Below are 72,089 nucleotides of genomic sequence, written 5' to 3' on the forward strand. Positions count from 1 at the left end.
CCATGGTTGACCCTGGTTGCTGACTGGACCAATGCGTGGTGGCGTATGAGTGGCATGGTGCACCACATGGCATGGGCATGCGCTGACGTGGCGTAGTGGATCGAGTCCACAGCCACGGTGGACCGGTTATGATCCAAACCGGTATGTTCTGATCATTGCCGTTTGGATGGATCCAATGGCGTGGGATGCATGGGAGTACCTCCACTGGTGGCATAGTACCATCGATGACCCTACCATGGCCGGCGGTGAGGCGAACACGGCGGTGAATGCCGGTACGGCGATTTCGGCCATCCCGATCAAAACCAAATATACGTAAATGATCTACGAGCGCTCGCGAACTCGCTAGGGTGAAAACTAAGGGTGGGGAACATGCCAGAGTGATGTCCCATGGTGGCACCATGGCCGACAGTGTCTAGAGTTCGCCTATACGATGTTCCAGTGTGCAATTTGATGGAATAGGGGCATGGGGAGAACAAGCAGCTCACCGCGAGTCGATTAGAAGGGAGCACGACGTCTAGGAAGGCCTCGAAAGGGTGGGTTGTCAATGGCGGCGGCTAGAGAGAGAAACCATAGCGTGGGTGAGGGTGAATCTAAGCATTCCATGACCAAAACATGAAATTGGTGATACCTACAGTCACGGGGAAGCATGGCGGAGCTTCGGGAGTCATCAGTGACGAGGTTTGAGCACCAAAGTAGTGGGCTATGGGGCGGCGGTGGCGAGCTTGAGCACGAATAGAGGAAAGGGGAGAAGGAGGGGTTTGGCTTGGTGCTTTATAGGCCGGACAGGGTGCAGTGGATGGAAGGGGAGTGGGAGGCGGGTGGAATTGGTCGCCTGCCTTGCATGCACGATGGCGGTGACTTGCCATGCTTTGCAGCACATCATAGTGGGCTACGTGGGGCGCTGACATGCAGGGCCAGCGGCGTAGTGAGAGGGAGAAGAGAGTGAGTAGGTGTGGGTGTGGGTGCTGTGGGCTGTGGTGCCGAGTTGGTCCACATGGTGCGCCAAAGCAGGCCGTGAGCAACGAGCGCGCGCATGGGAAAGTGGGAAGGAGGGGAGGCGCGTGGAGTGGGCCGCTGAGTGGGCCAGTGCGGAGCAGGCCGTGTGGAGGAGATAGGAAGGGAGGGGGGATGCTGGCTAGGCCACCGAGTAGGCCAAAGCTAAGAAGGGGAGGAAGTGAAGGGTTAGGCCGGTTCTAGGGCTAGGCTGAAAAGGAAGAGAAGAAGTTTTTTGTAAAATCAAATTCTTTTCCAATTCTAGTTTTCAAATCCCAAGCCAAATTCAAATGAAATTTGAATTTAACTTCAAACAATCTAGCCCTAAACTCAACCAAAATAGTATGCTTCGGCACGAATGCAATACACATGTTTCTAAACCTTATAGTTAATTTTATTTAACCAAAATTTATTATTTGGCCTAAGTTAAATATACATAGAAAATTAAATAAATGCTCAAAATTAATTGCTAATTTGCAGTTGAAATTTATGGGTGTTACAAACCTACCCCCCTTAAGATGAATCTCATCCTTGAGATTCAGATGGTTCGAAAAGATTGGGATAGTCAGATATCAGATCATCCTCTCTTTCCCTAGTTGCCTCATCCACAGAGTGTCTGTTCCACTGAACCTTGCACATTCTTATTATCCTGCTTCTTGTGATTCTCTCCGTAGTTTCCAAGATTTTCAATGGATATTCTTTGTATGATAGATCCTCTCAGATATCCAGTTCTTCCAAAGGTAGTTGTTCCTCAGGTACTCTCAAACATTTCTTAAGTTGCGATACATGAAAGACATCATGAACACCAGAGAGTTGTTCTAGTAATTCTAGCTGGTAAGCAACTTCTCCTCTCCTGTTGATGATCTTGAATGGTCCCACATACCTGGGTGACAACTTTCCCTTAGTATGGAACCTCTTAACTCCTCTCATAGGTGAAACTTTGAGATAAACAAAGTCACCAATCTCAAACACCAAATCTCTTCTTCTCATGTCGGCATAGCTTTTCTGTCGAGACTATGCAACCTTCAAGTTTTGCCTTATTATTTGTTCTTGTTTCTCTGCTAGTTGCAAAACTTCTAGTCCAAAGACTTGACTTTCCCCTGTTTGATTCCAAAATAGTGGTGTCTTGCACTTTCTACCATACAATGCCTCAAACGGTGCCATCTTAAGACTTTTCTGGTAGCTATTATTATAAGAGAATTCGGCATAGGGCAAACTCTTATCCCAACTTGTCCCATACTATAGAGCATAAGCTCTTAGCATATCCTCTAAAATTTGATTTGTTCTCTCGGTCTACCCATCTGTCAGAGGATGGTAAGCTGAGCTAAAGTTCAACTTCGTATCCATGGACTCATGCAATTTCTGCCAAAAATATGATGTGAACTGTGTACCCCTATCTAAAACAATCTTCTTTGGTACTCCATGTAAACATACAATCCTTTCCATGTATAGCTCTGCCAACTTTGCACCAGAATAAGTTGTCTTGATAGGAATGAAATGTGCTACTTTTGTCAGATGGTCTACTATTACCAGATAGAGTCATATCCTCTCTGTGTATGGGGCAATCCCACTATGAAGTCTATTCCAACTTCTTCCCATTTCCACTCGGGTATCTTCATAGGCTGTAGTAAACCTACTGGCCTCTGATGCTCTGCCTTTACTCTTTGGCATGTATCACATATGGCCACAAGTTCAGCTACATCTCTTTTTAGTCCATACCATCAATATCTCTCTTTAAGATCAAGATACATTTTAGTACTCCCTGGGTGTACGGAATAGGCCAAGTCATGAGCTTCCCTCAAAATAGACTCCCTAATGGACTTCACTTCTGGCACACAAATCCTTTTACCAAACCATACTGTTCCTTGATCATCCATGTGAAATCCTAGGGCTTTACCAATCACTATACATTCAGCAATATCTTTAATCCTCTCATCATTTAGCTATCCCTTATGAATCTCTCATTCTAGAGTAGGTTTTACCTCTAACTCCATGGTGTTAGCCACAATAACCAAATTTAGGTACTCAAACTCCTCACACAACTCTTTAGGTAGTTGAGTTGTATAGGCCATGTTCACATAACTCCTCCTACTCAAAGCATCTGCTACAACGTTAGCCTTTCACGGGTGATAGTGTATCTCCAAATCATAATCCTTGATTAACTCTAACCATCTACGCTGCCTCAAATTTAGATCTGACTATGTGAATATATACCTCAAACTCTTATGATCCGTATAAATCTCACACTTATGACCAATCAGGTAATGCCTCCAAATCTTGAGAGAATGTACCATAGCTGCTAACTCTAGATCATGAGTCAGATAATTTAACTCATGTTTTCTCAGCTATCTAGATGCATAGGCCACAACTCTAACCTCTTGCATAAGAACATAGCCTAGACTATGCCATGAGGCATCACAATAGATAGAGAAGCTTTTGGTAAGATCAGGTAAGACAAGCACTAGGGCTAAAGTCAGTCTCTTCTTCAACTCCTCAAAACTATCCTGACATTGCTTAGACCATACAAATTTGGCATTCTTCTCTAATAGAGCAGTCATGGGCTTGGATAATTTAGAAAATCCCTCGATGAATCTCCTATAGTACCCAGCCATACTAATGAAACTCCGAATCTCACTAACATACTGATGTGGCTTCCAACTCAACACATCTCTAACCTTCTTAGGATCTACTGCTACTCCTCCATTAGAGATTATGTGTCCAAGGAAAGATACTTCTTTTAGCTAGAACTCACATTTGCTAAACTTAGCATAGAGCTGATGTTCTCTAAGCTTCTGCAATACTAACCTCAAGTGTTCCTCATGTTCTTCTTCATTCTTAGAGTAGACTAATATGTCATCAATGAACACCACGACAAACTTGTCAAGGTACTCCATGAATACTTTGTTCATCAAATACATGAAGTAAGCAGGTGCATTTGTTAGACCAAAGGACATGACTGTGAACTCATATAGTCCATATCGGGTCACAAAAGCAGTTTTAGGAATGTCAGAATGTCTTATTCTCAACTGATGGTATCTAGATCGGAGGTTGATCTTGGAAAACACACAAGCTCCTTTCAACTGGTCAAACAGGTCATCGATTCTAGGCAGTGGATACTTGTTCTTAATTGTGACCTCATTAAGTGATCTGTAATCTATGCACATTCTTTGTGTACCATCTTTGTTCTCTACAAACAGTACTAGTGCGCCCCAAGGTGAAGAACTAGGTTGGACATAACCCTTATCTAGCAATTCCCTTAATTATTTCTTAAGTTCTGCTAATTCATTCACTCCCATTCTATAAGGTCTCTTAGCTATGGGTGTAGTTCTAGGTAAAAGTTCAATTATAAACTCAATGTCTCATTCAGGTGGCATACCTGGTAACTCATCAGGGAAGACATCTGGATACTCATTTACTATCCGTATATCCTCTATAGTTGTGCCCTCCAACTAATTAACTCGGAAGATTTCCACGGCTGACTATGTTGCCACATACTCAACTTTCTCTCCGGATGGAGTGGTAAGATTCATGGAACTATTTCCACAATTAATAACTATCTTCTGGGACCTTAACCAATCCATACCCAAGATAACATCAATTCCAGATGAGTCTATGACTACAAGGTTGGCTTGAAATTCTACCCCCTTATGTTGAGACTAGCAGCTAAGCATATCCAATTTGCTTTCATTTCCCCTCTAGGTGAGTTTACTAACATGGGTTTCTTCATAACACATACGGGAATACCATGCTTCTTTATGAATGTATATGCTATGAAGGAATGCAAAGCACCAGCATCAAAAAGTACTGTAGCTGAGTTTGAGTTGACCAAAAACATACCGATCACCACATTCGGTGCCTCCTGAGCTGTTTCTGTAGTCACATGGTTGACTTTTCCCCAGACATAGTTCTACTGCATGTTAGCCATCCTCTTAGGGCATCTGTTTGAGTAATGTCCTGGCTCTCCACAATTGAAGCATCTATTATCATTAACTACATTTGGCGCCTTTGGTGCGCCGTTCTTCTATGGAGCATTAGGGACGTTATTCCTCACAAGAACATTGTTGGATTGCTACTGGCATTAGGCTGGTGCCTTGCACTGCTGCTGTTGTGCACGCTATGGTTGCTGGTTGCGGTTGACTAGACCAGACTATCCTTGATAGCGCTGTTGTGGTTGAGTCTATTGAGGATTGGCACAGAAGCGAGAGTTGCTCCTAGATTGCTATCCTTGGAACTTCCTCTTCTTATCCTCCATCTAGCGGCACTTGTTCTCTATCACCAAGGCCTTATCCACCAGTTGCTGAAAACTAGCAAAAGTATGAGACATCAGTTTGTACTAGAGACCATTATTCAAACCTTCCATGAATAACTCCTGCCTCTTCTCATCCTCATCCACCTCAGTAGGTGCATACCATGACAATTGTATGAACTTGTCATGATATTCAGCAACAGTCATGCTCCCCTGCTTGAGAGCCAAGAACTCCTTCAGCTTCATCAATCCAGCAGGCACATGGTGAGAGCGGAAGGCACTGTGAAACTCAGACCAAGTGATGGGATTAGTTTCAGTACGGTCGAAGCGGAATGAGTCCCACCAATCTAGTGTAGCTCCTTACAACTGTCCACAGGCATACAAAACCTTTTCCTTATCATCACACTGTGCAATCTCAAGTTGCCTCTCGATTGCACGTAGCCAGTCATCAGCCTAGAGTGGGTCAGTGGAGTGCTTGAAGACATGTGGGTGTGCTTTCAGAAACTCTCCCCTCTTATCTCTAACTTGAGGGGGTGCATTCTCATTCCCATGCCCCATGTTCTGCATGTTCTGGGCCATCTGCTGAAACAACTGGTTGTTCCTTCTGGTGTTCACCATCTGTAGATACATTATATAAGTATCATATGTCCACAATATATAATCTTTAGAAGATAAGGGTCTAATAAGAGTGGGTATCACAAGATCAAGACAAGAGATATATGTAGGGTATACAAGAAGATAATTGTTATGAACTTTTCCGGCGAGTTGGACAAATAATAGTACAGTAAAATGAGCATATCTCACTAATTATTTATCATCTAATTGCGAATTTTACCTTTCTAGAAAGCTTATAAAATTCTCTACAACTTTTATTTAGAACACTTTTCAGATTCTGACGTTTACTTAGTCAAAAATAGACGATAAGAAGTACTATTTTAGAATTCTAACAGCACAGAAACCTCAACTTACAATAGCTGTATATCACAATTTATAATAGGTATTGAGGTTATTCCAGCGCCAAAAGAACGATGTAGAAGTCTACTTATCTCCATAAAATTTTTTATGGCCATTGGACATCTAGAACATGAGATATGAACTGATCAAGATGGACTGCTCAGAATAATATAGAATGGACAGCAAGATAAAAAGAAACCCAACTATTTATTCATATTATCCTTAAACCTTAACCTTAAACTAAATGACTGTGGACATGCCCACAAGTCATCACAATCATACCAAAAATCCAAATCAAACATTGTTCATTATGACAATCGTCCAACCACACAAGTATCATTTGTTCAACCACTAAAAGAAAGAAACTAAACACTCTCTCGTGTATCTACGCGTGTTTATTACATATGTTTAAGACTTCCTTCTATGGGTTGATGTTGGTGCTGGTGTTGGGGTCTTCAAATTCTCCTCTATTCCTTGGGGGCGATTGAGCAGGAACACCTAGCGCTTCCACATCAGGACCTCCTTGATGTTGCTTTAGTGTACCATTCTCACGGGCAAGCTACAGGTACACCTTCCCATGACATCTAACTCATCCAAGGCCTGGTCCAAATCTATGTTGGTCTGAGCCAAGCACAACAAAGTAGGCCTCAGCCTCAGGTTTGCCTCTCCAAGTGGTGTAGCAATGTTGCAAGTAGACTGGCTGCTCCGATGGTGGGAAAGATAACGATCCTCCTCCTAGGCAATGTCGTCGAAGTGGTGGTCGTTGTTGACCACCAACGCCTGTCGAGCAGCATCCCTGATGGCGGCTACACGTGTGAGCCGTGTAGTGATGGCATGGTGGATGTAGTGTACCTAAGTCCCCTCACAGATGTACACTTCTATCTCCTAGAAGCCGGTGTAGTCAGGGTGGGTCCAATGCTCCATCCTGTACTGAACAGTGCATCTAGTGTGGTAGCGGCGTACGAACGTGACAAGCTTAGGGTGGTAGTAGGCATCGCCCTCCAAGTCATAGTGGATCTCTATGGTCCACCCTTGAGCCAGCAGTGCATCATGGTCATCATCACCCCCATTTCCATCGTTTCCTCCATCTCTATCACCGTCACCACCATCATCTCCATTACCATCTCCACCATTAGAATCTGAACCATCAAAATCATCTCCATCAACAGGATTACCAGCTCCCTCCTGGCCACCCTAACCATTCTCTTCCATAGGCTCCTCGTTAGATTCCTCTATCTCAATGGGCTCCTCAAACATGGGCCCCTTTTCTGTTTCTTCATCCATGGGATCTTCTTCCATCATATCCTCCAGAGGTTCCCCCATGGGCACCTCCACAGGTGGTTCCTCCTCCATGCTCCTCAGAGCCTCCACTAGATGTGTAGGAATACGCTTGCTGAATGTGAACCTTGTCCTCCTGGTGGGCATCACAATGGTCCTCTTGCAGGGTGTCAGCTTGGTGCAGACCATCTATAAGAATGAGAAGGTTGAGTGTTAGAATAAAATAATTTTTGCAACAGATAAAGAACAGAATATAAGCAAAAAATTATAGCAAATTAAAGGTAGTAAAATAAAGGTAATGTGATCCTAAAAACGTCCATTACTAACTAGGTTGATCGTCCTACAGTCAGTTATAGCTTTGATACCAATTTGTCGCACCCAATTTTGCATAGCAAAACCAAGTACTCATATATGTGCGCCTAGGATGTCCAAACACACACACATATCACAAATTGTAATAGCATCAAAGTAAAGTACCTATTACATCGCATATCTCATCATAATGTTAATACATAGTTTGCTCAATGGCAACATTATTACACACATAGTGGAATAACTAGCCCAATCTACCCTAGGGACTCCAACCAGTGAACATCTCCCTAGTAGTCCTAGACATCCTCCGGAAACACTTCATACCCATTATTTGTTACCCATCCAGGATTTTCATTGAATGTAAAGCAAGTGTAAGCTCACCATGCTTAGCAAGTATATCAAAGGGATCTATGAGGCTCAAAGGTTTGACATGGTTTGACCACGGTTCGCAATTTTAGTTAATCAAGTTTTAGCATCTTGAATCACTACTTTAGTGAACAATCCCAATTTCCAAGTGATATTAGAGTATAATCAAGTTTATATCAATTCCCAACCATCCATAGTAACCACTAATCATGAAGGATCTAGACCGCTCGTATTCATGAGCACAGCTGTTATAACAGGTCAAATATTTCTACAGAAATTGTAAAACTTTACCCACCGAGCTGTGATTCCTAATGCCAAGGTTTGCAAAGCCCACTACACCTCTACCTAGGAAGTGTGGTAGGGTTTCACTACGTAACCCTTAGCTAGTCATACTAACCTAGCTGCTAAGGTTTTAGCCATCTAGTTGTATGTGGCCCTCTTCTAGGAGTGGCACGTGTGGTCGCGACACGGTACACACATAGGTAAGGAAACATACCAACTAGTGCCTCCTCTTGCCCTTACAAAAAGCTATAGATGAGATAGTACAATCTAGTTAATAGGTTAAAGTTAGAGCCATATGACACTCGGGGTTGTATGAAACTTCCTGGGTGGACGCTTCAGGATTAAGTCCTTATAGAGAGGCACTAGAGTACTCAACCACATACTCTAGCCCCCTATATGTTGCTAAAAAGCTCTGTTTTATCACATTATAGAATGCCTTTAGTCATGTTTAATAGTTATTTTATGTTAAGCGCTGCAGCATCTATCCAAAATGCATACCCAAACCCTAGGTAACAAGGATATGTGGTACAAGTAATCATCTAGGTAAAGCCCTTAAGGTATTTCAAATTAGACACATGCATGAATATGAATTGTAATAGTTCATAGGTACAAGGGGCCTTTGGTACACTTGCCTTCTTCAAAGTTATCCTGGTACTGTTGATCTTCCTGTTGCTGGTCCTCAGCTACCTCAAAATGCTCACCCTCTAATCGTGTTGCAAATCACCAATCAAGCATCCAATCCAATCATTACATGCATACAAATAAACTTCTATTAGAACAGTACACCAAATAGTAAAAATATAGATTAAAAAGTTTATAAATCTATTCTACATACTGCTACGAACACGTGAGTGAAAGAATCACTCAAATCAGACTTAAAACGCAAAAGTTATGCTTGAAATAAGATTCAATGGCATTTTTGTAAATAAACTAAACTTATTTTTAAATTAAAACAATAAAAATAAGAATTTACATGGTTACTGGATTGTGTGTACTATTTCTAGAAACTATGGGGTCTAAAGTGAATAAAAACATGACTAAATAATAATTTAATTGACCTGTTATGGACTGCGGGTTGATTCACTAGAAACCGAGGGGGTTTTCTACAAAACTAGCATGGCTTGACCACAGTTGACCTTGGCTACTGACTGGACTAACGCGTGTGGCGTATGAGTGGCATGGTGCACCACATGGCGTGGGCGCGCGTTGACGCGGCATGGTGGACCGAGTCCACAACCCTGGTGGATCGGTTATGATCCGAATTGGTACATTCTAATCATGGCCGTCTAGATGGATCCGATAGCGTGGGATGCGCGAGAGTACCTTCGTCGGCCACACAGTACCATAGGTGAGCCCCCCATGGCTGGCGGCGAGATGAACTCGGTGGCGAACACTGGTATAGCGATTTCGGCCATCCCGATCGAAACCAAATACACGCAAATGATCTACGAGCGCTCGCAAACTCGCTAGGGCGAAAAGCGAGGGCGGGGAATGCGTCGGAGCGATGTCTCACAGCGGCGCCTTGGCTAACAGTGTCTAGAGTTCACCAGTATGGCGTTCTAGTGTGCAATTCAACAAAATAGGGGCACCTAGAGAACAAGCAACTCACCGTGAGTCAATTGGAAGGGAGCGCGGCGTCTGGGATGGCCTCAAAGGGGTGGGTCATCGACGACGATGGCTAGAGAGAGAAACCATGGCATGGGTGAGGGTGAATCCAAGCATTCCATGACCAAAACATGAAATCGGTGATACCTACGGTCGTGGGGAAGCACGGCGGAGCTTTGGGAGTCGGTGGTGATGAGGTTTGGGCACCAGAGCATTGGGCTACCGGGCGGCGGTGGTGAGCTCGAGCACAAACAGAGGAATGGGGAGAAGGAGGGGTTTGGCTCAGTGCTTTATAGGGCGGATGGGGTGTGGTGGATGGAAGGGGAGCGGGAGGTAGGTGGAATTGGTCGCCTACCTTGCATGCACGACGGCGGCGACTTGCCATGCTTTGTAGCACCATCGCCGGGCGGTGAAGAAGGAAGGGAGTGCACGGGGAAGAAAAGGAAAGGGACATGGGGCACTGACGTGTGGGGCTAGCGGCGTAGTGAGAGGGAGAAGAGGGTGAGAGGGTGTGGGCATGGGTGCTGCGGGCCGCGGTGCCGAGCTGGGCCACGCGGTGCGCCGAAGCAGGCCGTGAGCAGCGAGCGCGCGCGTAGGAAAGAGGGAAGGAGGGGAGGCACGCAGAGCGGGCCGCCGAGTGGGCCAGTGTGGAGCAGGCCATGCGGAGGAGATAGGAAGGGAGGGGGAATGCTAGCTGGGCTGCCGAGCAGACCAAAGTCGAGAAGGGGAGGAAGTGAAGGGCCGGGTCGGTTCTAGGGCTAGGTTAAAAGGAAGAAAAGAAGATTTTTCCAAAATCAAATTCTTTTCCAATTCTAGTTTTCAAATCCCTTCAAACAATCTAGCCCTAAACTCAACTAAAATAGTATGCTTCGGCATGAATGCAACAAACATGTTTCTAAACCTTATAGTTAATTTTATTTAACTAAAATTTATTATTTGGCCTAAGTTAAAAATACATAGAAAATTAAATAAATGCTCAAAATTAATTGCTAATTTGCAGTTAAAATTTCTGGGTGTTACAGCATATAGAGTTTGGAATTTGGCTAGTGGTACTCTTGAGGAGGTTCATGATGTGGAATTTGATGAAACAAATAGTTCCCAAGAGAAAGATGAGAATCTAGATGATGTGAGAGGTACTCAATTAGCCAATGCAATGAAGAACATGGACATTAGTAATATAAGACCTGATTGATGTTGAAGATGACAAGAATCAAGTGCTCTCTAACTCAAATGTACAAGCTAGTGGTTCTCAAGATCAAAGTCAAGCAAGTGCTAGTGTTGACAAAGTGCAAGATCAACAACAAGTGGCTAGTTCATCATCTCAACCAAATGATTGATCAAATGCAAGCAATCAAGTGCAAGTGCTCCAACCAACCAATGTTGTAAGAGATCATCCTTTGGATTCTATAATTGGTGATATTTTGAGAGGTGTACAAACAAGATCTAAATTGGCATTATTTTGTGAACATTTCTCATTTGTGTCATCCATTGAACCTAAGAAGATAGATGAAGCTTTGAAGGATGTTGATTGGGTCAATGCTATGCATAAAGAGCTAAACAACTTCAAGAGAAATCAAGTATGAGAGTTAGTTGAGAGGCCTATGGATCATAATGTAATTGTAACCAAGTGGGTCTTTCAGAACAAGCAAGATCAAGATGGGATAGTAATAAGGAACAAAGCAAGATTAGTGGCTCAAGGTTACACTCAAGTTGAAGGTCTTGACTTTGGAGAAACATATGCCTCAGTTGTAAGATTGGAAGCAGTTAGGATCTTGTTAGCCTATGCTTGTGCCCACAACATCAAGTTGTACCAAATGGATGTGAAGAGTGTATTTCTCAGTGGGTACATCAATGAGCTTGTGTACGTTGAGCAACCTCCTGGTTTTGAAGATGAAAAGAAACACAACCATGTTTACAAGTTGAGAAAGGCTTTGTATGGATTGAAACAAGCACCAAGAGCATGGTATGAGAGATTGAGGGATTTCCTACTCTCTAAGGGATTCAAGATGGGAAAGGTTGACACCACTGTCTTCACCAAGAAGCTTAGAAATGACTTGTTTGTATTGCAAATCTATGTTGAGGAGTTTGGCAAGATGATGGCAAGTGAGTTTGAGATGTCCATGATTGGAGAGCTTTGTTACTTTCTTGGTCTTCAAATCAAGCAAATGAAGAATGGCACATTTGTGAGTCAAGGCAAGTACATCAAAGACATGCTCAAGAAGTTTGGGATGGATGATGTCAAAGCTATTAGTACACCAATGGGGACAAATGGAAGTTTGGACAGTGATGCTAGTGGCAACATGGTGGATCAAAAGATATATCGGTCTATGATTGGAAGCCTACTCTATGTGACCGTATCAAGACTGGGTGTAATATTTAGTGTATGCATGTGTGCTAGATTTCAAGCCTCACCAAGAGAAAGTCATTTGAAGGCAACAAAGAGAATATTGAGGTACTTGAAGTATACACAAATGTTGGATTGTGGTACCCCGAAGGAGTAAGATTTGAGTTGATTGGATATTCGGACTCCGATTGTGTGGGATGCAAAATTGAGAGAAAGAGCACATCAGGCACATGTCAACTATTGGGAAGATCACTTGTGTCTTGGTCATCAAAGAAGCAAAATAGTGTAGCACTTTCAACCGCCGAAGTAGAGTACATTTCGGCGGGTAGTTGTTGTGCTCAATTACTTTGGATGAAGGGTACTTTAAGTGACTTTGGAATCAAATTCAAGCAAGTGCCATTGCTATGTGACAATGAGAGTGCCATAAGGCTCACCAACAACCCGGTTCAACATTCAAGAACAAAGCATATAGATGTCCGCCATCATTTCATAAGAGATCACCAACAAAAAGGGGATATTTGTATTAAGAGTGTTGGCACTGATGATCAACTTACCGATATCTTTATCAAGCCACTTGATGAGAAAGAGGTTTTGCAAGCTAAGGAATAAATTAAACATACTTGACTTCTCCAATATGTATTGATGCACCCCCATTATATGACATGCCTCTTCTTCGAGTAAAGCAAGGTAAAGTTGATTAACATGTCATTCATCCATTGCTAAGGTCTTGTTTAGTGCATCTAGTCATTCCTATCATGTCATATGCTCATTCATGAAAATCAAATGAATTTGATGCTTGTAGGTACCACTATTGCTTGCATGCTTGAAATGATCTAGTGGTAGCATATGACATGTTTATGGGTTTGTAAACCTAGTGCTTAATCTAGAAAATGAGCTATAAGTGTTTAACTCAACATGGTGCATGATAACCCTCTTTTGGAGGTATGAAGAAGCTTGCCCTTAGATCAAATCAAGTTAAATATCTTTTGCAAGTGCTCTAGATTGAACCAAATTGGGAAAATAATCCTCACTTCACATTGTTTCACCCCAACCTATCTAAAATTTGAGCTCGCCTTTTGTGCTAATTGTTGACAAAGGGGGAGAGAAATTCACAAAGATAGTAAGATAGGGGGAGCAAACAAATAAAATGACATTGGAAGGAGATCAATCAAAATTGTACACAAGTAGGGGGAGCAAGCTCATAAACTTGTATGTTGTATTTGAATGTGCATTTCATATATTTGCTTGCATGGCACAAGTTCTATATTTCAATATCCATGCTTGTGTGGTGTATGCTAGTTGTAGGTCTGAATGATGAAATAAAAAACTAGCATCATAGGTTAAGTAACTAGACTTATGTTCATTTTATGGAAACTAGACCCTTGCTTCTAATGTTGATCTCATAGGGTATTCTAATTTTTTAGTGTATGTCTAATTACTAATGGTGCTAAGGATGGTATATTGGTACACTCCGATTGGTATCATGCTTCAAAGGTCCATCTCTTATACCTTAGCATCATTTAGTAGACATTGACTCCTACATTTCCTATCTAAATATATGTGCAAGCTACAATCCAAACTCTTACCACATATGTAGGGGGAGCAATTGCTACCATATGGGATTCATGAAACTTGTCCATATCCTTTTACACATAATAAATATGCTTGGGCAAGCAACATGGATTTAAATGAATTTCAATTCATATCTTTGTGAAAGAGTTGTCATCAATTACCAAAAAGGGAGAGATTTCCAAGTGGTGAAGCAAATGAAGATCATGACATGATGATGTTGATGCCATGGTAATGATCAAGTGCTTGAACTTGGAAAAAAAGAAATAGAAAAACAAAAAACTCAAGGCAAAGGTGAAATTTATAGGAGCTTTTCGGTTTAGTGATCAAGACACTTAGTGAGTGTGATCACATTTAGGATCGATAGCCATACTATTAAGCGGGGTGAAACTCGTATCGAAATGTGGTTATCAAAGTGCCACTAGATGCTCTAACTCATTGCATATGCATTTAAGATCTAGTGGAAAGCTAACACCCTTGAAAATGTTTATAAAAAATGCTAACACCCTTGAGGGGTGGGTCTACCTTGCCTGACACTGAGGCCATGGGCTCTGCCTTGCCCGACCCCCGAGGGTTGGCTCCACCTCGCCTAACACTGAGGCCATGGGCTCCACCTCACCCGACACTGAGGCCGACCCTTGAGGGGTGGCTCCACCTCACCCGACACCAAGGCCATGGGCTCCACCTTGCCCAACCCCAAGGGTTGGCTCTGCCTCGCCCGACATTGAGGCCATGGGCTTCGCCTCACTATAGGGTCAAGAAGGCGACTAGAGGGGGGGTGAATAGTCGTTTCTAAAACTTAATCGCATCGGCTAACCGAAACAAGTGTGGAATTAAAACTATCAGTCTAGCCAAGACTACAACCCTCTATCTATGTTCTCTAGCACCTTTCAAAGATCCTAATTAAGCAACAAAGGTGCCAAACTAACTAGAGCTCACCTAACCAATTCTAGGAGCAAGGTCACACAAACATATGCCACTAGTATTTCAAGCAATGAGGGAGCTCCTACACATGCTAATAAGCAAAAGCACAAAGCCAACTAAGCTCACTAGCAATGCTCAATAACAAGGCAACCAATGTCAAATTAGAGAGCACAAATACTTAGCTACACAAACTAAGCAAAGTGACTAACAAGGTTACACAAACCAAACTAGTCTCGCAAGAGAGCTACTTCTATGCTACACAAGGAAGAAGGTAACTAGTGAGCTACACAAGCTAACTAATTACAAGAGCAACTACACAAGTACAATGTATATAAAAGTAATCACAAGCTTGTGTAAGGGGAATGCAAACCAATGGGAAGAACAAGGTTGACACGGTGATTTTCTCTCGAGGTTCACATGCTTGCCAACATGCTACGTCTCCGTTGTGTCGATGGCTCACTTGGTGGTTCGGTGGCTAATTGGCATCACCCGCCAAGCCCGCATGTCGAGCACTGCAAGAACCTACCCTGAAAGTGAGGGTAGCTCAATGACATGCTTTACTAGAGTTGCTCTTTGCGGCTCCCACGGGGCGGGCACAATGCCCCTCACAAAGCTCTTATCTAGAGCACCGCACAAGCTTCTTGTGAGCTTCGACAGAGACCACCACTAGGCCGTCTAGGAGGTGGCAACCCCCAAGAGTAACAAGCACCACCAGCTTGCAACTCGATCACCTAGTGCCACTCGATGCAACCTCACGATGCAATCACACTAGAATCACTCTCTCACACAATCGGATGATCACTATCAAGCATATGTGAGATGGAGGGCCTTCGTCCATCGCTCTCTCACACAATCGGATGGTCACTATCACTATCAAGCATATGTTCATCGATCTTAACTTCACTTGCTTTTCACCGTTGCCTTCGTCCATTGGCACCAAGTCTTGCTTAAGCTTCACCGTCATGCGGTCCATCGCTCCAAAGCCTCCAACTTGCCCTTCACGCTTGCAACTAGTCCATCAAGCCAAGTTATGTCTTGATCTTCTCCACCTTGATCACATGACTTAATGTCATGTCTCATTTGCAATGAGCTCCATCATCATTACATATGTGAGCTTTGCAACATCTCTAAGCCATTTTCACCTTCATGGCATATGTTGCTCACACACATGTACCTGTGGACTAATCACCTATGTATCTGACATAAACACAATTAGTCCACCTAGGTTGTCACTCAATTACCAAAACCACACAAGGACCTTTCACTCGCTCAACCCCTGAGGGTTGGCTCCGCCTCACTCAACCTCTAAGGTTTGGCTCTGCCTCGCCTAACACCGACACCGAGGCCACGTACTCCTCCTCGCCCGACCTCTAAGGGCTAGCTCCACCTCGCCCGACCCTTAGGTTCGGGCTCCACCTTGCCCGAGCCTTGGGTTTGCACTCTACCTCATCCGGCCTCTAGGGAGGAACTCCGCCTTGCCTGACCCTAAGGCCAGGGGCTCTGCCTCACCTGATAGAGACCCATACCACCGCCGACCACTCTAGGTCCAAGCATATGGGCCTAGGTCAAAGCTCTGACACCAGGGAGGTGACCGGCATGCCCCGATATAACCCATGGTCATAATGGGCCATACCTAAGGACTCATATCATGAACAATGTCGAGCGAACTAGTGCTATTCTGCCTAACCCTCGTACGAACATAGATGGGAGTGTTAATTCACCACGACGTCCGCTAGGACAGAGTGGAGCGACATGACCAGCAAACGATGCCTGCATATGGTGCCAGTGACGGACAGGGCCATGACATGAAGCTATCCCTATTGACATCTACAGGGTCGGCAGGACCCGCATAGAAGAGAAGAATGACCCGATGATCCTAGAGGACTTCTTCTCTTTATGATTCTCCTTATTTCCCTTTGCTATAACACCTGCTTTCCCTTGACCTATAAAAGGCAAAGCAGGGCGTCCCATTAGGGGGCATCAAACTAATGATCAAAACACTTCACATTGATTCAGACTCAAACCCTGAACCGATTAGAACACATAAGCACACAGTAGAGAAGCGACCGAGCCCTCGGCTCCTGTTCGCTCCTCTCACTAGAGACTTGGGACCTATCCCTCTCTGGACCATTTGTAACCCCTACTATGAACTTTTAGTGCTAGTAACACGAGCAGCAGCAACGAAGTGGACATAGGGACATTCTGCCCGAACAAGTATAAACCTCATGTCCTCTTAGCACACCATCTAGGCCAGACGCGTAATATTAGAAATTTACTAGCCAGTGGCAACTCAAGACACCAATAGTTGGCACGCTAGGTAGGGGCCTTTTACATGTCTCGACATCCACACCAGACCTCAGATGGTTAGTCACAACCTCGGCTGGGTCCTAGGCGCGCACATGCGCTTTGGGGACCTAGACTTCATCATCATGATGGAGGGAGAGCTAGTGATTGCTACCGCCATTGTCTGACCTCTTCACTCCACCGGCCTTGACATAATCGCTGAGGTGCTTGAGGAGCTGTAGCTACATTCCCTGGAGGCCTACGCCCCTAGAAGCAACCCGCTCCTCAACTTTAGCTACGGAAGGCTTGAGCTCTAGCTCGACGTCTTCCTAGGACCCCAGCTATCCTAGGAGGACCTGCGCCACCTCACCTTCTCATTCACCAACATCATGGCTTAGCTTGCTGGAGGGGAACCGCTCTCTCTAGAATACCTCATCCAGACCACCCCAACAGCGCTCCCATTCAGTCTAGGCAACATCGTAGAGACCGATGGCCACCTAGTGGAGCAACACATGCCTCCATCCCCCATGAACGATGAGTTCATGGGGATGACCAAATATGTCATGAAGTCTTTCCACAACCTCTTCACTAGAGAATCAGAGTCGCCCTCCGACTCTAACTCCAGTAGGAGGGTCACCACCCCTCTCGTGAGTGTTTCATAGCAGGTACCCTCAAGGGACACATCAAAAGCATCCATGAAGAGAAGGCTACCCTAATGAATGACCTCAATGACAAGGTCGAGGGGGAGACATGGGTCCCACCCCGCCTGCGGGTGGAGCAGCCAAAGGCCCAACACCTAGAGCTCGAGGAAGCACGACTCTAGCTCAAATAGGAACTCATGGAGCTTGATCAGGAGATCGAGCGCCATGGGGATGGTGGGTGTGTGAGCGCCATGGCCCATGACATGAACTGATGTAGGGTGCTAAGGAGGTCCTCATAGACCCAGCGGCTCCAAAAGCAAAATGGTATGCATTGGCACCGCACTTTCCTCTGAATAGGAAAGCGTGCTCGTCGACTTCCTCTGTGCCAACAAAGATATCTTTGCATGGAAATCCTCATACATGCTAGGCATTTCGAGAGAAGTCACTGAGCATACCTTGAAGATCAAGCCAGGCTCCAAGCCGATGAAGCAGCGCCTACGTCGCTTCGACGAGGGGAAACACAGAGCCATCGACGAGGAGATCATGAAACTTTTGGTGGCTGGGTTCATCAAGGTAGTGTACCACCCCGAGTGGTTAGCCAATCCCATTCTTGTATGAAAGAAGAGTGGGAAATGGAGAATATGTGTTGACTACATGGGTCTCAACAAAACATGTCTGAAGGATTCGTTTCCTTTGCCATGCATAGACCAAGTAGTCGACTCTGCCTCAAGGTGCGAAACCCTTTACTTCCTTGATGTGTACTTCGGGTACCATCAAATCATGATGAAAGAGTCCAACTAGCTCATGACATCTTTCATCACACCCTTCGGATTGTTCTGCTATGTCACAATGCCGTTCAGTTTGAAGAACGCTAGTTCTATGTACCAGCATTGTATGCTCAAGTGTTTCGGGGACCTCATTGGGCAAACCATTGAGGCCTACTTGGATGACATCATGGTCAAGTCCAAATGGGTTGACTAGGTTATAGCCGACCTTGAGCAGACCTTTACAAAACTCTGAGCAAACGACATTAAGCTCAACCTCAAGAAATGCATTTTCGAGGTCCCGAGGGGTATGCTACTGGGTTTCATCATCTTCGAGCACAGCATCGAAGCCAACCCAAAGAAGATCTCAGCCATCACAAGGATGAGCCTGATCTAGAACATAAAGGGGGTACATCGAGTTACAAGGTGCCTCACCATGCTTAGCTGTTTCATCTCACGCCTCAGCGAATGAGGCCTCCCCCTCTATCGGCTTCTAAAGAAGGCCAACCATTTCAAATGGATCCTGAGGCCTAGGAGGTGCTTGACATGGTTAAGTAGCTTCTGATGAAGGCCCTGATCCTAGTTCCTTCGACCAACAAAGAACCGTTTCTGCTCTACATTGTAGCCACCACATAGGTCGTTAGCACTACTTTGGTGGTGGAGCGAGAAGAAGAGGGGCACGCCCTCAAAGTACAACACCCAGTGTACTTCATTAGCGAGGTCATATCCGAATCCAAGACCTGCTACCTCCAAATCCAGAAGCTCCTGTATGCCATCCTCATCGCCAAGAGGAAGCTGTGCCACTACTTTGAGTCACATCCTATGATGGTCATGATGTCCTTCCGCCTCGGTGAGGTCATCCAAAATCATGATGCCACGAGAAGAATCACGAAGTGAGCACTTGAGCTGATGGGTCAGGGAATACATATGCCTCTTGGACGACCATCAAGTCCCAAGTGTTGGCTAATTTTGTTGTAGAGTGGACCGAGGTCCAAATACCACCAGTGATCATCGACCAAGAGTACGGGATGATGTACTTCAATGGATTGCTAATGAAGAAAGGCACCGGTGCGGGGCTAGTCTTCATTTCTCCTCTTAGGGTATGCATGAGGTACATGGTCCGCATCCATTTTCCCTCCTCCAATAATGTAGCTGAATATGAGGCGCTCAGCAATGGCCTACGTGATGTAGACTAGGCCCGATCTTCCGAAAGGTATGATAGCATCGATTGGTGGAGACTCAGCGTTCATGATCTAGGCTTCGAACCAAGACTGATTCGGACCCCCGCAACCATTACACCACTGCTCCATTGGTTATCAACCACGCAAACGCGATTGACCTCGCCAAGAAGGCTTTCCTGCAAGCGAATCGAGAACACAAGCAAGAACAAGATAAACGCAATCTAAAATTGCAAATAAATATGAGGCTTATGATATTAAGAAAGAGTTCAAGTCTTTATTCGAAAGGACTAATCGCCACAGGCGAACAAGATCAAGAACTAGGGCCCTGGTTCACAGCAAGCGGCCTTGGCGGCGACAGTTGCAGCAAAACAACGTCTGTTTCACGAGGAAATCAAGAACTAAATAAAACTCAAACCCTAAGGAGAGCGACGGCAGGTATTTATAGAGTCTTGGGCATCACCCCCCTAGACGTGGCCCCTAATGGGCCCAAACACGATACACGGTCCAACGGACCAAAAGATGGTGTCGCAGCACCCTAGCAGATTCTGGATGCTGATTTGTTTCGATGATTCCTGTTGATTCCGAAGGTCTTTTGATGTGAAACCATTTGGGTTGGCTTCCTTATCCAATTAGCTTTCCATCCAAATGTGGATCATCGAAAACGGAGTCCGGATGCATCCTGGGTGACCAGTTTAAGGCAGACTGGTCCTAGAGGCCGAGACAGACTCGAACTTGAGTTGCTTTGGGCCTCCACCACAGGGACTCGAACCGAATTAGCCTCGGGCCTCCTTGTTGACTTGGACACCCTTGCTGATCTCCTTGGTCTCTATATGGTTCTCCAAGCATGGTCATATGTATGGAGGTCATGTCCTCATCATCCTCCCCTTCTTGACGAAAAGTCGTCCTTGGCGTCAATTGTGCTTGAAACTGATCCTACACAACATAAAGGAGAACGGGGTTGCGAAAACAAAGAGAACTGAAATAATTCTGAGAAAGAACATGACCATGTTTCCAAGTTTGTAGCATGTCATCTCGTATAAAAATTTCAGCAAGCATGTAGACTCCATGATTCGAATGCACACGATGTATGTTAACACTATCCTGCAAAAGATTAGAACTAACCAAAGACAATGTAGGAATAGATGATCTAGCAAACATAGGTAGCAACCAACAATGCTCCCCTTCTTGGAAGTGAACTTGTTTTTTTGAGGAACATGAGAAAATATTTGTATTATTATGGCTGACCTCTAAATGATCATAATCTTGTACAACAAAAGGAGAATTCATATTGCTGCGAATGTATACTCGATGTATCATATATTGTCCCTTGTTGTTATATTTGCCAATAACATGATATGTCTGTTTAGAAAACCAAGGCAAATCAACATATTTAAATAGGCTCTCCTCCAAACAATCTAGGTTACACAAAACATTAAATTCAATGTAACCTAAAGTATGTAAAGAAGACAACAGTTTGAACTTATCAGTTTTAGTAGCAATATGAATAACATGTTTATTTTCAGCGCAAGTGGTTGGTTCCAAAACATGTAAAACTAAAGCATCATCAACCAATTCATCTTTATCACAAGGAACATCAAGCAAATTATCATGGGACAAAGATAAATCAAGTGAAGGCTCCACTAAAATTTGCTCTATCATAGCATGATTGGTGGAAAAATTCAGAACATCAAGAGAACTCTCACCTTCCGTGAGTTTAGCATCGTGGGTTTTACCTTTGCTCTCATGTTCAGCAGGAGTAATAGTTGATGGTTCTAAATTGTCATATGAGACTTTGAGCATCTCATTTTCTATCATGTCATCCTCGCTCTTTTGTACATTGTCCTGCAAAAGGTTAGGCATAGCAGGAGGAATAACAAGAGATTGATCTAGTTGATGCACCTCATCATTTGAATTAATTACAAGAGATGGATTAACAAAATTTTCTCTCATAAGATCTTTCATATCATTCCAAGTTTGAGGTTTATCAGAAGAATCTAAAAACTCCCACCAAGATAAAGCAGAATGTCGCAAAACACTAGATGCATTTTTTACCTTCCTCCTTGGACACATAAAGCGAGAAGCAAATATGTTATCTATGGCAATTTCCCACTCCATGTACTCATTAGCGCCTATACCATCATAAGTCGGTGGATACGAACAACCTGTCATTGTTAGAAGATAGCAAAAGACAACACAAAAGTATTATCCCTATCAACTACTATAGGATGTGGACAAGGAAAAACAAGGCACTCAACTCTCAAGCGTCTTACAATGGTCTTACAAGTGTTCTTACCAAAGCAACAGGCGGTGAAATCGGTTGGTGACTGTGATACCGTTGTAGCTTGAGTGTAACAGTTGCAAGGCGAACCTATACTTGGTTAGAATAAAGTGGAGCTTGGACAGGCACAATATAGTAGCAAGGAATAACAAAATTCACAACTGAATAGTAAAGCTAAATAAGTATCCCAAGTACTTGTCTTAGTTGCTGGCCTACTCACGTTCCAAGTACCAGATGTATCAAGTGATGTAGACAGCAAGAATATGATTAGGAACAAGGTAGAAATCAGCACATGCAAATACAACTCAAATGGCACTCCCTATGTGCTCCTCTAGATATTGTTCCACTTTTGCCCCTCTCTTTTTTCTCTATTTTTGGACTGTCGTTGTTTTTTGGGGATTCTTTGACTTTTTCTTTTTATTTTTTTGATATTTTTTCTTCACTTAGGAGCACAAAAGAAGTAACCACAGAAAATTTGAGCTTAAACAAGTGAAAGACGTGGCCCGTGGAATTTCCAGAAGATGTGCTCAAAATCGACAAAGACCTTGTGACCACGAAAAGAGGGTCTTGTGACCACTTTTTGACCAATCTAAAATTTTTGAATCCCAAAATTTTAGGGGATGGATGGATCCAAAAAAATTTTCTGATCGATTTGCATATATGGAACATCGAAAATGGAGTTCGTATGCGAAAACTAGACTAGTTTTAAGAATGGACTCCGAATTAGAGGACAAAACGGGAACAATGTGTGCAAAATTGGTCACGGCAGCAAGGATTTGATGAAAACAGTGAAGACAAGTGTAACAAGTAAGATGTTGTGGACTAGGGTTTGATGAATACAAAGGAATCACAGCAATACTTGAAGGTGTTCACGGATTATGATGAAAAACAAAGGGAAAAACACAAACTGGACTTAAAACGATCTAAAACCAGCAACAAGAACTTGACCTAGGGCACAAACTCAACAACGCAAATCAGAGACGAACTTGCATGGCACAATGAGGCTATAGGACAGGGAATATGTGACGATGTATATTTTTTTGTCTTTTTGTGGACTGTAGGTAATGCAAAAACAGTAATAATCTAAAGGGGGAAACAAAGTTATACCTAATGGGCAACAAGGTCTCTGATACCACTTGATGTAGACTAGGCCCGATCTTCCGAAAGGTATGATAGCGTCGATTGGTGGAGACTCGATGTTCATGATCTAGGCTTCGAACCAAGACTGATTTGGACCCCCGCAACCGTTACACCACTACTCTGTTGGTTATCAACCACGCGAACGCGATTGACCTCGCCGAGAAGGCTTTCCTGCAAGCAAATCGAGAACACAAGCAAGAACAAGATAAACGCAATCTGAAATTGCAAATAAATATGAGGCTTATGATATTGAGAAAGATTTCAAGTCTTTATTCGAAAGGACTAATCGCCACAGGCGAACAAGATCAAGAACCCCTGGTTCACAGCAAGCGGCCTTGGCGCGACAGTTGTAGCAAAACAACGTCTGTTTCATGAGGAAATCAAGAACTAAACAAAACCCAAACCCTAAGGAGAGCGACGGCTGGTATTCATAGAGTCTTGGGTGTCACCCCCCTGGACACGGCCCCTAATGGGCCCAAACACGATACACGGTCCAACGGACCAAAAGACGGTGTCGCAGCACCCTGGTAGATTCTGGACGCTGACTTGTTTTGACGATTCCTGTTGATTCCAAAGGTCTTTTGATGTGAAAGCAATTGGGTTGGCTTCCTTATCCAATTAGTTTTCCATCCATATGTGGATCATTGAAAACAGAGTCCGGATGCATCCTGGGTGACCAGTTTAAGGCAGACTAGTCCTAGAGGCCGAGACAGACTCGAACTTGAGTTGCTTTGGGCCTCCACCTCGGGGACTCGAACCGAATTAGCCTTGGGCCTCCTTGTTGACTTGGACACCCTTGCTGATCTCCTTGGTCTCTATATGGTTCTCCAAGCATGGTCATATGTATGGAGGTCATGTCCTCATCACTACGCATCGCCATCGAGTTGGACATCTGATGCCTCGATGTTTGGGGTGACTCCCAGCTGGTCATTGACCAAGTCATGATGTAGTCTAGCTACCACAATGCCAAGATGGTTGCATATTGTCGAGAAGTCCGCCAGTTGGAGGACAAGTTTGACGGCCTCGAGCTCAACCACATTCCAAGGTGTCTCAACAAGGCGGCCGACACGCTGGCAAAAGTGGCATCTGGCCAAGAGCCAGTGCCAACGAGCATCTTTGCCAGCGATCAGCACAAGCCCCCAGTTCACTACGAGGGGCCGGAACAAGCCGGTGATGGGCCGCCCACCCTAGGCTCATGGGCTGACCAACCATCGGCTCCATCCAACCCTAAAGTCATGCAGCTCGAAGAGGACCCAGCGATAGAACTCGACCCTCTGGTTGACTAGAGGATGCTCTACCTCGACTACCTCCTCTATGAGGCACTGCCAATGGACAAGACAGAGGCTCGGTGGCTCACGTGTCATGCCAAGTCCTTTGTCCTTGTTGAGGGTGAACTCTACAAGCAAAGCCATACTAGGATCCTATAGCGCTGCATCCCCATCGAACATGGGAAGTGTTTGCTGAGCAATATCCACAATGGGGTCTGTGGTCACCATGCCGCGCCTAGAACCCTGGTCGAAAACACGTTCCGACAAGGCTTCTACTGGCCTATCATAGTAGCCGACACCGAGTAGATTATGCGCACCTAGAAGGGTGTCAGTACTACGCTCGGCAGACTCACCTACCGGCCCAAGCACTCTAGACGATCCCCATCACATGGATATTCATGGTCTGGCGGCTCGATCTGGCCAGAATCCTCAAAGGGCATCCGGGGGCTACACCCACTTGCTTGTCACCATAGACAAGTTTACAAAGTAGATAGAGGCTCGGCCGATCTCCATGATCAAGTCCGAGCAAGCCATGTTGTTCTTCCTCGACATCATCCATCACTTCGGAGTCCCAAACTCCATCATCTCAAACAATAGCACTCAGTTCACCGGAAAGAAGTTCCTCTGATTCTATGATGAATACCACATTCGGGTAGGTCAATTGCGTGAATGGCATGATCCTACAAGGCCTCAAGCCTAGGATCTTCAACTAGTTGAACAAGTTTGGCGGATGATGGGTCGTGGAGCTTCCCATGGTGCTCTAGAGCCAAAGGACGACCCCCAGTCGGGCCACCAGCTACAAGCCATTCTTCATGGTCTACGGTTCTGAGGCTGTCCTCCTAACCAACCTCGACTATGGAGCACCAAGGGTCAGGGCGTACGATGAATGGGGAGTCGAGGCATCCCTCAAGGACACCATGGACCAGCTGGATGAAGCGCGTGACATTTCCCTCCTTCGCTCGACCAAGTACCAGCAAGCATTGCGATGGTACCACAGCAGTCGAGTGCAGGGTCGGGCCTTCAACGTCGAAGACCTGATCCTCCACCTCATCTAGAGCAGCAAGGACTACCACAAGCTCTCCCCATCATAGGAGGGATCGTATGTCATCATAGAGGTGCTCTGACCAGGCACCTATTGTAACAGAACCGACCAATTATACGAGATTAAGTAAGGAAATCTTCCGCCGAAGCAGATAATTTAGCAAACTTAAGTCCGTATAACCCAGTAGTCCGTGAAACCATGAAGGATTTCAAACCAATCGACATACAAACCAAGATCATACAAGTTTAGCAATCATCATCACATGTTACATAAAGTTCACAATGATAGTTGGATACATCGGAGTTTAGAACATAAAGTTATTACAACCCAAGTTCAAACTGAAATAGCGGAAGCAAATAATTTTAAAGCCACACACACACTTTTGGTTCAGATACAGTGCCAGTAGGTAGTCATCTCCAACAAAAGCATCAGATGAGAGATACAGAGTGACCATTGCCCTTGGTCCTAGTTGTCGCCCATCGCCAGGTATAGGCAGTTAATGCAATAGCCATAGTACATTTGACCATCTACAACAACAATGGGAATAATGCCCTGAGTACGAGAAGCTACTCAGCTAGACTTACCTGTCTTAAACCAAAATAAAGCGACACCAAGGATTATGCAAGGCTTTCTTTAGTGGGCTAGCTGACTCATTTGCAAAAAGCATAAGCTATCATGAAGAAATCATTTTAAGTACTTTGCATCATCTTTATTATGACCTATCCATCTAGGTAAGCACCTATACTATAGCAATCACTTGATTAACCAATAACATCTAGTTACCAACTTAGATTTAGAATATCCCATACCATCTAGATAACCATCAGTGTTCCATCATAATTACTACGATGCTGTAGCTCGAGTCAAGTGCTCACTATCCAGGAGCGATGGTGATTCGAATCGATTCCTAACCAGCTGGTGATTTATTCCTCACACAAACCACATCACCGATCAAGTGAGCTACAGATCACTAATGGCACTTTCCAAGTAGCCACGGGATAACAGTCATGGACCGCACTACCCAAGGACTGCTCGATAGCTAGGATGCACCTTGGGCTCACTCTTCGCATCCCCGTCATACCCCCTTCAGCACCAGTCTACCAATCCGAGTTTATCCTAGCTCAAATAGTGTCACTAGCTTCACGGTCGAAAGGTACTTTATTCGGCCAGCTAAATGTGAGGCATACGTTCAATATGACAAGAGGGATGAGCAACGATCAGTCCTTAATCGACATAGATGAAAAACTAATAGCACCCCAGAACCCTGTCTGGTTGCCTCCAACTTTTCCGTCCGGTCTCCAATTATCCATCACACATGGTTCATTTCAGGATATCATTCTTTCCATAGCTAAATTCTTCCAGTAACCACCTATAAATGTAGGTGACCGGAAATCACCGATCGCTACCGGTCTAAGCAAGGCTAAGCAGTTATTCGATCCTGACCTAATAGGGTAAAAAGGTAATAAGGTAGGCAAGGATAGTAATAAATGCATCAACGGTTTCAATCAACTCCTACAACTTAATGCAAAGATATATAAACTCATATATAGAAAGAATTGCTTTTATAAAGTAGGAGACTTAGAATGCTTTGGGGCTTGCCTCATTCTAATGAACTAGGTTGATGATCCATGCACTCGGGCAAGTCCTCTCCTTGCTCCTCTTCCTATGGCACCTCTTTTGCCTGGATTTCTTGTGGATCTGTCCCGGTCTGCTCTTCCTAAACTGATACTAGCAACTCCTCCTATGATCTTGTATGATGCAGATGTATAAGTGCTCATGCATAGGTGCATCAGAGAGATGACATATAATGATCATGATGCATGGAATGTAGATGAACATGTTTAACTTTATTGGACATAGTAGAAGTAAAGCTCTTCGACAAGGTAGCCAACATCATCCAAGAACATGTACTACTATACTACTACTACAACCACTATACTAACATGCCAAGAACCACAGCAAGCTAAGATGCTTCAAAGATACACCAAAGCAAACATTATTAACTAAACATGCATTAAAAAGGTTAATTAAACCCTAATTGAAACTAGGTTTGAACAGCAACACCTATTTTGGTAGCACAGAAAAATCTGAGAAAATTACAGTAGCATAGTACTACTCTAAGTAGACTACCATAAACTTTTCATGGCATTTGGATAAGTAAAATAGCCTACACAAAAATGACAAGCTATGGCATAAATATGAGCATGAAAATACTTTGTATTATGAAAAGTATCAAACAACAGATTTAATATTTTTTCCTATATTCTACACAGTAAATAATCACTGCACAAAAATTATCATACACATGCTTTATACAATTTTTGCTCTCTATCAAAATAACAAAAATCATCAATTAAAGGCACTTGAACTACACATCAATATTTCTCTATAGAACATGCATGACATATATTTTTTCTACAAAGTACATCACTAAAGGAGATTAACAAAACTAGAACCACATTATGCTGATAATTATTCTATTTACTAGACATTTTCTAAGATAACAGCAAATACAAGAATTAAATAAAACCCTATACAAAAGTATCACAAAAACCACATGCAATATTTTTAACAAATAGATCTAGTCACACGAAACCTAGCAAAATTTGTTTCATCAAATTTGGAGCAATATTTTTTTGATTTATGAATTTCCAAAGCATCTAAATAAAATCTATAAATCATTTCTTTTAATCTTTCTGAAATTCCCGGTTCAAAATTGCTAGATCCACCCGGATCTGAACACACACACACACCGAGCGACAGACAGGCGGGCTCCCACGTCAGGCAGGCCCCACCTAGCAGCCACATGGGACAGAGGAGGTGGCGGACCACCGAGATCTCACCGATGGTGAGGTCTCTGGCCCTACGAAGGTGACCAACGTGCTCTATGGCTCAAGGAGAACTCAGCTGTGCAACGGGCATGGCCAGAGGTGCACGGAGGCGACCTCGCCAGCGTGCATGGCAGCACGTCAGCTCGGCTCTCCGGTGGGAGCGCGTCTCTGGCCATGGGGTGGCGCGGGGAGAGGCGCACAATCACTGGGAGACCGAGAGGGTCCGGATGAGTGCAAAAACAGCTCGATAGGGGGAGCAAAACGGTGAGCGTGTCGGAGCGGAGTCCTCCGGCGAGGAGGAGCTCAACTTCGATGAGCGATTCCCAGGTGGTGAAGGCTTACCAAGGCGAAAGGACGCGAGCACCAGCTGCGCGATGGTAAGGCTAAGCACTGGCTAAGACAGAGCGAGCTCCGGTGAACTAGAGCGGCCAGAACAGTCAACTCCGGCAAGCATGCGCGGCGGAGCTGCATGGCTACGGCTACTGCTACGTTGCAGGCGCACGAGAGACAGCGACGGAGACAGGAGAGTTGGAGTGCGGTGCCAGGGTGCGGCTGGTCGGGCCTTGAAGGTAGCGAGGCCGGTAGGGACGGCCACCGCCCCTCGCCGCCGGTGTGCGGTCGCCGCGTGGCGAGCACGGAGGTGAGCGAGGCGGGCGTAGCGTGCGGGCAGGGGAGCGGGAGGCACGGGGGTAGGCTGGGCGGCTTCGGTGGGGGCCAAGAAAGGAGGGTGTGGCCCATTAAGGTGAAAATGTGATTTTTCCTTTTTATTTTCTTCTCCAAATTCATTCAAATGAAATTTTGAACCTTTTCAAAGTAGTTTCAAAAGTTGGACCCAAAATAAAAGTTGCTCAGAAAAATGTACTCTACAACTTTATCAAAAGGAGTAAGGTCAAAATCCAATTAGATTTTGAACTATAGATTTAAAGTTAATTTAAATCAAAAACCCTATTTTAGAAGATTATTTTTAAAAGCAAAATTTGAGAAAACTTTGAATATACACCTTGCTCCAAATTGCATCCTAATTACTTCTAAGTTGTCTAAGTGATCAACCAAGGTACACTCATGGCAAAAGAAATATAGCATCCAATCTATTAAAACAAAACTATGCAACACATATGTTTCAATCCTATATTTCAGGTCATGCTTATGAATGCATGATGATGATTATGCTCATGATTTGCAAAATGTTAATGCATGCTTAACACCGAGGTGTTATAGCCCTCCCCCCTTATAAGAATCTTGTCCTGAGATTTTGAGTTACGGACCATTTGTTATAAAAATCCTTATAAGCGTTTTGTAGATATTCTCCTGTTTCCCATGTCGCATCACCATCATCGTGATGACTCCACTGTATCTTATATGTTCTCACCACTTTATTCTGAGTGACTCGGTCCTTAGTGTCCAAAACTCGAACCAGTTGCTCACAGTATTCCAAGTCTGATTTGATCCACCGGTTGCTCACAGTATTCCAAGTCTGATTTGATCCAAATGTCCTAAGGTTCTATTCTCGCTTCCAGAACACGCAAGCATTTCTTCAACTGTGAGACATGGAAGACTGGAAAGATTGAACCCATCGCTTCTGGTAACTGTAACTTGTAAGCCATTGGACCCTTCTTTTCTAGTATTTTATACGGTCTAACAAATCTAGGAGCGAGCTTTCTCTTTACTCCAAACCGTTGTACTTTCTTCATTGGAGTAACCTTCAAATAAACGTAGTCACCTACCTCAAACTCAAGCGGTCTCCTTCTCTTATCGGCATAACCCTTCTGACGTGACTGTGCCACTTTCATGTTTTGTTGGATAATACAGACCTTTTTCCCAGCCTCGTCAACAAAATCGATTCCATAAAACCTTCTCTCTCCAGGCTCAACCCAATTCAATGGTGTCCTACATTTCCTGCCATACAATGCTTCAAATGGAGCCATCTTGATACTCTCTAGGTAACTATTGTTGTAAGCGAACTCTGCCAAAGGTAACCATGATTCCCATGAACCCCTAGATGATAACACACAAGCTCTAAGCATATCTTCAAGAATAGCATTAACTCGCTCTGTCTGCCCATCTGTCTATGGGTGGTAAGCTATACTACGAACCAAGCTAGTACCCAAACCTTTATGAAGATGCTATAAAAAATGAGCGGTAAACTGTGACCCATGGTCAGACATGATAGTCTTTGGTATACCATGTAATCGAACAATCTCTGCAATATACTTCTCAGCATACTGAGGGGGTCAAAAAGCGTTCTTGACTAGTAAAAAGTGAGCTGATTTTGTAAGGTGATCTACAATCACCCAAATCAAATCATTCCCCTTTGGTGTGGTGGGAAGACCGGTGATAAAATCCATACTTATATCATCCCATTTCCAATCTAGTACTGACAAAGGTTGCAATATTCCTGCGGGTCTCATGTGAAGATCTTTCACTCTACAACACATGTCGCAACGAGCAACATACGCCGCAATCTCCTTCTTCATCTTCGTCCACCAATAATGGGGTCTCGATTCTTGGTACATTTTGCTACTTCCAGGATGGATAGACAACTTAGAGTGATGAGCTTCATCCATCAATTTGTTCTTGAGCTCTCGATCTTTAGGTACAACCAGACGGTCCTTAAACCATAACACTCCTTGTTCATCCACTCTAAAGTGCTTGGTCGATTCTTTCTTCATTTTCTCCATGATATGGAATATTCCCTTATCTATTTTCTGACCCTCAATGATCTTGCTCTCTAAGGTACAACTAACCTGGATATTATGCAACACAGTAGGATGCAACAAATTGAACCCATCTTCAAACAATGGTTGCACAGTAAGAGAATGTGACTTCCTACTTAAGGCATCTGCTACTACATTTGCCTTTCCCGGATGATAGTGCACATTCAGATTATAATCCTTTATCAGCTCTAACCATCTTCTCTGTCGCATATTCAACTTAGACTGAGTAAATATGTACTTGAGACTCTTATGATCTGTAAAGATATTACACACATTCCCAAGCAAGTAGTGTCTCCAAATCTTTAGAGCATGCACAACTGCCGCAAGCTCTAAATCATGTGTAGGATAGTTAATCTCATGCTTCCTCAACTGACATGAGGCATAAGCAATGACCCTTCCATCTTGCATCAGAACACATCCTAAACCATTCTTTGATGCATCGCAAAACACATCAAACGGCTTCTCTATATCCGGTTGTGCCAGAACAGGAGCAGTGGTTAGCAAATTCTGCAAGGTGCAAAAAGCTACCTCACACTCCTCTATCCAAATGAACTTATGATCCTTCTGTAGCCAACTTGTCATTGGCTTGGCAATCTTCGAGAAGTCCAGTATAAAACGACGATAGTAACTGGCTAATCCAAGAAAACTCCGAACCTCATGAACTGTGCTTGGTGCCTTCCAATCCATAACCTCTTGTACCTTACTAGGATCCACTGAGATTCCATTCTCAGATAACACATGACCGAGAAAAGGAACTGTCTTCAGCCAGAACTCACATTTACTAAACTTAGCATATAGCTGGTGATCTCTGAGTCTAGTCAAGACAATTCTTAGATGCTTTGCATGATCCTGTTCACTCTCTGAGTATACTAGAATGTCATCAATGAACACAATCATGAACTTATCCAACTCCGGCATAAAGACCGAATTCATCAGATACATAAAGTATGCAGGAGCATTGGTCAAACCAAAGGACATGACAACATACTTGTACAAACCATATCTGGTGGAGAACGTGGTTTTGGGTATATCTTGTGGTCTAATCTTGATCTGATGGTACCCTAATCTCAAATCTATCTTAGAGAACACCTTGGCTTTTGACAATTGATCAAACAAGATATCAATTCGAGGTAGAGGATACTTGTTTTTAATTGTCACCACATTCAGTGGCTGGTAGTCCATGCATATCTATAAGGAGTTATCCTTCTTCTTCATAAATAGTGCAGGACATCCCCATTCCGATGAACTTGGACGAATTAAACCCTTAGTCAACAGATCTTGGAGTTGTTTCTTCAACTCGGCTAATTCATTTGGAGGCATCTGATGAGGCCTTCTTGAGATCGGTGGTGTTCCAGGGATTAACTCAATGGCAAACTCAACCTCTCTATCTGGTGGAAGACCGGGTAACTCATCTGGAAACATATCCAAAAACTCGCACACTACTAGAATCTTGGCTAGAAGAGTAGTTTGGACTGCACAAGTTGTACTGGCTAGATCTATTCTCAGAGGTAAGGTTACTTGAAATGTACCTTCTCCAATAGGTTCCTTGAGAGAAATGCTTCTTCCTCCAACATCAATTACTACTCCCATCTTATTCATCCAGTTCATTCCCATAATCACATCTAGAACTAGCCCTGGCATAACTATCAAGTTAAGCTTATACTGCATATCTGCTATACTTAGGGTTACCCCCTGGATTATCTGATTAGTTAACAGATCAGCCCTAGCTGAACTTATCCGATAAGCACATTCCAATTCAACTATCTTTTGCTCATACTTTCTTGCAAATGCTTGACTTATGAATGAATGAGATGATCCAGAATCAAACAAAATGACTGTAGGATGATTGTTGATAGAAACATACCGGCTGTCACAGGCTCTCCTTCTAGGATGTCATCAATGGTGGTGTGGTGCACATGAGCTTGGTACTGATTCTGCTACTTCTTGGGATATGGGCAAAACTTCGCAAAGTGCCCAGGTTGATTGCAGTTGAAACACGGTCCTCTTACTTGAGTAGCAGCTCCAGATGAACTGCCTTGTTTGGTCTTGGCTTGTGGCACCACCATCTTGAATGACTTCTGATTCCTCTGAGGTTGCTGGGCATTCTGATTCCTCCGTTGGGGTGGCCTAAACCTTGCACCAGGGATAGACGAATGATACGTAGAATGATTTGCCATCGAGGCCCTTGGCTAGGATGGACCTGACTCAAAAGCCCTCTTGTGAGTCTTGGATGTAGCATATACATTGTTGTTCTTTTCTTGCTTTAAGCAGTCACTAACAAAGTCATTGAAACTAGTTCTCGTGTTGATACCCACGTGCTTCATCATCTTGGGATTCAGACCTCTCTTGAAACTAGCGATCTTTTTGGCATCGGTATTCACCATGTCAGAGGCATACCGACTTAGATTGTTGAATGCATGTAGATATTGTGTCACAGTCTTGGTGCCTTGATTCAGTGCTAGAAATTCTCCAAACTTCATTTCTATCAAACCAGGTGCAATGTAAACTCCACGAAAAGCCTCAGTGAATTCCCTCCAAGTAATGTGGGCATTGGGGGGAAAAGTGGTGCGGTGGTGCTTCCACCACATTCCTGTAGGGCCTTGTAGCTGATGAGCTACATACTTAGTTGTCAACACTTCGGTCATCCTTAGAACACAAAACTTATCTTCCATGGTGTTTATCCACTCTTCTACATCCAATGGCTCTGCCGCTTCTTTGAAAATTGGTGGTCTGGTGTCCATAAAGTCCTTGAAACTGCTATACTGATTCACTTCATGTCCACCTGGGTTTAACCCATGGCGGGTGTTGTCAGCAATGTGGCACAATGCAGCTTCCATGTTCTGCTGCATGCCCTCCATGTTGCGTTGACTTCCAAGGAACTGTGCAAAGAACTGTTCCGTGGTGTACGGTGGAGGAGGAGGTGGTGGTGGATCACGGTTCTCATTCCCAGTGGCACTGCCACCTGCCTCAGTAGCATCATACATGGTACGGTGAGTGTTCGGCATCTGCATATTTCAACAACAGTAATTATTAAACGATGTTGTAGAAATTGCAGGTGAATGAAAAATTATGTCGTACTAAATTCACTGGAGAGAATAAATTCATACAATAAAATAGGGGCACAATAAGTCATTCCAATTAACACAACATCACTAATTAGATTACTTAAGCACACACATCGCATCCATTACAACCAAATTGCCAGCATACATACACTGGACTTTTGACGTTCAGATATCGCCACAAACATATCCAAGTTTTCCAACATTACATCAAGGTCTTCGTCTTTCTACTCATTATTACATGCCAGACATACCAACCATACAAAAGGTCATCGCAAACGAAACCCTAGTAGCTAGCGCAACAACTACTAGCCTACTCATCATGGTCGCTGTCTAAGTCGAAGATGTTGACATTGTCACCATCCACATCATCGTAGTCATCATCAGCTGGTGCCTCAGGCTCTTTGGGATCCTCATCCTCATCTAGATCCATCTCTGCTGCTCTAGGAGGAACGTAAGGGTGGAGCTAGTTATTCAGCTGATGAACCTCCTCATGTAGGCTGTCGTTGTACTCTTCTGCATTGGCCAGCTGCTGCTCTAGCTCAACCTATCGAGCTCTCAGAACATCTTCTGCAGACTAGGCTTCATTCCTCTGGTGGAGCACATGGATCAACATGCGCTCAGCGTTCCTGTTGGTGGTGGTCAGATGCTCAACCTGCTCTCTCAGTGCACGTATGTCTCCCTCATAGACTCTAGTCCTCTGGGTTGCCTGATCCCTCTGACAAGTCAACTGAGCCATCTCTACATTGAGCCTCTCAATCCTGGTGTCATGATCCCTCTAACACTGATGTCGGTCATCGCGGGCCTGACCAAGAGCACCAGACACACATTTCAAGCTACCTTCTACTCCATCGAAAGCCTTCATCACTGCGAACATGGCGCTCATAGTAGGGTTATCACTGTTCTATCCTTCTGCTGCACCAATCTCCAGAGATCTTCCTCTTGCTTGCTGCCATGAGTCAGTGGAGGGGTTGCCCCTCAGAAAGACTCCAACTATAGCGGTTGCCAACTCCTAAGGAAAACGATCCATGATATCCCTCAGTATCCCAAAGGTTGCCCTATCAGCTGCTTCTTTAGTGGTCCTGCTAGTTGACTCATAACGCCAACCAGTCCACTCAGAACCATCACCTCAGGGACGAACAACGGCCTCCATAGTAACCAAGAGACCTTCCCCCAACTGCTCATTTGTCCAGAAATAGCGGGGCTCCATTCCATCAGGATAGCCTACATAGCTGAGCACTCTCCACAAGAGTGTAGGCATCCCAAACTCTCCCAAAAACATGTGGTGCTGACGGGTACGTGGAGCAAGCTGATGGCTAGGAGCTCTGCCTCTGGTGGACTTGTGAGCGGTCTGCTTTGTGTGTGCCATTTGAAGGTTAAGTTGTCATTTTTATCAAAATGAGATAATCAACTTATAAGGGGAGGAACAATGCCATGAATGATATGTAACAACATGATGCATGCATGTTCCGTATGTTCTCACAAACTTAGGAAAAATAACAATTGGTAGCGGCATAGACAGTGGCATACAACGGTCTCTCATAAATGTAGCTAATACGTACTACACAATAGCACTGTTATGTACCTGCAAAAGATCCACTTCAGCCCAAACCCTGACAGTATGAAAAATATGCACAAAAGCAGTAAAGTAATCTACTCGCTCTACACGCATCCCCAGATACACGTACAATGGTAGCAACTACCCAAACCATCGTCCTATTGATGGCATCGTCACCATAGGACGGAATTCCCCACACATTGGATACCTTCATACAAACACGCGTATGGCATGTAAATAATCCGGCATCATATAAGCACTTCCCTAGATCAGTAGTGTATCTGATCATGCTCTCACAACTCTCACTTACCGAAGCGTAGAGGCAATGGATCCATACATTACCACTCAAGTGAATGGCACTCATACAATAGCACGTCGTATGAGCAACGAAATAGAAATATGATGCAAAGACCCCAAGTCAGTACTTAAATAAGCCACCTAGAGTCCTTAACTGAGCATACAGGATATGACCACTGGCACACTATTAAGTTTTAAAACTCAGTTTTAAACACAATTTTGGTTTTAAATACTCATGGGAATAGTAACCTGCTAAACCTTCCTCTGATGCCAGTTGTAATAGAACCGACCAATTATACGAGATTAAGTAAGGAAATCTTCCGCCGAAGCAGATAATTTAGCAAACTTAAGCCCGTATAACCTGGTAGTCCATGAAACCATGAAGGATTTCAAACCAATCGACATACAAACCAAGATCATACAAGTTTAGCAATCACCATCACATGTTACATAAAGTTCACAATGACAGTTGGATACATTGGAGTTTAGAACATAAAGTTATTACAACCCAAGTTCAAACTGAAATAGCGAAAGCAAATAGTTTTAAAGCCACACACACACTTTTGGTTCAGATATAGTGCCAGTAGGTAGTCATATCCAACAAAAGCATCAGATGAGAGATACAGAGTGACCATTGCCCTTGGTCCTAGTTGTCGCCCATCGCCGGGTATAGGCAGTTAATGCAATAGCCATAGTACATTTGACCATCTGCAACAACAATGGTAACAACGCCCTGAGTACGAGAAGGTACTCAGCTAGACTTACCCGTCTTAAACCAAAATAAAGCGACACCAAGAATTATGCAAGGCTTTCTTTAGTGGGCTAGCTGACTCGTTTGCGAAAAGCATAAGCTATCATGAAGAAACCATTTTAAGTACTTTGCATCATCTTTATTATGACCTATCCATCTAGGTAAGCACCTATACTATAGCAATCACTTGATTAACCAATAACATCTAGTTACCAACTTAGATTTAGAATATCTCATACCATCTAGATAACCATCAGTGTTCCATCATAATTACTACGATGTTGTAGCTCAAGTCAAGTGCTCACTGTCCAGGAGCGATGGCGATTCAAATCGATTCCTAACCAGCTGGTGATTTATTCCTCACACAAACCACACTCATCGATCAAGTGAGCTACATATCACTAATTACACTTTCCAAGTAGCCATGGGATAATAGTCATGGACTACACTACCCAGGGACCGCCCGACAACCAGGACGCACCTTGGGCTCACTCTTTGCGTCCCCGTCATACCCCCTTCAGCACTAGTCTGCCAATCTGAGTTTATCCCGGCTCAAATAGTGTCACTAGCTTCGTGGTCGAAAGGTACTTTATTTGGCCAGCAAAATGTGAGGCATACGTTCAACATGACAAGAGGGATGAGCAACGATCAGTCCTTAATCGACACAGACGAAAAACTAATAGCACCCTAGAATCCTGTCTGGTTGCCTCCAACTTTTCCGTCCGGTCTCCAATTATCCATCACACATGGTTAATTCCAGGATATCATTCTTTCCATAGCTAAATTCTTCCAGTAACCACCTATAAATGTAGGTGACTAGAAATCACCGATCGCTACCGGTCTAAGCAAGGCTAAGCAGTTATTCGATCCTGACCTAACAGGGTAAAAAGGTAATAGGGTTGGCAAGGATAGTAATAAATGCATCAACGGTTTCAATCAACTCCAACAACTTAATGCAACGATATATAAACTCATATATAGAAAGAATTGCTTTTATAAAGTAGGAGACTTAGAATGCTCTAGGGCTTGCCTCGTTCGAACGAACTAGGTTGATGATCCATGCACTTGGGCAAGTCCTCTCCTTGCTCCTCTTCCTAGATTTCTTGTGGATCTATCCCAGTCTGCTCTTCCTGAACTGCTACTGGCAACTCCTCCTGTGATCCTGTATGATGCAGATGTATAAGTGCTCATGCATAGGTGCATCGGAGAGATGACATGTAATGATCATGATGCATGGAATGTAGATGAACATGTTTAACTTTATTGGACATAGTAGAAGTAAAGCTCTTCAACAAGGTAGCCAACATCATCTAAGAACATGTACTACTATACTACTACTACAACCACTGTACTAACATGCCAAGTCACCACAGAAAGCTAAGATGCTTCAAAGATACACCAAAGCAAACATTATTAACTAAACATGCATTAAAAAGGTTAATTAAACCCTAATTGAAACTAGGTTTGAACAGCAACACCTATTTTGGTAGCACAGAAAAATCTGAGAAAATTACAGTAGCATAGTACTACTCTAAGTAGACTACCATAAAATTTTCATGGCATTTGGATAAGTAAAATAGCCTACACAAAAATGACAAGCTATGGCATAAATATGAGCATGAAAATACTTTGTATTATGAAAAGTATCAAACAATAGATTTAATATTTTCCTATATTCTACGCGGTAAACAATCACTACACAAAAATTATCATACGCATGCTTTATACAATTTTTGCTCTCAATCAAAATAACAAAAATCATCAATTAAAGGCACTTGAACTACACATCAATATTTCTCTACAGAACATGCATGACATATATTTTTCCTACAAAGTACATCACTAAAGGAGATTAACAAAACTAGAACCACATTTTTCTGATAATTATTCTATTTACTAGACATTTTCTAAGATAACAGCAAATACAAGAATTAAATAAAACCCTATACAAAAGTATCACAAAAACCACATGCAATATTTTAAACAGATAGATCTAGTCACAAGAAACCTAGCAAAATTTGAGAAAACTTTGAATATACACCTTGCTCCAAATTGCATCCTAATTACTTCTAAGTTGTCTAAGTGATCAACCAAGGTATACTCATGGAAAAAGAAATATAGCATTCAATCTATTAAAACAAAACTATGCAACACATATGTTTCAATCCTATATTTCAGGTCATGCTTATGAATGCATGATGATGATTATGCTCATGATTTGCAAAATGTTAATGCATGCTTAACACCGAGGTGTTACACCTATAAGCTCAAGACCATCTACGGTGAGGTCTTCACTAATGCCTAGAACACCGAGCACCTATGTATCTTTTATCCTTAATAAATGCACACTTTCTCTTATCAATTTTGCTATCAAACTCCCCGACCTTCAGTGACACCTAACCCCAGCAATGGCAAAGGGTCAGGCCTCACTCGAGGACTAATAAGAGCATATCTATCTAGTAGAAAGTCTCTACGTCCGACCCTTTCTCACGATTAAGACCCACAAGCGAAGTTTGTGGAAACAAACACTGAGTAAAACTAGTTGGACTATGAGAAACCTATGCCTCGGCGGCTACGATGCCTTTGCTCACTAGCGTGATCAGAGTTTTTTCCGCACCCCAGGCTTTTTGGCCTTAGCCACAGAAAGAGTCGGTACGTGTTTAAGAGTCTAACTGTCTGGCGAACATTCTCCATGCTCGACCCCCTCTCATGTTAAGACCTAGGAGCTAGGGTTATAGGAACAAGCTCTGAGTATAACTAGTTGGACTACAAGAGACCTACGTCTCGGCGGCTATGGCGCCTTTGCTCACCAGCATGATCAAAATTTGCTCACCCACACCCCGAGCTTTACAACCTTAACGACGAAAAGGGTCAAAATGCACTAACCTTTTTATATAAAAGGGGAGAAGGGCTAAAACATTGTTTGGCTATAACGAAATTTAAGAACTTGTCCATTTATTACAAGTTCGCTGCCTGGCTTATCTGCCTAATTAAATTCTTACATGGGATGTTCTCATTCTCTATCTTCGCAGGTAAGTCCTATCCCAGCGGGGCAATACAAGTCGACCGAACGGCTTAGCCGCTACCGAGGGATGGGTAGGGAGCAGCAGGATGCCCGACGTGGGTTATGTCGACCCCATTGCAAATGACGGACCCGGATTCCGCTCGAACATATTCAGTAAGCGCTTTCTAAACCCGTCACTCGTGCCATCGAGGTGGGTCCTATGCTAACGGGTCACCCTTACTTTACACACATTAATTTCACTATCGAGCTCCCGAGCCTAGCAATGTCGAGGGGTCGGGTCTCACTTGGGGGCCGGCAATAGTATCTATTCAGTAGACATTCTCGATGCACGACCCCTTTCTAGCACTAAAAACTAGAGGCAAGGTGTGTAGAAACAAACTCTAAGTAAAACTGGTCAGACCGCTATAAACCTATGCCCCAACGGCTATGGTGTTTCTACACACCAGCATGATCAAAGTTTTTATCCCCGCACCCTAAGCTTTAGCCTCCACCTTCCTTAGGAGGATTTAGGGGGACCCACCGGTGGAATCTCCATCAAGGAGAGGCCGGTAGGTCACCCAGGTTGGTCGGATGGCTCGGGTCGCTACCGAGAGATGGGTACAAAGAAGTGGGATGCCTCATGCAGGTTATGCTAGCTTCATCATGAACATTGGACCCAGACCCCACATGGACATATCCGGTAAGAGCTCCCCGAACCCGTCGTTCAAGCCATCGAGGTAACTTTACCGATCCCCACTTTTCTTTTCCATTGCATGATCATTCATCCATCCATTCTCATGCATGCATTCATATATTCATTCATCCATTCACCCAAACATTCATGCCATACATTCAAGCATTGCATATGCAATTGCTACATCACAACGCTTCGCGTCGCATAACGAAGCGGTAGTCGTCTCACTCAACATGAGCAGCAACTGATAGAGGTTCGAAGGTTGGCCCACAAAGGGCTCAAGGCCACCTTGCGTCAAGCAGAGCTAGGGGAGAAAACCCAAGATGAGCCCTAGTGGCCTTACTCGACCCCACTCAGAAGTGGATAGGGACACCTCGACCTTTCTCGTTCGATCCTAACCTCGAGCCAAGCCCATAGAATCCCCATCGAGGGGAGGCCAGTGGGCCACCTGAGTTGCTCTCTGGAGTGACACGGGCATCTGCCAGGAGGTAGGTTAAGGAGCAGTGGAATGCCATATGAGGGCTATGCCAACCCCGTCAGCGGATGACAAACCCAAATTCCACTCGAACATGCCCGTTAGCGAGCTCACCGAGTGCGGCACTCGAGCTATCGAGGCAAGTGTCATTAGATCAACCCCTCTAGTTGTGGAAACCGAGGATGGGGTGATGCATGAAACATGGCCAACCCCTACCGAGCCTCATGGGGCTTGGGGGCTTGAGCTACCCGACCCTAAATCGGGAGTCCAACTGATCGGGGTTCGAAGGCTGGCCCACAAAGGGCCCGATGTTGCCTTGTGTCGAACAGAGCTAGGGGAGAAAACATAGATAAGCCCTAGTGGCCTTTGCCTGACCCGCTTAGAAGCAGACAGGGTCATCTCAACCTTCTTGTTCGATCCTAACCTTGAGCCGAGCCCATAGAATCCCCATTGAGGAGAGGCCATCGGGCCACCTGAGTCGCCCTCTGGAATGGCTTTGGGTATCCGCTAGGAAGCAGGTTAAGGAGCAGTGGAATGCTGACCCTATCACAAATGATGTACCTAGATTCCACTCGAATATGCCTGTTAGCGAGCTCACTGAGCATGTCACTCGAGCCATCAAGGCAAGTGACGTTAGCTCAACCCCTCCATTTGCATAAACCACGAACGGGGCGATGATCACAAAGATGAGCCGACCCTCAACCGCACCCCTACTATGTGTGGGGGCTTGAGGAAAGTTAGACTCACAAGGAGACCAAATGTGTGGTCGCAGAATGATGGCTCAGATCCTAAGGAGGGGTACCTATGAAAACAAGAGACGCTTTCTCCTACTAGTTTTGCTATCCTCTCCTCGATCTTCAGTGACACTTGACCCTAGCAATGGCAAGGGATCGGGTCTTACTCGGGGGCTAATAAGGGCATATATACACCCTTTCTAAAACAGTCGCCACACCCAACCCCTTCCTCACATTAATAAACCTAGTGGCAAGGTCTATGGAAACAAATGACTGAGTAAGGCTGGTTAGACTATGAGAAACCTATGCCCCAGTGGCTATGGAGCTCTTGCTTACCAACATGATCATAGTTTCCCTCCTACACCTCGGGCCCTATGGTCTTAACAAACAGAAGGGTCAGAACCCATGAACCCCTTTTCACCCATGAACCCCATGAACCACCATGGCATCCAGACTTGCCCTCTTTTCTAGGGCCATGAGCTTCTCCTTGATTCCTAGCTTCAGCTCCCTTTCCTTCTCAACCTCGGCCAGAAGGTCAAGGATTCGCTGGTGGGTCTCGGTGTCCTTTTGGAGTAGCTCATCCCGCTCCTTCCTAACCTTGGTGGCCTCCTCATCGTCCCTATGTGATCTCACCAATAGGGCCTCGAACATCCTCTCAACCTCATCAGCATGCCGGTGGGCCTTGACTACCCGTGATCGAAGACTGTTTGCCACCTCGGTGAGGGGAGTCAGCTCGGCCACCCTCTACTTAGTGGCAACAAGCTGAGTGGTCACCTCCACACATAGCCATGCCTCCTTGATGAGATGGTCCTAGCTTTCCTTCTGCTCATGAAGGAACCAAGACTTCCCCTGGCTACAAGCGATAAGGGACTGAAAGGAGATAATGGTCAGAATACAAAAAATATATAGAGAAAGAAATGGGCAAGAAGCAGGGTCAAGTTAATACTTGGTCGGAGGGAGCAACAATATCGCACAAGGCACCTCAGGCATGGTCCAGGGCTTTGAGCACGGACATGACCCCCAAGTCGAGGCTCTCCCGCTCCATGCTCTTTACGGCGGCGTTGAGAGTGAAGAGCATCGACATCGGATCCTCCAGACTCACCCACCGAAGTAGGGGCTCGCCCCACATAGGTGAGTCATTGCCCACAGACATCAAGGACAAGGATGGCTCCCGGGTGGCTCTTATCACCACCGACCCTTCTTGCTGTGATGTCCCCACTGGGACACTCCCTCCAACAATAGAAGGGGTCAGCGGTACAGACGCTGACTCCTCTCCTAGCACCATGACCTCTGGGGACCCCTTGGTCATGTCCCCCTCCATCTGGCCCATGCCAAATGCCGTCACCTAGGCCACTAATAGCGCCTGGCTATGACCCACCTATCACAGTCACCGCCACCTTTGCCTGCGTCGATGGGGTCCTGATCGGCTTCGTCATGCCCGCCACGGTCGGTGCCATGAGCGCGGTCAGCAGCCCCATCTACCCCATTGTTGGTAGCGGTATCACTGCCATCGCCAGTTGTTCCATGACCTACAAAGGCATTCCTTGAGCCCCTACATCTGCCTATCCCACCGAGGGCACGGGCACCACCGTGGGCGGTGCTCGATGATGCAGTCACACTGGCGCCACTCCAGCCCAAAATGGGCATGATGCTAGCCGATGGCTGCCACCTTGCTTAAAGGGCGAGGCTCTTCTTTGGCTCTAGCGCCAGAGGATTATGCTGCCTCCTGACACTGCAAAAGACAAAAAGCACAAGTCACGATGAAATTTGACCAAAATAGGAAAAATAGAGGAGCTGATGACTCACCTCAGCGCCATAGGGCAATGGATATGTTTGGGGGTGAACCCCCCAACCTCTGCTCTGCCTGGTCGAGGCAAGGCCATTTTGAGCCCACCCCCTGCTCCTGGGCAGAGGGTCTCGCTCTCCTTGGATCTTGGGGCACGATGGCAGAGCCACCCACCTCTGCTGGCACCTCGGGCATGGCGGTAGAGCTGTCCACCCCTGTTGGCTCCTGGGATAGGCTAACAGTATGGCCCATCTCCATCGGTTCTCCGAATGTGCCCTCCCCTCCATGGAACAAGAAGGGTCCTGACTCCTGCAAGGATGAACCGATACCTGTCAGCACATCCTCATTCTCTAGGTCATCCCACTCGATGTCATCGACTACCTCGTTGTTGTCTCCATCATCATCATCACCATTGCTATCGGTGTCCCACTTTCGTTGCTTCTACTTCCGTAGTCCTCCTTTGCCTTCCTCAGTCGTTCACCCTTGATGTGATTCACCGCCCTCATGGACAAATCCCTCAGCAATGGCATCAGGTGATGCATGAAGATGAGGTCGCTTGGCTAGTCCCGTCCCTCTCAAAGTTAGTATCATGAGGTCTGGAAAATGATTGAAGAGAAGGCAAGAGAAGGGGAAACTTACGAAGATGATGTGGCCTGGTTTTAGCCGCATAGGAGGATGTCCTAGCACCGAGAATACAAAATCAAGGGGGGCACCCACATCATCCCATGAGGGCTCCATGGCCTCCTTGATGTGTTGCATGATCTCGGAGTTTGGGAGTGCCCCTCGGTGAGCATCGTTCCATCGAATGACACCTCAGGCACCATCGCATATAGCAGGAGCGCGCACATCATCAATGGTGCCACCCTCCTTGTGTGGTAGGCCCCGATGATGCCCGACCCCTTCAGGTCCCTCTCCTTCAAGATGTGGATGGTGGTGATGTGGTCTTGGATCTTCTTCTTGTCCTTCTTCGAGACACCCCACTTCCTCCACAACTCTGGGGCCTCTTCGATTAGGCACCCGGGGAACTCTAGTAGAGGGGCGGTGGCAGCATTCTTAAGGTAGAACCACTACGAATGCCACCCCTTGTTAGACGTTGATTGCCACATTGGTGGGTACTCACCGACCTAGTTGTTTCGAAGTTGGATGCCGGCGCACCCCATCGGCATGTGCAGTTCCTACCTGCCACTCTTCTCCCTCTTCTTTCTAGAGGGTGACGGTGAAGAAGTACCTCCATAGATCAAAGTGGGGCCTAATCCCAAGGAATCCCTCGCACAGAGCGACGAACATCGCATGTGCTGGATCCCATTGGGATTGAGGTACTGCAGCTCAATCTTGTAGTAATGTAGCAGCCCTTGAAGAAATCTATGGGTGGGGGTCACGAACCCACGCTCATGGAAGTGGGTGAATGACACCACATAGCCATTAGGTGGCGACAACAGATCCTCCTCGCCAGGCATCAGCCACTCCTACACCGAGGTCCACGCATAGAGAAGACCACGATAGACAAGGCCCTCCATGAGCTGGAAGGTGATGTCAGAACGGCACCATGGATCCATTGGAGGTGGGGACAGTTGGATGCAGGCTCAATGGTGGTGGGGATGCAGAGATGGGGAACCCTAGGTGATTGGTGGTGGCAGTCATGGCTACGGAGGGAAGGATGCAAGGTATAGAACCCAGAGGGCAAACCCTTTGGTTTTATAGGGGCAACGGGTGTGAGGAAACCAACCGCCCGCTTAGATCTTCGGTCCTACCACGATCAGCCACAACGCCTCGCTATGGGAAGTGCGCATGCAATCTCTGTCCATTCCCTTGGAAAAATTGTCGAACATTTCACCTCTCTGGATAGGCCACGACTCGTCACAAGAGAAATATGGATCAAAAACACCTCTATGGACCGCCTGGGCCTAGGAGTTCGAAGGTAGGCCCATTGATGGGTTCGACAACCACTCTAGGCACCCTTAGAGTAAGGGATGGAAATGGATGGGCCTGCTGAAAGGTTCTTGTTTGGTTTTGGTAATTGAGTGACAACTTAGGTGGACTAATTGTGTTTATGTGAGATACACAGGTGATTAGTCCATAGGTACATATGTGTGAGCAACATATGCCATGAAGGTGAAAATGGCTTGGAGATGTTACAAAGCTCACACATGTGATGATGAAGGAGCTTATTGCACATGAGACATGACATTGAGTCATATGATCAAGGTGGAGAAGATCAAGACAAGACTTGGCTTGATGGACCAGTTGCAAGCATGAAGGGCAAGTCAGAGGCTTTGGAGTGATGGACCATGTGGCGGTGAAGCTTGAGCAAGACTTGGCACCGATGGACGATGGCAACGGTGAAGAGCAAGTGAAGTCAAGATCAATGAACCAATATGATCACGTGATGATATGAAGTGGATCATATCATTGTTGATCGTGTTGGTGCATGTGTTGCATCAACATTGGAGGAGATGGAATGGAATGCGCAAGGCAAAGGTATAACCTAGGGCATTTCATTTCACCGGTCATAGGTGTGTAGAGAAGTTTATGACTGGGTTTAGGATAGATGGCCGTACTATCAAGAGGAGCAGACTTGTTTGCATATCGGTCATCTAAGTGCCACTCGAGTAATCTAACTTTGCCTCATTGCTAGGATCGAGTGGCGTGGCAAGTTGAGTGGCTAACATCCTTTGGGAAATGATTGTGAAAATGCTAACACACATACACATGGTGGTGTACACTTGGTGGTGTTGGCACATGTACAAAGGTGATGAAGTTGGAGTTGATGTGGATCAACTCAGTGAAGAAACAGAGATGAGAAAGGTCCCATAGAGTGGACCGGACTCTGGTCACATAGGGACCGGACGCTGAGGCTTAGCGTCCAGTCAGTGGTGGCAGTCAGCGTGTAGTGACGGTCAGTCAATTGGACACTGGCTCTGAAAGTGACCGGATGCTGGAGATAGTGTCCGGTCCTATTGTCAGATGAAGCAGTATCACTGGAGAGTGACCAGACGCTGGGGCTGCGTCCGATCACGTCCAACCGGACGCGTCCGGTCGGGGTCGGTACCTTACTGTAAACGACCGGACGCTGAGGACCCAGCATCTGGTCAGTTAAAGCTATTGCATCCGGTCAGAAGATGACCATTGAGATCAGAAGAATGTCGTTGAACGTAGGTGACACGTGGCTGTGATCGGGCGACCGAACGCTGAGGTCCAGCGTCCGGTCAACATGATCGGAGCATCCGGTCGACCCGACAGTTGCCCAGTGAAGGGGTAATGGCTAGTTTAGCCCTTGGGGCTATAAATAGAAGTGTCCTTCAGCCATGGCTGCAGCTAAGCACCTTGGGGGACTTTGTGTCCATGCTTGAGAGTGCTTAGGAGCCCTCCATCTCACAGATACTTGATAGTGATCATCAAATTGTGTGAGTGAGCGATTCTAGTGCGATTGCATTGTGAGGTTGCATCAAGTGGCACTAGGTGATCGAGTTGCAAGCCGGTGGTGCTTGTTACTCTTGAAGGTTGCCACCTCCTAGATGGCTTGGTGGTGGTCTCCATCGAAGCCCACAAGAAGCTTGTGCGGCACTCTGGAGAAGAGCTTGTGAGGGGCATTGTGCTCGCCCCGTGGGAGCCACGAAGAGCAACTTTAGTAAAGCATGTCATTGAGCTACCTTCACCTTCAGGGTAGGTTCTTGCAGTGCCCGACGTGCGGGCTTGGCGGGTGATGCCAATTAGCCGCTGAACCACCAAGTGAGCGGTCGAAACAACAGGGATGTAGCATGTTGGCAAGCACATGAACCTCGGGAGAAAAATCATCGTGTCAACCTTGTTCTTCCCATCTGTTTGCATCCTCATTACACAAGCTTGTAATTACTTTCACATACATTGTGCTTGTGTAGTTGCTCTTGTAATTAGTTAGCTTGTGTAGCTTACTAGTTATCTTCTTGCTTGTGTAGCATAGAAGTAGCTCCCTTGCGTGGCTAATTTGGTTTGTGTAACCTTGTTAGTCACATTGCTTAGTTTGTGTAGCTAAGTAATTGCGCTCTCTAATTTGGTATTGGTTACCTTGCTACTGAGCATTGCTAGTAAGCTTAGTTAGCTTTGTGCTTTTGCTTACTAGCATGTGTAGGAGCTCCCTTGTTGCTTAAAGTACTAGTGGCATAGGTTTGTGTGACCTTGCTCCTAGAATTGGTTAGGTGAGCTCTAGCTAGCCCGGCACCTTTGTTGCTTGATTAATATCTTTGGAAGGTGCTAGAGAACATAGATAGAGGGGTGTCGTTTTGGCTAGACCGATAGTTTTAATTCCACACTTATTTTGGCTAGCCAACACGATTAAGTTTAAAAAAGACTATTCACCCCCCCTCTAGTCCGTCATCTCGACCCTTCACCTGCAAGCAGCCAGTACCCAGGCGCACGAGCGCCATGGGCATCCCAGCCCACTATCAAGTCTCAGCCGTGTATGATCCAAAGTTTTTTCCTAAGGAAAGGCAGAGAGCCCATGGGACTGGTCAAACGGACCCGAGAACTATATGGATTGACCGCTGAGAATCTAAAGTCGGTCACCAAGCTGACCCTAGCTGGATCCCCACGAATGGGATGTTGGGACCCCACCAAGCAATTGGTGAAGCAACTAAAAGAGCCTCAACCAAAGCCACAAGTTGAGCAAGAGAAGACACCCCAAGAGCAAATCAAGATCAATCATGAAGATGGTGGTGACTTGATGATGAAGAAGAAGAAAACAAGAAGGGGTGAAAAGGCAAGGCATCCAATGAAAACTCAAGATGCCAAGATGATGAGCAAGAATGAAGATGAGAAGAAAGATCATGATCACATCAAGTTCTTCAAGTATGGAAGTGTGGGACACTTTGCCTCTAAGTGTCCTACCAAGCTTGAGAAGAAGGCTCAAGCAATCCATGAGAGGCAAGGCAATGAGAAGCACCATATGAGCGAAGAAGAGAAGGCTCAATCAAAGAGAAAGTGCTACTCATGCCAGGAAAGGGGACACATGGCACATTCATGTCCCCTAGGTGATATTTCTAAGCCTATTTCAATTGTTGATAATAATGTGCTTAGAAAGGATGGTAATGGTACCTCTATGGTTGCTATTGCAAAACATCCTGCTACTCATACTAAGGCATCGCCTAAGTATGTTGCTCCTAACTTGAGAGGACCCAAAATTATTTGGGTACCATCAAAAAGTGGATGATTATTTATAGGTACCAACGGCATTAGAGGCTTGGTTCAAATGATATTCATCTTGTTGATCATGTATGAAGGGACCGTGACACCTAAGAGGGGGGTGAATTAGGCAACTTAAAATTCTAACTCTAAACTATGGCCTCTTTTTCTAACCTTAGCAAAACTTATGCAAAAGATAAACTATCTAAATGTGCAACTATGGTTTTGCTAATGTAGTGCTATCTCTACCGCAAACATAGTAAAGTAATCGATGTAAATGCAGAAGCTAAAGTGCAAGGTAGAGATATGCAAACTCCCATCGATGACTCTGGTATTTTTACCGAGGTATCGACAAGCGCACAAGCTTCCCCCTAGTCCTCGTTGGAGCCCCTCGCAAGGAATCCCTCGCAAGGGCCAAGCTCCCGGTCAGGTAACTCCATGGATAGCCTCGGGCCTTCCCTACGCACAAGTGGGTCTCCGATGTGCCTCTCAGCAAGCCTCTCCTAGATGCTTCCCACCGTCTTCACTATCAAGCTTTCGGCCAAAACACTGCGAGCCTTGTTCCCTCCGGTACACGGTGGCGGCCACACCACAAACGTGGTTGGTGTGATCTCGCAAGACTTCAAGCCCCTCCGATGTACAACACTTGTGCTCGCAAGCACGGGGTGGCAAAAGGTATGCAAACCTTACTAAACACTAGGCATACACCTAGAGCAAGCGCATAAGCGGTGGTCTAATCAACCTAAGCACTTCGCAAAAGCACTTATGCTAATCACCTAATAAAACACTAAGCACTATGCATGTGGAGATCACTAAAATGGTGTATCAACACCCTTGGTATGTTTCCTCTGCTCCACACAACTCAAATGGCCGGTTGGGGTTCTATTTATAAGCCCCACTGAGAAAGTAGCCGTTGGGGTCGAATTCCCACGAAACTGCTACTGACCGGACGCTAAATCATCTTGACCAGATGCGTCCGGTCATCCCGACCATTGAGCCGGCAATATACTAATCGAACGCTATCCAGTGTTCGGTCGCCTACCACTGGATGCGTCCGATCGCAGATTTGCTGCTCTGGAACCTTACTGTACTCGATCGGACGCTATTGTCCTGCGTCCGGTTGGTTGTCGCTAGTGTCCGGTCTAGGATCCGGTCATCTGTCTACCAAGCCACTTACCTAGTGTCCGGTCACAGTGTTCGGTTGCTTGTCTAGTGTCTGGTCCTGCATCCGGTCACCACAGTGAGCTCATTTCTTCGTGATCTAGCATACGGCTTGGTTCCAGTCTTTGTGCTTAGACTTTGCTTGATATCTTGGGTCTTCTCTTGTGCTTCTAAGGTCTTTCTTAAAGTGTTGATCATCGGATCACCACGTCGCCTTTGTCCAAGTCACGTCTTGCACCCTATTGAACTACAAAATAAACACTTGTAAATTCATTAGTCCAATTTGGTTGTGTTGGTCATCAAACACCAAAATCCAAAGTAAATGGACCAAGGGTCCATTTTCCTTATAATCTCCCCCTTTTTGGTGATTGATGCCAACACGACCAAAGCAAGCAAATAATAAGAATTTGGAAGTTAAAAACTGCCTACTTGCTAGGATGCAATGCAAAGGGCAAGGTTATATGATACTAATTGATAGATACCAATAAAAACTTTACTTAAAAGCTTGTCTTGCCCTTGCAAATGTCCCCATGTGATATTATGGATTAAAGCCTAGCTTTCTAAAAAAAATTCTCCCATTACTTAGACTCCCATAATTCACTTTCCTCCCTTTCTCGGACCATTACTACTTGTAACTAAATGCTTGTCAATGCTTGTCTTTGGTCCTTCAAATTCTCCCCCTTTGGCATCAAACACCAAAAAGGAAGACATTAGTGGCCCAAGGGAGGGTCAAACTTCATGATCCTTTGTGTATAGAGTGAAATGAATCACAAATTTTGACTCTCACATTATATAGACTAAGCTCCCCCTAAAAATATGCATACATATGGTAGAAAGCAAAGCATATGCATAATTAGCAATTTATTGTACAAGAGAGTTTAATCTATAAAATGCATGGAGAAAGCATATAAATATGAAATGAAAACAACAAGATGATGCCAATTAAAGAATGATGCTTAACTCCGGGGACTCCAATTTCTTTACAATGAGACTACTACACATGTGATAGGTTTGAAAATTTTATACCATTTGAAAAAGTGTTAGTCTCAAAGCATCCAAGTTGTAGAATTAAGCTCCCCCTAAATTTGTGCACACAAGTGTTGAATACTTGTAAAATTTGTGCACATTGATTTAAGTATCAAAATACCATTTGAAAGATGACTTCTTATGAATGTGAGAAAAAAATGATATTTGGGAGAGATTATCTACAATTTAGACTTTGGCACATATTAGATGAGTAATTGTAAAACAAGTTATGTGCCGTGCTTCTAAACAATTTTAAACCATGTAGGTTTGCTCCAAGGGTTGACAATGAAATCGAGCAAGCCTACCATATGATATACCTATTGAATGCATGACAAAAGATTTAAACATGTAAATGCAAACATAGGCATGAAAGATAACTAGATGCTTTAAGAGTATAATAATTGTAAAACAATGCCAATTGAAATGAATACTAATTGAAAGTAGTGACATCTAGTTACCTAACATGGGAAGGAGAATTTGGGTCCATAGTATTCACTAACCTACTTGGCAATGACTTTGTCCATCATGATGCACCCCATGAAATGCACCCAAACTTTGCCAAGCCTCTAAATTTCCCAAAGTCCGACGGACTTCTCACTTCCCTTTCAGGATCCAAACCTTCTTGGTGCTCTTCATGTTTGAAATGGTTTCCTTTGGCACCCAAAAGCGTTTGACCCCATTGTTGGCTTGCTTGTTCACCTTGATGGCCACCACCTTGTCATTTTTCTTCTTCTTCAAGAGATAAGGTGTGGAGGCCTTCTTGTCCACCTTGTTGGTGTAGGTGTTGGAGAGCTTGCTTGTTTGCTTTTTCTCCTTCTTCTTTGCTCCTCCCCCATTCTTCACCTTGCACTCATAGGACTTGTGACCTTCCTTGTGGCATACATAACAAACCATGGTTTGTCCTTCATCAAGCTTCTTCACTCCCTTGACAGTGTTATCTTGATGAAGTTGGGTTTACTTCGCCTTGCCTTTCACTTGAGTCAAGTCCTTGGTGAGGCGAGCTACTTCTTACTTGAGTTGCTTATTCTCCTTTGCAACCACTTGTGTGCATGTATCTACAACAACTTTCTCAACACAAACTTGGTTGCACAAAGGTGAGTCTAAACATAAATCATTGTAAGAAGTAGAGGCATCCTTTTTAGACATGTTATAGATAGAACTTTTCTTTTTAGATGCCTTGGTGGGGGTTGTGCTAACGGCTTCAAGATTAGCAACTTTATTAGTTAGCTCATCACAATGTTTGCACATGGTTTCCATTTTAGCAAGCAAACTATTATATGCTTCTTGTGAGCTAACTAACTTTTCTTTTAATTTTTCATTTTTCTTTTCAAGTTGCTCATCATTGATTGTGCATGCATTTGTTGTTGCACTAGCCTCAAGTTTCTCAATTTTTGTAGATAGTTCAACATTGAGATTAGCAAAGTTCTCATATTGTTCAAGCAAGGTTTTGTATGCTTTTTATGAACTATCTAGCTTTTCTTTTAAGCTTTTGAGCTTCTTTTGTTGACTAGTGCAAGCTTTAGCAAATTTAAGATTTCTTTGCACAAGTTCATGATAAGAAGGCATATCATCATCACTATCACTCTCGCTAGAGGAAGAGCTTTCATTACCTCATGCCATAAGGCACACATGACAAGAGCTTGATGATGAGTGCTTGCGGCCTCGCCTCTTGTGATGGGGTTCTTCTTCACTTGAAGAATCATCCCATGATCTTATTGATGTGAGGGCTTAGTTCTTGCATGCCTTCTTCTTTGTCTTGGGTGTGGGCTTGTTTGGACAAACTTCCACAAAGTGCCCCAACTTGCCGCATCCATAGCATCCTCTCTTTCTTTGCTCGTTTATTTGATTAGTGAAAACGAGGTCTTGAATTTGGATGGGCGCACCCTTGACATTGAGCCTTACGATCATCTTCTCCACCTTTTTTATAAGTTTGATTGATTCTTCATCAAGGTCAGAGGTGGAGGAGGAAGATTGATCATCATCACTTGATTCTTGTTCATCATCATCATCATCCTCATCTTCTTCTTCACTTAAGGAGCTTGAGCTTGAGCTTGACTTAACTTTTTGCCCTTCATCTTTTTCTTCTCACTACAAGCGAGAGCTTTGCCTTTGCTTGATGAAGATGCTTCTCCTTGACCCATCATATGTGACATTTCAAATGCCACTAGCTTGCCAATGACAATGCCCGGGGTCATGGTGCTTATGTTCTCCATGTTGTGAAGGATGGTGATGATGCTTGCATATTTCTTTTGTGGTAGAATAGAGATGATCTTCCTCACGATGTCCGCATCATCTAGCTTTAATAATCCTATTGAATGGAGCTCATTGATAATTAGATTTAATCAAGAATACATATTACGAACAAGCTCATCATCATTCATAGCAAAGGAATCATAATTTTGCTTAGCTAGATAGTGTTTTTGCTCACGGACATTACTTGTGCCGTCATGGAGCTCTTGGAGTTTTAACCAAATTTCATGTGCCGTATTTAAGGTGAACACTTGGTTAAACACATCCATGCTAAGTGATTCAAACAAGCAATTCTTAGCTCTAGCATTAAAATGCATTTCTTTTTCATCACTCTTTGTGGGCTTTTCGGCATTCTTAATGGGTTTCATCCCGTCACGAGTGACTCTCCATACACCTAAATCAACTGCCTCAAGGTGGCAAGCCATTCTAGCTTTATAGTATGGGAAGTTAGTGCCGTCAAAGTTTAGAGGCCAAGCGGTATCCATCCCAACCACTCTCAATAGCATTGGCTCAATGGCGGTTAAGCCAAAAGTCCAAAAATGAGCCAACCGGCTCTGATATCAATTGAAGGGACCGTGACGCCTAAGAGGGGGGTGAATTAGGCAACTTAAAATTCTAACTCTAAACTATGGCCTCTTTTTCTAACCTTATCAAAACTTATGCAAAAGATAAACTATCTAAATGTGCAACTACGGTTTTGCTAATGTGTTGCTACCTCTACCGCAAATGTAGTAATGTAATCAATGTAAATGCGGAAGCTAAAGTGCAAGGTAGAGATATACAAACTCCCATCGACGACTCTGGTATTTTTACCGAGGTATCGAGAAGCGCGTAAGCTTCCCCCTAGTCCTCGTTGGAGCGCCTCGCAAGGAATCCCTCGCAAGGGCCAAGCTCCTAGTCAGGAAACTCCATGGATAGCCTTGGGCCTTCCCCATGTGCAAGTGAGTCTCCGATGTGCCTCTTGGTAAGCCTCTCCTGGATGCTTCCCGCTGTCTTTACTATCAAGCTTTCGGCTGAAACGCCGCGGGCCTTGTTCCCTTCGGTACATGGTGGCGGCCACACCACAAACACGGTTGGTGTGATCTTGCAAGACTTCAAGCCCCTCTGATGTACAACACTTGTGCTCGCAAGCACGGGGTGGCAAGAGGTATGCAAACCTCACTAAACACTAGGCATACACCTAGAGCAAGCGCATAAGCGGTGGTCTAATCAACCTAAGCACTTCACAAAGCACTTATGATAATCACCTAATAAAACACTAAGCACTATGCATGTGGAGATCACTAAAATGGTGTATCAACACCCTTGGTATGTTTCCTCTACTCCACACAACTCAAATGGTCAGTTGGGGGTTGTATTTATAAGCCCCACTAAGAAAGTAGCCGTTGGGGTCGAATTCTCGTGAAACTGCTATTGACCAGATGCTGAATCGTTCTGACCAGACGCGTTCGGTCGTCCCGACCATTGTGCCAGCAATATACTGATCGGACGTTGTCTAGCATCCGGTCGCCTACCACTGGACGCGTCCGGTCACAGATTTGCCGCTCTGGAACCTTACTGTACTCGATCCAACGCTGTTGTCCTACGTTCGGTCGATTGCCGCCAGCGTCCAGTCTAGGATCCGGTCGCTTGTCTGCCGAGCCACTTACCCAGCATCCAGTCGCAGCGTCCAGTTGCTTGTCCAGTGTCTGGTCCTGCATCCGGTCACCACAGTGAGCTCATTTCTTCGTGATCTAGCGTACAGCTTGGTTCCAATCTTCATGCTTGGACTTTACTTGATATCTTGAGTCTTCTCTTGTGCTTCTAAGGTCTTTCTTAAAGTGTTGATCATCGGATCACCACGTCGCCTTCGTCCAAGTCACATCTTGCACCCTATTGAACTACAAAATAAACAATTGCAGATTCATTAGTCCAATTTGGTTGTGTTGGTCATCAAACACCAAAATCCAAAGTAAATGGACCAAGGGTCCATTTTCCTTATAATGTAGTTGAGCCAAGTATTGCTAAGTGATGATCATTATCCCAATGCCATGACAAATTGAGTGAAGTCCAAATGTGCTATCAACATACAAGTGTCAATTTCAAGTTGTTGGTGATTCATTGGATATATTTGATGACTTGCAAATAATTGAGTTGAAGCTTGCTAGTTGGATAATCATGAGCTAACCAAAGGTATATATTTTGTTGATCATTTTATTTGGGTGCATATGAGTTGATTGAATTGGATAAATATGCAAAGTTGCTTGCTATAAGTTGATTGAATGGATAATTGCTTAGTAATCAAGTTTGGATTGATTTGTGTTGGATAAGTTCATAAGATGACATTTAATAAATGGATTGAATGGATTTATGTCTTATGGAAGTATTCAAACAAGTTAGTTTCAAGTTTGATTCATATTTGATGAAGTATAGCTCAATTGTTGAAATCTGCCCTATAATTGAGAATGTGAGCTAGCTGTGATCTTAGCTATGTTTGAGTAACCAACACTTATTGGATTGGCATAAAAGTTGGTGTACATGCTCTAGACTTATGGTATAAGATGCTGTACAATTTTCATGAGAATTGGATAAGAAATACTTTGGTTTTGGAGTGGATCTTGTCAGCTATAGTGCAGCAGTTTTTTCAGCATGTAGTAGTGGTGGAAGAATTGATATATGGCAGCAATCTAGAAGTCAAATGAAGCTCAAATTTTTAATCTGCTAGATAACTTAGTAAAGAACATCTCCACCAAATTTCGTGGTATTTGGATTTGTACTTTGGGAGATATGCTTATTTCTTTGAAGGGTACAAAATCTGTCAGAAAAGTGACAAATATTGGATTGATCTAGAGTCACTTTGATTGAAAGGTCCTCAAGTTGAAAACATGTTTATAAGTAATTGAGACACCTAAGTTTGGTTTTGAGATGATCTAAAAGCATGACAAGAAAAGAGTACAAGGCCATTTAATTGTGGAGTGTACTTTGCACACATTTGATACTCAAGATAAAGATCAAGATCAAACTCAAGTTGAAGATATAGTTTAAGTTCTAGATATGATTGGAGATCATTTGGTAGAAAGAAAAGGACTTAAAGAAGGAATCAAGGTCACTCATCAAATTAAGTCCATCAGTTGGATCAATCAATCAAGTTATTTCAAATGAGTATCTAGAATGATTCTTGGAGAGAGGTCACTTCTCCCTAGTGTAGGGGCTTGCCGCCTATGTGTAGGTGAACCAAGTGTGGTACTTGGAAGGCTAACATGGAAGTGGTGATCCGAGGTGTAACACCTCAGGTGTTAGCCTTGCATAACTTGACTTGCATAACATGAGCATGATCATCAAGCATTCATAAACAAGCATTTACCATTGAAACATTAGATTGAAACATCTGCAACGTTTGCTTGTTATTGCATGTTTCTTAAACATATGCAGCTTTTCTCATTATTTCATGTCTCCATGTATCTATGCATATGATCATGAGTGGACACATGTACTTGATGGATGGGAGTCACACAAACATGTAGCAACACCTAGGTTAGCAAATAGGACTTTGTTAATGGTCACATTTCATGAACCAACACTTAAGCTTTCATGTGATTACACTAGCTAGCCCTATGAGTGACTACTACATGAAATGATTGAATGACCTTACAAATGACTTAAACATGTTTAGAGTATCATTATGAACAACTTTGATATTCATGGTTAGGGGTAAATAGGTCATTAAGCCATGCTTTGATGTGTATCATCATTTAAAATGTGATATGTTTGACCAAGTTTGAACTAGGTGTTAGAGACATTGCCTAGAGGAGATCACTAAAGCAAAGTTGTAGTATTTGATATAAGGAACAACTTTTATTTTTGGGTCACTAACTGATTCAGCTCCTAACATGTGTGAAATTGGATCACAAAAATTAGTAAAATCAACATTTCATGACTTAACAAAATTTTTGCTAAGTCATGAACCTTGACTGACTGACAGCCGATATTTGGGATGATTTTACTCCATTTCTGTTGTGAATTAGAATGAGTTCTTTGAACAAGATTTGTAGCTGGTACTTATGTCTACGAAAGTTGTTTAGATCAGTTACGAATTGGAGCCATGGATTAGCTATTGCATCAACATGAAAACTCGTCATCAGGCTCGGCTTTGCTTAACCGAACCGACTGAATCGGTTGATTCAGTGGCCGACCGGCCAACTGGCGTGGCTCGCCGCGTGGTGATCAGCCGAGGCCACGCGCTCCATCTAGCGGCCGTACGCTGACGTTGGGCCCTCTTGTCAGGCATCACCGACCAACAAGCCACCAGCCGCGCGTTTAAGTCACCACCGAGCTGGCCGTCTGCTTTCACTTGCCTCCTCATGCTCTGTTGCTCACACGCTCGCCATTGTCGTCGCGACGCTCCGCCGAGCCCGCCTGAGCTCACCACCGCCCCATTCTTCAATCAGTCATGCCCAAAGCTTCGCCTCCCTCTGCTCTATCCTTCCCTCATAGCAGCATCCACAGCCATTCCATTGGTAAGCTATGTTTGTCTTGCGCCGCCATGGGGATGCCTCGCCGGAGTGCCGCCATGGCCGCTACCGTGGCCATGCCTCGTCGGAACCGCTCTAGCCGTCTTGGTCGCGTAGCCACCATCGTAGAGTCTCCATAGTCCTGTAGAGTGTGTCACTTGACTTCACCGTGGCCTCCACCAGCGTAGCGCCGCCGTCCTACTCCTCCGAGCCACCATGGCCGCCACCGTCGTACTTAGCGCCGGCTAGAGGCCCCACCAAGTATCTCAATCGGTGCGCTAGGTCACGAGTGTCATGTAGTGTAGACGTCATCGCCGGCGAAGCTCGCCGTCGATGAGCCATAGCCGCGCAGTGCCGAGCAGCGCCGCCTGCTCTGTCTCGTCTCAAAGACACGTGGGGTCCCCTGACTGACGGGTCCCACCGGTCAGCGACTCCATGTATTAAAGCTAGTTCATTTTGAATGCAGATTTCATATGTTTTGTGAATTTTAGATCTCTAGTTTGGTAGCTTCAAAAATTGTGCAATAAATTGTGTAGTGTTCCTTAGGAAGTGAAGTATTTAAGAAAAATATATTCTTGACACTTACAGTAGGAATTTTAGGAGATTTAAATAGAGATTTGAATTGTGTTTTTAAATACATGCAAACTTGTTTATTTTATATCCAGAGTTCCTGTGCTCCAAAAATTATGAAATTTTTGTGATAAGCTATTCTTGTCAAATATGAGCTCTAGTGAAAATTTGAAGATCAGTGCCTATGTAGATTTGTAGTTATAGATTTTTCTTTTATAAATAGTGAATCCTTGTATGAATTTTTATAAATTATTTATGAATCCAAAATTCATGAAATTTGTTGGGGGTAATAATAGTACCATAAGGATGCTAAGAAAAATAGGATATCTGTTGCTTGACACTTTTCACTAGGGTTTTCTATTTTTGCTATTGTAAGCCTTTCTATCTTGTCATTTTTTATAGAGTGTTTTATTGAATAAAATGGCATGAAACTTTTACAGTAGTCCTTTGATAGAATTAGTAAGGCACTGTAAATTTTTGAGAATTTATAAAGTAGATCTGGTATATGTTTATCATTTAACCTAAATATCTAAGTAAAATAATAAAGGCATTTAAATAAATAGTTTGGGCTTCACCATTATATTATCTTAAATGTATTTGGTATGCTTAAACTGTTGGAAGACTTTATGTTGTCAAATTTTGACTGATTACATGAAGTAGAAGTATTGTTACTTTGTATTGTAAATTGAATAGTTTCCGGATAGATTCTGGAGTTTGATGAGTTGCATGTTGAAAATGATGTTTTCTGTAAAAATGGTTAATAACAAAGTTGTAGATGATTTGATAAGTTTTCCAGAAAGTCTAGGATCACTACATTTGGATTAGTAGAACTCCAGTTATGAGTGAAACAAATAGCTGTTGTTTTGTGATATAGTAGATGCATTGTGGAAGTAGTAATTAAATAATCGAGAAGAGATATGCACCTACTCAATAAACATGATGCACTTGTTAACATATATGCATTTGTAATACTTATGCCATATTCATGCATCTAGGATCGGAGGAAGAGATAACGTTGCTAGAATTCAAAGAAGCAGAGGAAGGGGACCAGCAGGAGAATCCACAAGCCGCAGCTCCTGAAGGCACGGAGCAGAATCTTGAAGATCTTCCAGAGTGTCCTGACCACCGCCCTACTTCCTTTCTATGAGGCAAGCCCTGGAGCATTCTAAGTCTCCTAGTATTTTACAAATGTTTACTTAAGTACTTATGATTGATGCATTAGGTTATAAGAGTTGAATGGAACCACTTGGTGCATGTACATTCCTTGTCCAGATATTACACCTTTAACCGGTATAGGTCTAGGATCGAATATATGCTTAGCCATGCTTAGACCGATAGAAGTCAGGTGATGTCCTATCACCTGCGAGATATAGGTGGATACTGGAGCATGGTTGGCTATATTTTGCTATCGTGGAACAGAACCATGGGATAAAAGAAAATCAAGACCGGGCGGGATGTCGATAGAGAAGCAGCAAGACATGGAGGTCTTGGGTGTGGATCTATCCCTATCTGTGTCGATTAAGGACCGTACCGTTGTTGGCGCTTCTGAAAAGATTGAACACATGCCTCTCACTTAGCTGGCTGGATAACTCGTTCCGACCGTGAAAGCCGAGTAATTCAACTCAGGCCAGGACCCGTTCTGTTGTGCGCTCCTTCTGGGGAATGATCAGACTGAGCCCAAGGGCAGGCTAGGCCTAAATGTCCTGGCATCTGGTGTTCCAGATTGTGCGGTGCGGTACGGACCTGCGAAATGTGTACCTGAGTTATACCAAAGGTGACCTAAGGCTACCGTGGCTGGTAGACCTAGGTTTGTGTTAGGAATAAATTCCCAGCTGGTTGAAATCGATTCAAATCGCCATCTCTCCTAGATAGTGAGAAACTTGGCTAGTCCCAACATCGTAGTAACTGTGTTATGGAACATGATGGTTCAGATGAATATAGAATTACAATACCTGCTATGGTTACCATTGTATGCTTCTCAATTGATATACCACATGTTTGGCATAGGATAGTTACTAATCTAGAAATGGATAGTTATAATTAACTTGATAAAGAATTGTAACTGTACAATGAGTCAATTGCTTTTATGCAAAATGTTGTCGAGTTACATCCACTTATACAGCCTTGCATAATCCTTTGAGTCATTTTATTTCTGGTTCATGACGGGTAAGTCTAGCTGAGTACCTTCTCGCACTCAGGGTTTTATTTCCCATTGTTGCAGATGGCACTGTGTATCATGGTTATTGCAAGAGTTGCTTCTATCCCGCCGTGGATGAGGAGTAAGCCTTGGGCAGGCTTCTTTATTAATCTCTATCCTTGCTTTTGTGGACCGTGATCCTATTTGGCACTGTATCAAACTATATTGGAAACTTTATTTTCGAACTTATTTGCTTCTGCTTTATCTATCAAACTCGGTTTGTAATAACTTTTATTCGTACTCTGATGATGAAATGTATCTGTGAACTTTATATAATATGTGGCATGTATGTTGAATCTTGTACGATCTTGGTTGTTGTAAATTGTTTATCGAGACCCGTCGTGGTACTCGACGGACTACCGGGTTTATATGGGTTCAAGTATGATAGTGCGACCGCTTGCGGGCTGCCATTGTACTTGTACTCTTATAAATTGATCAGTTCTACGACACGAGGAACATTTGAGATGCTTAGTTGAAGCAATCAAAAGGGTTGATCAAGAAAAGCAAGCAACACCCAAAAGAGAGCTAGTCATGATATTTCAAGTAGTATTCTCAAATTGATGCTCTCATGCAAGCAAAGATCAAAAGATAAAGCAAGCCAACCACAACAAGAAAGTGCACTTAATCATAAGTGGTATTCATTTCATATGGGTGAAGAATGAAATTCAACATGGTATCTATTGGTCTTCACCAAGCTTATAATTGGACTTCACATTGCTATTGGAGTAATGAATTGGAATCTATGTGACTATCCTCTACTCCAACATAGCAAAGGTATCATTGTAATGTGCATGATCATTTCACTCCTTACTAGTATGCGGTTAGTGCATATAGTACATGCTTCATAGGATCATGCATAACAAATGAAATGCTTAAATTTATAGCCTACCACAATTGTTTGAATAATTACTTGATCTAGTGGTTAGTACATGAATTTGTTCATGAGCTAGTGAACCCAAGTACTTGACTCAATTTGGATTGCTAACAAGTGACAAGTACAACATTGGTAAGATAACCCTTGCAAGAGGTGTGAAGAAGCTTGTCATTGGTTCAAACCAGACTTGGAAGCTTAGGCAAATCAATTTAGTTCAAGTCAATCATAAAAGCTCATGATAGTGATAAGAGTACAAACACAAGACAACAATGCAAATGGATATCTAGTTTGTTTGTTTCAAATGGTATCTAGACTCAAGTATTTTATCAAGAATCTACAAGTGATGTCTAGATCAACTCACAAGTGATATCCTATAAGTGGTACTCATGAAGATAGCAAATGTTCAAGAAATGGTTTATATTGAAAAATCTAACAAGTGGTTCCATACTAGAAGATTATTTCAAGTGATATCATATCTACACATAATATCAATCATGCAAAAAAATGGTTCCACAAGTGATCCTCAACTTTAAGTGATCATCAAATGAAGAATACATCCCTCACCTACAAGAGCTCAAGTGTATCAAATGGATGACCCATGCTATCACATAGGGGGAGGTGTCCCACAAATTGATATCAAGATCAAAGATCCTATGTGTGGTATCTCAAGAAGCCCTACACAAGATACAAGTAGTATAAGTTACAAGTGGTATCTACAAGTGGTGTCATTCCAACAATCAAGTGATATCCATAAAAAATGCAAGATTCAAGCTTCAACCATCTACCCCAAAATGCATACCCTTGCATCAATGAGAAACTCACCTTTTATGGAAATTGATGACAAAGGGGGAGAGATTGTATAAAGATATGAAAGCTTTTATAAGGGGAGGAGATAAATTGTGTAAGGGGAGAGATAAGATATGAAGGCTTACGAGGTTGGACATGGACATGGACAAAGAGGGAGCAACATTGAAGAAAAGAGATGGATCAAAATTTCTTAGATAAGAGAAGCACACAAGTAGGGGGAGCAAGCTCATGAACTTTGATTGATTGCATTTGATATGTGCATATTCATGTGCTTGCTTGCATTGCATAAACTCTCAAATTCAATATGAATGCTTGTGTGGTGTATGCTAGTTATAGAACTTGAATGATGATTTGATAACTAGTATGCATAGGATGATAGCTAGACACTTGGTATACTTTTCTAGTAATGCTAGTACCTTGCTTTTAATATTGATCTCATAAGGTATCTAGTGCTATTATTTCCAAGTGATATCTAGCTAACCATGGTGCTAAGGATGAACTTAAAGGTGCAACTCCGATTGGTACATGCTTCCAAGGTTTACTCTATACACCTTAGCATCATTCGGTAGTAATTACTCTCCCACAATTTTTAATCTATGCATATGTACGAACTTCAAATCAAACACTCTAGCACATATGTAGGGGGAGCTAGTACTACCATTTTGGGTTTGTGATACTTGTCCAAAATCATTTTCACATGGTAAAATTGCTTAGGCAAGCAACATGAATCCAAAAGAGCTTAATTTCCATATCTTTGTAGAGTTGTCATCAATTATCAAAAAGGGGAAGATTGAAAGGTCCTTGTTTGGTTTTGGTAATTGAGTGACAACTTAGGTGGACTAATTGTGTTTATGTGAGATACATAGGTGATTAGTCCATAGGTACATATGTGTGATCAACATATGCCATGAAGGTGAAAATGGCTTGGAGATGTTGCAAAGCTCACACATGTGATGATGAAGGAGCTTATTGCACATGAGACAAGACATTGAGTCATGTGATCAAGGTGGAGATGATCAAGACAAGACTTGGCTTGATGGACCGATTGCAAGCGTGAAGGGCAAGTCGGAGGCTTTGGAGTGATGGACCACATGGTGGTGAAGCTTGAGCAAGACTTGGCACCAATGGACGATGGCAATGGTGAAGAGCAAGTGAAGTTAAGATCGATGAACCAATATGATCATGTGATGATATGAAGTGGATCATATCATTATTGATCATGTTGGTGCATGTGTTGCATCAACATTGGAGGAGATGGAATGGAATACGCAAGGCAAAGGTATAACCTAGGGCATTTCATTTCACCGGTCATAGGTGTGTAGAGAAGTTTATGACTGGGTTTAGGATAGATGGTCGTACTATCAAGAGGAGCAAACTTGTTTGCATATCGGTCATCTAAGTGCTACTCGAGTGATCTAACTTTGCATCATCGCTAGGATCAAGTGGCGTGGCAAGTTGAGTGGCTAACATCCTTTGGGAAATGATTATGAAAATGCTAACACACGTACACATAGTGGTGTACACTTGGTGGTGTTGGCACATTTACAAAGGTGATGAAGTTGGAGTTGATGTGGATCAACTCGGTGAAGAAACAGAGATGAGAAAGGTCCCACAGAGTGGACCGGACTCTGGTCACGCAGTGACCGGATGCTGAGGCTCAGCGTCCGGTCAGTGGTGGCAATCAGCGTGCAGCGTCGGTTAGTCAACTGGACGCTGGCTCTGAAAGTGATCGGATGCTAGAGACAGTGTCCGATCCTATTGTCGGACGAAGTAGTATCACTAGAGAGTGACCGGACGCTGGGGCTGTGTCCGATCACGTCTGACCGGACGCATCCGGTCAGGGTCGGTACCTTACTATAAATGACCAGACGCTGAGGATCCAGCGTCTGGTTAGTTGAAGCTGCTGTGTCCAGTCAGAAGATGACCATTGAGATCAGAAGAATGCCGTTGAATGTAGGTGACACGTGGCTGTCATCGGGCGACCGGACGCTGAGGTCCAGCGTCCGGTCGACTCGATAGTTGCCCAATGAAGGGGTAACGGCTAGTTTAGCCCTTGGGGCTATAAATAGAAGTGGCCTTTGGCCATGGCTGTAGCTGAGCACCTTGGGGGACTTTGTGTCCATGCTTGAGAGTGCTTAGGAGCCCTCCATCTCACACATACTTGATAGTGATCATCCGATTATGTGAGTGAGCGATTCTAGTGTGATTGCATCGAGTAACACTAGGTGATCGAGTTGCAAGCCGGTGGTGCTTGTTACTCTTGAAGGTTGCCACCTCCTAGATGGCTTGGTGGTGGTCTTCGTCGAAGCCCGCAAGAAGCTTATGCGGTGCTCCGGAGAAGAGCTTGTGAGGGGCATTGTGCTCGCCCTATGGGAGCCGCGAAGAGCAACTTTAGTAAAGCGCGTCATTGAGCTACCCTCACCTTTGAGGTAGGTTCTTGTAGCGCCCGACGTGCGGGCTTGGCGGGTGATGCCAATTAGCCGCTGAACCACCAAGTGAGCGGTCGACACAACAGGGACGTAGCGTGTTGGCAAGCATGTGAACCTTAGGAGAAAATCATCATGTCAACCTTGTTCTTCCCGTCGGTTTGCATCCTCATTACACAAGCTTGTAATTACTTTCACATACATTGTGCTTGTGTAGTTGCTCTTGTAATTAGTTAGCTTGTGTAGCTTACTAGTTATCTTCTTGCTTGTGTAGCATAGAAGTAGCTCCCTTGCGTGGCTAATTTGGTTTGTGTAACCTTGTTAGTCGCATTGCTTAGTTTGTGTAGCTAAGTAATTGTGCTCTCTAATTTGGCATTGGTTGCCTTGCTATTGAGCATTGCTAGTGAGCTTAGTTGGCTTTGTGCTTTTGCTTACTAGCATGTGTAGGAGCTCCTTTGTTGCTTAAAGTACTAGTGGCATAGGTTTGTGTGACCTTGCTCCTAGAATTGGTTAGGTGAGCTCTAGCTAGCCCAGCACCTTTGTTGCTTGATTAATATCTTTGGAAGGTGCTAGAGAACATAGAGGGGTGTAGTTTTAGCTAGACCGATAGTTTTAATTCCACACTTGTTTTGGCTAGCCAATGCAATTAAGTTTAGAAAAGACTATTCACCCTCCTCTAGTCTGCCATCTCGACCCTTCACCTGCAAGCAGCCAATACCCAGGTGCACGAGCACCATGGGCATCCTAGCCCACTATCAAGTCTCGGCCATGTACAATCCATAGTTTTTCCCTAAGGAAAGGCAGAGAGGCCATGGGACTGGTCGAACGGACCCGAGAACTATATGGATTGACCGCTGAGAATCTAAAGTCGGTCACCAAGCTGACCCTAGCTGGATCCCCACGAATGGGATGTCGGGACCCCACTCGAACTAGCTAGCTAACAACTCACTGAGCACCATGGCTCGTCCATAGAGGAAAATCAGGGCATGACTCATCCCTCTAGTTGTGAACACCATGGATGGGGTGATAATCATAGAGGCGAGTCAACCTTCGACTAGACCCCCACTACTTGCGGGGGCTTGAGGAAAGTGGGACTCGCAAGGAGACCGAACGCACAGTCATAGAATGATGGACCCCCATGAAGGTCGAAAATCTAGAAAGATCTTTTCCAACCCACCAAAGTCTCACGACCATACCCATGAGACCGTGAAGGGTCCAACCTCGATGAGAGGGAATCACCATCCCCGAGACATGCCATGGGTGACAAAAGAAGGCCAAGGCCCTCAAAGTCCTCTCGTTCGAAAAAACCTCGAAGGAGTATTCTACTCCTCCACAGGCTCAGGGGCTACTGTCGAGGACCAATACTAGGGTACCTGAAGAGAAGGAGCTAATAACCATTAAAATTGATTCATCTGGGCAGTCAAGAGCGCGACTACAGCTCCAACCGAACCCCATGTACCTCGCTCGACACTGAGGCCATGGGCTCCACCTCGCCTGACCCCTAAGGGGTGGCTCTGCCTCGTTCGACACCGAGGCCATAGGCTCTACCTCGCACGAGCCCTAAGGGTTGGCTCCACCTCGCTCGACATCGAGGCCACAGGCTCCACCTCACCCAACCCTCGAGGGTTGGATCCACCTTGCCTAACACCAAGGTCATGGGCTCTACCTCACCCAACCCCTGAGGGGTGGCTCCGCTCGCCCGACCCCTGAGGGTTCACTCCACCTCGCTCGACACCAAGGCCATGGGCTCCGCCTCGCCCAACCCTCGAGGGTTGGCTCCGCCTCGCTCAACACCGAGGTCACGGGCTTTGCCTCGCCTGACCCCTGAGGTGTGCTCTGTGTCACCCAACCATGAGGCCACGGGCTCTGCCTTGCCCAACCCCTGAGGGTTGGCTCCACCTCATCCGACACCGAGGTCATAGGCTCCGCCTTGCCCGACCCCTAAGGGTTGGCTCTATCTCACCCAACACCAAGATTGCAGGCTCTACCTCGCCCAACCTCTAAGGGCTAGCTCCACCTCACTCGAGCCCTGAGGGCGAGCTCTGCCTCACCCGACACTGAGGTTGCGGGCTTCACCTCGCCTGACCTCTAAGGGCTAGCTCTGCCTCGCTCAAACCTTAGGTTTGCACTTCGCCTCACCCAGCCTCTAGGGAGGAACTCCGCCTCGCCTGACCCTAAGGTCAGGGTCTCCGTCTCGCTCGACGGAGACCTATACCACTACCGACCACTCTAGGTCCAAGCATATAGGCCTAGGTCAAAGCTCTGACACCAGGGAGGTGACCGCCATGCCCTGATATAACCCATGGCTATGATGGGCCATACCTGAGGACTTACATCAGGAACAACATCGGGCGAACCAGTGTTATTTTGCCCAACCCTCGTACAAACACTTACGGGCGCGTCAATTCACCACGATGTCTGCTAGGATAGAGTGGAGCGCCATGACTAGCGGACGACGCCTACACATGGCACCAGTGACGAACAGGGCCATGACGTGAAACTATCCCTATTGACGTCTATAGGGTCGGCAGGACCCGCATAGAAGAGAAGGACCCGACGATCCTAGAGGACTTCTTCTCTTTTTTATTCTTCTTTTTTCCCTCCGCTATAACCCCTACTTTCCCTTGGCCTATAAAAGGGAAAGCAGGGCGTCCCATTAGGGGGCATTGGACCAATGATCAAAACACTTCACACTGATTCAGACTCGAACCCCAAACCGATTAGAACACACAAGCACACAATAGAGAAGCGACCGAGCCCTCGGCGCCAGTTCACTCCTCTCACCAGAGACTTGGGACATGTCCCTCTCTCAATCATTTATAACCCCTACTATGAACTTTTAGTGCTAGTAACACGAGCAGCAGCAACGAACTAGACATAGGAACATTCTGTCCGAACCAGTATAAACCTCGTGTCCTCTTAGCACACCATCCGGGCTAGACGCTCAATATTAGAAATTTACTAGCCGATGGCAACTCGAGACACTGACACTTGGTGGTTGGCACATTTGAGCAAGGGTGGAGAAGTTGGTGAATCAAAGGTGTTTTTCACTATCAAACAGTGACCGGACGCTGCGTTCGATGTGATCGGACTCGGAGTTCCCACGTCCGGTCAATTATAAAAAAAAGGTGGTTCTCTCAGCCTGAGACCGAACGCAGGTGATCAAACTTTGACTAAACACTGTTCAGTGTTCGGTCCTACTGATGTGGCGGTGCATAGAGAAGAGGGTGAGTGACCGGAAGCTGGGCGAGTCCGGTCAGGCGCGACCGGACACGTCCGATCGTGAAAAACCATCTCTAGAACCTTACTGGAAATGATCGGACCCTAGTGATGGAGCGTTCGGTCACTTTGAGTAGTGTGTTCGGTCGCAACTTAACACGTGGAGCGAAGCAGACTAACCATTAAGATTGGGCACTCAGCATTTGAAGCTAATGACACATGGTGATCATTAGGCGACCGGACACAGGGGTCTAGCATCCGGTCAACCTGACCAGCACATCCGGTCACCCTGAGTTGGGCTACAATGATAGCCTAATGGCTCTATTTCGTTGGGGGCTCTATTTAAAGGCATATGACTGGCTCTAGCTCACTCTCTTGGCCATTTGCATTAATATAGCAACATTGTGAGCTTAGCCAAAGCCCTCCCACTCATCTCCATCATTGATTCATCATCTTTGTGAGATTGGGAGAGAATCCAGGTGCATTGCTTGAGTGATTGCATCTAGAGGCACTTGGTGTTCGTGTTTTGTTATGGGGTTCACTTGTTGCTCTTGATGGTTGCCACCACCTAGATGGCTTGGAGCAGTGAGGATCATCGAGTAGAGGTTAGTGATTGTCTCCGGCTTCGATCGTGGTGATTGTGAGGGGTCTTGTGCCTTCCCTGGCAAAGCACCAAAAGGTAACTCTAGTGGATTGCTCGTGTCATTGAGTTACCTCACTTGTGGGTAGGTTCTTGTGATGTCCAATTGTGTGGATGGGGTTCGTGCAACACCTCTTAGCCACTGAACCACCAAGTGTTGGTCAACACAACGGGGACTAGCGTGCCGGCAAGCACGTGAACCTCGAGAGAAAAACATTGGTTGTCTCTTGCCCCTTGGTATTCTTCTGGTGATTGAATTAGTATTCATCTTATGATTGGTTCACTCCTCTACGCGGTGATATAATCACCTTACTTACTCATTTACATTCCCACAAACTAGTTGTAGCAAGCTCTTTAGTGTAGCTAGAATTGAGAGCTTGCTTTGTAGCTTAAGTTCATATAGTGGAGCTCTTTAGTGTAGCAAGTGTGAGAGCTCTTAGTGAGTAGTGACTTAGTAAATTGTGTGTCTAGTGATCATAGTACCTACAATTGTTGGGTAGGTGGCTTACAACCCTTGTAGAGCTAGAGCAAGTTTGTTTTCCGCTATTTATCATAATAATCAAATTGCTCTAGTTGGTTTGTAAATTTTTAAATAGGCTATTCACCCTCCATCTAGCCATATTAGGACCTTTCACGTCCGCTTGGGCCTCTGGTTCGGAAGGACCAGCACTATGCTCTGGCCATGGCATCGTATAGGATGCCCAGTCAGCGCTGGGAGGAGGAGACATCAAGATGAGATAGGAGAAGGCGAGGAGGAAGATAAAACACTCGATCTACTTTTAAAACATCCAGATGAAACACTTGCAACAAACGTCGAAAGACAGATGAAACACTTGAAACATGTGTACGAAACACTTGCAAAAAAACTAAAAATAGTTGAAAATCATTGCAAAACATACGCAACATCCAGATAAAACACTTACAACATATGTGTGAAACATATGCAATGTTCAGATAAACACACTTGCAACATACGTATAAAAAAATAGTTTAAACATTGAGAATACAAGCTTGCAATATACATGTACAACCATTTCAACATATGCAACACCCCGATCTACTCTTGCAATATCCATATGAAACACTTGCAACATACCTATAAAACAACTGAAACACTTGAAACATACGCTTGCAACATCCATTTTTCACCCTTCTTCTGTATGTACGACGCAGCGCATCGGAGGAATGGTCGGTTCCATCCAGCTGGCGCCCGAGGATGGTGGCGCGGCCAGGCAACGGCTAGATGGGCTTGCGCCTAACCTGGGCCCGACTTGCGACGACCCCCTCTCCTGGCCACCTAGCCACACTCGGCGACCAGTGCCTGCGCGCCTGTCTAGCTGCTACTGGCGGGCACGGGCAAGCGGGGCCACAAGAGAGGAAGAGGTAGTGATGGAAGACGGTCAGCGGCGACTGACAAAGGAGAAAAGTGAGCATGGCGCCGCCAGTCACAAACGTCCGGCCCAGTGTCGAATCAGGGAGACATGCAGCGCTGTTTTGTTTTTGAGTGGATAGACGAGCTACGGTGCAAGAGAGAAAAGGTAGAGACTGTTGAGCCATTTGTATGGGTTGGGATCCAATTAAAATAGCATCTAACTAGAAAGAAACCGCTCAGACACCGGCGCAAGAGCATTTCCGTATATTTAAACATGAGGACTAATAAGTTATTTAATTTTTTGGCTAAGTTTTTAACTTGTTGTTAACCATCTAGCTACTCAAGCAAAGCTAATTTAGGTTAAATTTCAGCCCCAACTAGCAACTAGCTATATGTATCAAACATATCATAAATTTTGGTCGGTGAACGGGCCAGCAACTATGCTCATATTAAGAACTGCCTTACCGTAGGGGTGAAAATGGACCGAATATTTTTCATAATTCTCCTCCTTTGGTCCTTCCTCTTTCACTTCCTCTCTTAGGTGTTCTTGGCATGTGTTTGGTTCTAGGACCGGCCCTGGTCGTTTCACTAAAATTTGGCTTATGCTGATTTATTATGAGAAGAAAACAATGTTCGTTCGTTGAAAAGTACAGCTGAAGTAGTTCAAGCGAACAGGGTGCATGTGGATTGGGTTGACTCTATTCCATTTTTTGGATTGAATTCATTCTTTTGTGGTTGGTTACTAGGTTGGGTTTGTCCCTCATTTTCTGTTTGGTTCGACCCGGTGGTGATAGACATGTTCGTGGCTTCAACCGGCAATGATAGTACCGTGTCTACCACTACTGGTTGGAGCCACGAACCAGCAAGGATAATCGACCTATCACTGCCGGTTGTGCTATCACTAACGATTGAAGCCACGAAGCAGCAACGATGTACTTATCATTGTTGGCTCCACCATAAGTGGTAGTGATGGTCCGACAGTGATTACATGTTCTAGCGTAGTGTATCTAACTCCTAAGCCAAACAATTATTAAGTTGAACCAAATTTATAGAGAAAAATAGTAACATCTAGCACATAAAAAGGTAAATCATAAAAATACATTATACAATATATTTAATGAAGGAATCCATTTGATATCGTAAGTATATATATCATTATTATTATTTTCTATAAATTTAGTGACTGAAAATCCTTTATGTATCTATCTGTTTCTATCCAATACCTAATAATGTTTATATCTATATATAAACAAACTTGGCACCACGCCCAGGGACTGACTACTTGCTCGGCTGGTCTTCTACTTTCTGACCCTGGCACCATGTGACTACGTCACCTACTGTCAGGCTTAGGGACTAGCTGTGGGGGTATGGGCCCTGGTATCCACAAGACAAGAAATGGGCCGCACCATCAGGGTGGCCCAGCCCACAAGATCACGGCGTGCACCGTAAGCTATTGTATAGTACCAAATATGATACTTTCCTTGTAACCCTATCTCTCTAGAGTATATAAGGAGAGGTAGGGGTCCCCGACTCTACATCCCAATGCAATACATCAGAACACAGAATGTAGGTATTACGTCATACTGACGGCCGAACATGTCTAAATTTTATGTCTTGGTGCTTGTATTACCATCTCGCTCACCTCTATGACAAATCTACCATCGTGGGATACCCCTCGGTGGATTACCGAGCATCTTTTGTCGACAGTTGGCGCGCCAGGTAGGGCACACTTCGTACATCTCAATGGCGATATATGAATTATGCCCTACCTGGCGCACTAACTGTCGACAAAAGATGCTCGACAGTCCACCGAGGGGTATCCCACGATGATAGATTTATCGTAGAGGTGAGCGAGATTAGGAGCGAGATGGTAATTCAAGCATCAAGACACAAGATTTAGACATGTTTGGCCGTCAGTATGACGTAATACCTACATCCTGTGTTCTGATGTATTGCATTGAGATGTAGAGTAGGGGACCCCTACCTCTCCTTATATACTCTGGAGGGGTACGGTTACCAGGAAAGTATCATATTTGGTACTATACAATAGCTTGTGGTGTACGCCGAGCAGCGCCGTGCACGCCTTGACCTTGTGGGCTGGGCCACCTCTAGCGGACAAGATACATACATCTGTAGTCACGCAATATCATACGATAGCTAATACAAACCAACAGACCACAGGAGTAGGGTATTACGTCATACTGACGGCCTGAACCTGTCTAACTCGTGTCTCTGTTGCCTTTTTATTCTTGATCCCACGCTCCTCTGCCGATCAATCTATCTTCGTGTGATACCCTTTGGAGGACTACCGACGATATTCTATCGACAGTTGGGTTACTATAACACATGGGAATATTTACCATAACGTTATAGTAAACAACTTAGTAAGGAGTTACTATAATCTCATCAATTAGCATAGTAATTATCGTAACTCAAAGTGGTTACAGAATAAGTTATTTTATAGTCAGCCAGTAGTTATATATATATATATATATATATATATATATATATATATATATATATA

This window comes from Miscanthus floridulus, chromosome 3, assembly GCF_019320115.1.
Source record: "Miscanthus floridulus cultivar M001 chromosome 3, ASM1932011v1, whole genome shotgun sequence".
NCBI lineage: Eukaryota > Viridiplantae > Streptophyta > Magnoliopsida > Poales > Poaceae > Miscanthus > Miscanthus floridulus.